This window comes from Uloborus diversus, chromosome 4 (assembly GCF_026930045.1).
Source record: "Uloborus diversus isolate 005 chromosome 4, Udiv.v.3.1, whole genome shotgun sequence".
Classification (NCBI taxonomy): domain Eukaryota; kingdom Metazoa; phylum Arthropoda; class Arachnida; order Araneae; family Uloboridae; genus Uloborus; species Uloborus diversus.
This window is the reverse complement of record NC_072734.1, coordinates 82,952,689-83,024,777: the sequence shown is the minus strand read 5'-3', so window position 1 is coordinate 83,024,777 and position 72,089 is coordinate 82,952,689. Positions and strand designations below refer to the sequence as shown.

The following is a 72,089-nucleotide window of genomic DNA, read 5'->3' as shown; positions in this document are numbered from 1 at the left end:
ACTCATTTTATGAAAAAACTTGCAATTTAGAGCGAAGTATACCGATACAGAAACTATGAATGTATGTGAATAATGGCCAAAACATAATTATCAGTTTTATATTGGGTAATATTCTCTTAGTTAAAGCTCAATATTTTAACGGAAAACCGTAACTTTTTATGATGTTTAAAATTATGGAAACAATTTTCCTAACGTAAACGCATCAATTTTTATTTGTATAAACTTTTAATATTGTTCTGGCAACTTTCATTGAAAGCAATTGTTGCAAGAAAAGGGACTAAAACTTCTTCTGCTCCACGAAATCGAGGAAAAACCGTTCCTTTTTAAACTTTCATATATTTTTATAAAATGATTGTTTAAAACTGAAAATTTTTGTTGTGCTTTAGACTACTACACGGGAAATGTTTGTGCTATTTAAAATTATATTTACTGAAAAAGATTTTAAAACATTGCCTGAAATAAAATATTATGTTTTCGAGAAAAAAAAAAAACTGATATTCACCTAAGCACTTAATAAAAAAAAAACCCGGAAAATAAACGATATTCAGTGAGACACTTTTTTTTAAAGCAAAAAAGAAAATTACCTTGAAATTTTCTCTGTACATCTTAAGCACACAATTCAAGTCTTGAATCTCATTTTAATTTACTTTACCATTTGTAATGTTTTTAAAAATGCAGAGTCAAACATTTAAAGATATTCGTAATTTTTCTCACCTAAAATTGCTTTTACCAAAGGTTTTTCTAAAAATGTTAGATTCCCTAGAAGTTGAGCTTTCACTGTAAAAACGATTCGGAAACGTTATTGGAAAATAATGGGCAGCTGATGTGCCCAATATCTGCCAGTAACATATCTTGCAAATTCCAGGAACTTTTTCCGCTAAAATTCAGTAACATTCCTGATATTATCCTGGAAGCCTCCTGAAAAATTCAGAAATCCTCCCGCCTAAAACCAGTCGTGTCTATGGAAATAATATCTTCGCTTCATTCTGATTTATCGAGGAAGTTAAAAGAGCATTATTGCAAACATGGCCAAAGTTACGCTAGAAGTGCAAGTAAGTAACGAGAATTTTACTTGCCTGCAAATTTTGCACAGCAATGCAGTCCACACTTTTTCACTCCCTTTGGAAGCTTAATTAGCATGGACGGGCCGTACTTGAAGCAAAGCCGATACACTTTATAAATACGCTCAGTTAATCTCTAAACTGGGAGCTAAAAATATTTTTCACAACAGTGAAAGGTCTGCATTCTTGCGATTTGTAGCAATTCGGAAAACTTTTTGTCAAGAATACTTAATTTTTCCAGGAAGTGAATAAAAACCATTAAAATCCCGAAACATGACACGGAAATACCCAGTAACGTTTCGGAATTTTTTTACAGTGTTGCATACTGCCTCACACTTAAAACTCCTTTGATAACAGGTCTCTTTTGTCTAGACATATATAAATTACATATTTTTGGAATGAGAAAATATCTCTTCTTGTCTAAAGTAAAAGTTAAAAAATAATTTTTTTTGATAATCTTTTTTTTTTCGTCTTTTGATCCCCATATTTAACCAAAACAATGTTTTTTTTTTTCTTTTTTCAAGACATTTTTTTTAGTTTTCCCCCCTAAGAAGTAGTTGTTTCATTATCATGATGTAACTTTTTTGCAGGAGAACCTTTCGGAGAATTATTTTATAACTTTTATTATTTAAAACTACTAAACGATGCATTTTAAGTTATATTCAAAGGAAATTTCTGCCTTTTTGTATTTTGTTTAAACAATAAAAACTAAATAAAGCATGCCTTAAAGTACAAAAACTAGGTGTAATGTTAAAATATTTTTTCGCGTTTTCTTTGAGTTTTAAAACTAACGTAAAACGCGACAGGGATGAAACCGAACACGAGAGTCCCGTGAAGAGCGGTAGATTCTCAACCAATGCGAGGAGCGCTTCTGAAAACCACGTGATCACCTATCCAATAGCATGCTTCATGACGCAATTGCATGATGCAAGAGACGTCTTGTTTTAGAGGAGCCTATATAAGACTCTCGATTCATCTGAAGTATCGCTTTTTATCATTTTCTTGAATTCTGTGTGCTACTTATGTGGGCTTGCTTTCTTAAGTCATTAAACATGAGGATACCTTCTCAATTTAGCGTGATGCCTCACCGCATCCACATTTCGTAAGTATTATTTATTTATTTATTTTCAAATATTTTTGCCTGTTCAACATTTAACTGCTCCATTAATAAATATTTATGTATCAAATTTCCTTTTTGTCCACTGTAATAATTTAACCTGTTAAATATTTTTAACAATGTTTTTATTCACGACAATATTTTTAAATGATTTTTTTTTCTTTGAAATGCTTTTATTAATTAGCTGTATTTTATACAAAAATTTAATGAAATTTTTTAGTTGAAAATTATTTTGCACATCACCTTAATGATTTCCGAAAAAGCTAATTTTACTATTCATGCTAAAGAGTTAATAAATGTAAAAGCATAAGTATTTTTTTAAAAGTATTTAAAGTTAATTTTAACTAAAATGGGCAAGGATAATAAACTTTTAAAAGATCAAGGGAAAAAGAAAAATCTTATTTTTATTAAAATTTCTACATTTTGCATTCAAACAATTGAGGGAAAAAAATCTGATAGTTTTTTCTGTGTTTATTTATTTATTTTTTTAAATAATTTACTTACTTATTGAATCATTTTTCATTCTTGCTCAAAACATAAAGCAACAAATACTCAAATAAATATTGCTTTAAACGTAAGAAATTAGCAGTAATTAACGTGTCAGAACACTTGAGAATAATTAGATGAAACTCAGATACTTATTTATTCCTTTAACTTAACTCGAAATCTGGCGGGAAAAGCACTTCTCAAGAGCAGCAATGATGCTTCTTTGTTGCGTCAGATGACCCATTTAGCACGAAACGAACAAACGCTGTCGTCTGCCAACCGGAACGGCTGCTGATCTTTTTATTCTCTAATTCCGAAGTTCAGCGAAGGTAAATTAAAGAATAGCTTGCAGGGGTGAATATGTTTGCGTACCTTGAATACCACCGAAAAATAATTTTCAATGAAAGATTTTTCTGCGTTTTTGCTTTGATATTTTGTTTCAGTGATGAAAAATTTCCATTCTTGAAATATTTAAAATTTGTTTTCAAAGTTAGATTAAAAATAAATTTTTCTATTTTTTATATGAAAAATTTCAAATAATTAACTATTTTTTTACAATTACTTTTAAAACTGTTTCGTTTCTGAAGATTTTCGATTCAATGTTTCATTTACAAGGGTACTAAAATTTTGTGCCGATTATTTGATGAATATTTTCTTTTAAAATTTAGTATTTTTAACTTTTGTTTCGTTATAGATTCTATTGTAATACTTACCCTACTTAAGAATATTAAAAAAGCTAACGGTTAAAGCCTTTACTGCATTTTGAACGTTTATGTTACTCTTATTATAGTTGTTATTATATTGCAATTGAGACATAAGAAAATTTAAAATTATTTTCTACATTCAAATGCTTAAGAAAAAACCTGCACTAAATTTTGTCACTCTCAAAGTCTTTTATAATCTGATTTACTTCTTTTTGAACTATAATTATTCAATTCTAATTCAATTCACATGTATTAAAAAAAAATCTGTTTTAAATATTATTTTTATTTTAAGTGTTAGACCACAGACTTTTGGTATAGAACAGTTGATATCTCGCTATTTTTCTTCAATATTTTTATTTTCTTAATTACAAGGTTTAACTTGTTGAAAAATTGTTCATCTGAATTATTGCATTGAAATATATTTACACAATTTTATTGCTTATTGAAACTAAACACGTGTCTTTAGAAAATTGAATTTTCTTTTATATTGTTTTTGAAGCCTGATTTTTTAAAAATAGCCTTGGAATATGCGAATTAAAAATTTATTAACTTTTGGGTAACTATAGCTTACCGTTATTGATTCTTCGGTGCATTATCTCTATTTTTTTTTTTTTTTTTTCATCTGTGATCTGTGCGGCTTTTTATTTCCAATCAACACTATCGGAATTCATAGATACGTCAAACCAGTTTGGTAGAAACATCATTTTAAACTTTCTTTTTTCATTATAATCATACCATAGTTTTATTTGCCGAATCATGTATGATCCCTCCTTCATTCTACCCCCCCCCCCTGACCCAAGGACGGAGGAGCACCCTTCTTAAATGTTACGGAGAACCCCTAAAAGGAGCTCCTTCTCTCAAAACCCACCCCTGAAATGAGATAGCTCCCACCCAATATTTTTAAAAAAATCTCAAAAATTACTCCCCCCCCCCCCAAAAAAAGTGAAGTTCACAGTCTGTGCACCATAAACCATCTCTTCCTCTCCGATAGTTTCAGTAACTCTCTCTCCTTACACGGCTTCTTTCTGTTACTTAACTTTAGACTAAAACAAATTTCTACGAAAAGTCCTGTAACAGATGCTTGTACAGAGAAATCCCGTTACAATGAACACGAAAACAACAAAATATCCGTTTTGATGAAGCAAATTTTTAGTCCTGATTTAACATTCATTACACGGCTTGTAATTCCGCTTACTACGAGCAAAACTGTGTGATCCGTTGAAGTTCGTTGAAACGGGATTTCACTCCATAATTAAAGTTGCTCTCTTTGTTCTAATTATTTACCTTCTTTCCCCAGGTTGGTCATCAGTCTGTCGCGGTGCACGAACCTAGCCACGACACTGGCCTTCTTGTACGCTTCTTTCCTGATGCTCACAGCTGGCAGCAGGACGCCGTCCACATCGTGGTCCTGCACCTTGTTGTACCTGGCATCCTTCGCTACGCACTTTGGAACACAAATATGGATGACTTTCATATCAGGTGAGCTAATGCATCCTTCTCTTTGCATGCTTTAGAATACACCAAAATTCAGGGTGCTTCAAAAAAATGGATGCAATTTAAATTGCTACATTTCCTGCACTATACGCAATTCGTCATTTACTGGGGTCAGGAGGGTCAATTGCCCCTCCCCTCCCCCGACTTTAAAAATTTAATGCTTTTACATATAAATGAGATTTAACATTTTACACAATTTTCGTGCTTAAAGGAAGTTTTCTAAAGCCTCGACGCATGCATATGTAAATACATTATTTTTTCAAAGTCAGATTCGGGGGAGGGGGCAAATGCCCCCTACTAACCCCCCTAAATGACGGACCTGATACCTATCCTTGAAAGTAATATTACATGTATAAAAAATTTAAAAAACTTCAGAAAAAAAATCAAGTTGGTTATGCCCCCCCCCTTTTTTTCCCGAAGAATATTCTATCCCCGCTAGTAGTTCAGTATAACGTTAAAAGTAATACTTTGGAATACAGAATTCGCAAAATTGTTAACACTAGAAATTGAAAAACAATCTTTTTTGAGCGTGGTTTGGTTGCTTTTCAGTATAATTTGAATTGAGCACACACCCTTTTCTAGTTTGTGTGTGTGGAGGGGGGGGGGGGGGGGAGGGTGACAGGAAAAACTCTAAATGACGCTCCTGATAAATTATATGGCTTGAAAACCTTGTATTCTAGGTTCAAGGGTTGTTTATCTCGTAACCCCCCCCCCCCCCCCATTGCCTTTCTCCACGGAATCATTCAAGATGAGATCAAATTTTGAACGAGGCAAGCGCAGTTATTGTAGTGAGGCTGATTACAGAAAAATGACCTTTCCTTACTGTTTCATTCGCTCCTACTGAATTGTTTTCTATTCAAAAATGTTGTTTTGTTATCTGTGTGATTTATCTTTACTCAAAATTTAAATTCATCTTTTCAGGTATCGTGCTGTTTTTCAAACTTCCCCGAAAAATATTTGGACTTGTGCAGAGGCATCTCTTTCCGAACTACTTCCTCTTAAACTCCGTCCTAGGGTTCCTAACTTTGTGGATATTTATCTTGCAGAATCCAGAATCTATAACACAAGTACGTAGCACTTCTGATTTGTTACCTGATATTAAAAAAATAAATAATAAAGATTTAATGAAGAGTTCAGTGCTAAGCATTTTGTAAAACCCAAATTCCAATGTAAAAAAATTCCGAAACGTTACTGAGTATTTCTATGTAACGTTTCAGTATTTCAATGCTTTTTATCCACTTCCTGGAAAAATCAAGTATCATCGTCAAAAAATTTCCTGAATTGCTATAAGTCGCACGAATGCAGATCTCTCACTGTTGTGAAAAAATATTTTAAGTTCCCAGTTTAAAGATTAACTGAGCGTATTTATAAAATGTATCGGCTTCTATATGATTGTGGCCTATCCACACTGTTTAATCTCCTAAAGGAAGCAAATATATCTAACGACTGTGCAGCTTTGCAAGAATTCCAGGCGAGTAAAATTCTTGATACTTGCTGGTAATTCCCTCTTAGTTTTGGCCATGCTTGCAATACTGCTTTTGGAATCTTCTTGATAAATCAGGAAGGTGTCAAGCTATTACAATGTTTCCACTTAAGTTTACTCTAAAATCCCAGAGACTCGACTGGCTTTTAACAGGAAGATTTCTGAATTTTTCAGCAGGCTTCGAGGATAATTCCAGGAAGGTTAAAGAATTTTAGTAGAAAACGTTCTTGTTTTTTGCAAGATACGTTACTGGCAGAAATTGGGCACGTCAACCGCCCGTTATTTTCCAGGAACGTTTCGGAATCGTTTTTACAGTGTAAGGTGGAAGAATACACTTTTTGACTTTAACAAGTTGATTGAAGTATGAAAACATGGCACCCTTTTCGCATGATAAAAACAAAACGTGGGGAACGATTAAACAAAGCAACTTGAAAACAATGAGCATTTAAGTTGAATAATGGATAGACTTTTGAATGAGCATTTGGCAAAGCTCTAGTGAAGAACTTACGACTCTATCCATAAACACGCATTTTAAGAGAAAATTTTAAGTTGTTAATGGTTCTTAAGCTGAGTCACAAGAATTAATTTTTCTTAGTGCCACGTCAAAGAATAAATCAAATTATTAATACTTTGCACGCATTTAAAATTTAATATATGAGGCAGTGAGAAGCAAAAGAATGTTAGTGCCAAATTAAAAATTTGGAGATGACCAGTGGGTGAATCTTTCCTCTTTCTTGAGGGCAAGAGACATCACTAGTAGCACTCTGGTACGTGCTGAGATACAGCATGATTTAGAAAAACTTTTCAATGACAGCTTACCTAGGATCGAAATTTTAAACGCGTTTTACTGAAATTTGAATATGTCCTTACATCCCTTTGCTTCTCACGTCCTTTTATACCCTCTAGTATCAGTTAAATGTTTTTTAAAAAATATAATTCCAATGGTTCAATATATGTTATTTTAACTCTGATCTCTCCATTTTATTTATTGACCTAACTTGGCCGCCGTAATTTAAAAACAAAAAAATCTCTTAAAAATTTTAATTAATTATTTTTTTTTCCTTGCAGAGATGGGCTTTGGCAATATGTTTCCTCTGTGATTTGTCCGGCATGATGTACATAGTGCCAGACATGATCGAGACAATGACGGAGCGGGCAAAACTAGAAGAAGCAGCCGGAATCGGACAGGAAGTTGTAGGTCGCTTTACGCCCACAGAGAAGCTGAAATCCTGCCCTGGATACTCAGCACTGCACGCAAGGTTCAGGAGATTCCATGGTCTTTGCGCCATAGTGAACATGCTAGCCATGGTGTGTAACATGATACATATGTACCATCTAGCTTGCAAGCTGATAGACCGGTGATGGATGAACTAGTGGACTTCAGGTAGCACCAACACGGAAACAGTCTCTCTAAAGATTGACTCATGAAGAAAACCGGTGATGGACCAAGATTCTAAGGCCGAAGGAATCTTCCACGAGAAGCTTCTTCGCCTGATCCAGGAGATAGATCCGAGAAGGAAAGCACACACTTGTCAATTTTTACAAGTGTCCAGCTGCTGGCACACAATTGTAATTCAACCCTCTTGTGGTACAACGATGAAAGTTAAAAACCAAACATTATTGATTGAAATACAGTAATGATTTGTTTTGCCATTCAGTTTTTTTAGTCTCTTTTTATTTCAATCTGAAATTAAATAATTCTAAATGTACTCCAGAGAACAGTCAGAATTTTTTTTCTGGGTGTTAGCTCCCAAAATACAAAAGATTCTTTACAAGTATATTTTATGTACACACCGCTTAACTTCAGTACGTCTTTTTAATTTTGTGTGAATTTCTGCATATGAGGCACCTACAGTTGGGGCAAACTTAACCTGGCAGTGTCGTGATGCAGCGATTAGGATCTGCGAAGTCATCATTCACGCTACCAGGTTAGGTTTGCCCCATCTATAGAAGCAAAGGGGCGTAAATGCTAAATTTTGAGTTGGGAGATTAATAGTACAAGTGGTAGGAGAAACTCTCATTTGTTTTGAAGCAAGATATATCAAAGGTATTCTTGACAGGGAGCTGCTATACAGTATGATTTAGAAAAAAATAACGTACAATTAAAGTCTATCAAGGGTATGAACTTTGAAAGCGTTTTACTCAAAACTTAAAAAAAAAAAAAAAGAACATTCACATCCCTTTGCTTCTTACTGCCACATATCAGACGGAATTCAAGCTATTTACACATGAGAATAAGTTATGAAGAGCCATTATAATGCAACTTGTAATAAAACGATTCCATTGTGCTAGAACCCATTTAAGATATAGAGAGGATATTTTTCTTACAATCAAAATGGCTAAAAATTAAATAAATGTTGACTAAAATGTTTCAAAAGTATTTTAAATTATTTCGTTTCTATTTTAGAAACGTATCTCATTCTTTGCTGCCAGCTTACTAATTTTGTATTTCCAAACTTTGCTTCTGCAAAGTTCTGTGAATTACAAATTAAATTAATAATACCAATGTAAAATATAATGGCGTAAGTGTATATTCTGGAAGAGGGAAAATGTAATATATCCTAGATGTATATAATGCTTTTATCACAGAAAAAAAAAGCAAAAGCCAGCAGCCATTTTCAGAATAAGCAGAGAAACTTTTATATATACACTTTTCATTTCATCACTATCACTTCTCATGTATTTATTGAATTCATTAACTCATATATTTATTGTTCATTAGTCGAAGGTGCCCCGGAACAAACAATTCCGTGATCTTTGTGATATTTTAGGGTTTTACAATGTGTGCATTGTTTTTATCCAAAGCATATGCTTTTTTTAACAATAAATTATTGTATTGCTCAAAATGTCATTTTTGGTACTGTTTGATTGCTGCTTTTATACGCTGACGAACACTTTTTCATGTTCATAAATCGTAACGAAATTTGTGATAAACAATCAAAGAAATTTTTATTTAAAAGTTAGGTATGAAATATTTTAGCTTAGGTAATGAAACATGTAACCAAGTTTATCGTGAAGAATTAAAAACAATATTTAAAAAAAAGAAGAAAGGGGTGGGGGGAATCCTCCTCGAATGAAGTACGTAATTATATATGAAAATGGAATATAAGAAAAGGTTGTGGTTTTTACTGAAAGAAAAGTAGATTTTCAATTTGAAACGAAATATACCTATAATTCCAGATAAGAATATAAGATGAACACTTTGTGCAGGTAATAACGTTGTAGGTAAACACTGACATTTAAAAAAAAAAGTTCAGAATGAAAGTCAGAACTCGAGATGAAAATGAAAGATGTAAAGAAGTTGGAGTAAATAAATAACGAGCAAAAAAGTAATTTGTATTATTTTAAAGATATATATAAATTCTAGATACAAATGCAATGCATTTTGTGGTAAATAATGGAAGAAAAAATTATTTGTTGTTTTGGAATGAAAGATATAAATCTTGACTCTTTCGAAAAAAAAAGAAAACACAAGTAATATTTATTTGTAGCTTTGAAACATACCATTACTGTTTGAGAAAATCATTTCTCCCATAACTTCAGAAACAATAAAATTCTTTTCTAAATTAAAAAAGTAATAAAACTATTATCCCTCCCTCACCCATAATTTACAAGGAGAAAACTGAAAGAATTGTCCTTGTTACAAAGTGAATTTCTTTTCAAAACTAGTAGTAAAATCAGAACTAAAATTAGTAAAGAAAAAGCCTTATAACAATCGAACACCAGGACGCAATTACATAAATTGCATATTATTCAGACACAAATTTGAATTTACATTTTTTTTTAAAAATTGAAATGGAAATCATCCAAAACTATAATGAAATATGAAAAAGCATAGAACAATGTTTTTTTAGTTCCAAATCTTTACCGTATCGGAATAATTCAAAATCCTTAGCAGAATCCCCCCCCCCACACACACTCTCAATAGTTTCAAATCGAAAATAATATCATCTCAGCTATGAAAAATCTAAAAACGGAAAATTTGAAACTTAAGTAACATAAAAACGTATCTCCACTTTCTCTTACAGCAAACTAGAAGCATCCGTAGACTAATAATACAATTAGATCAATCACTGGTAACATTTTAGTTAATAAGAAGCATTGGGATGTGTCTTTTTTTTTTTTTTTTGTCATTTGGTGTCGCTTTTTTTCCCCCCGATTCGACAAAGTATTTTTTAAGCACAACTTACAGTATATCGTTAAGATATCTTCTCTCTCTTATTGAAGAAATTTCAGTAAAAACGTTTTATGCGACGAAAATATTTTTTTATTTTAATGAAAAGAGTTACATGCTTCTCTCATTAATCCTTACTGTAATTAAAAATCCTAAAAAAAAAAAAAAAATATTTCATAATAATGTATTTATTAATTTCAGAATATAAAATTAATTTCTCATAAATTATAATTGCATTAAAATATCTAAAAAAATCGAAACTTTTTACAAGCCTTTCCTTGTTCGAAGATTTAAGTGCAAAATATTAACAGTAGTAATAATAATTATAATAATGATAAAATAAAAAAAAATTATTGTATAGGTAATGTGTGTTATTTTTCTCATTCCTTGAGCACTTGAACTAGTATTTTCATTTTTAAAAAATTATGAAATGTTTTTCATATGAAATCAAACAGTACCGGATCTCGATTCTTCTGAGTCGAGCAAAGACATTATACTACAACTGTAGTTCTATACAACTATTTTAATGTTCTAAAAAAAAATTATGAAACGTAAAATAAAGCGATTATTTCAAAGTTGATGTCAAAAACCGCAATTTTGCAATTTTCGGTAACGTTAGGGGAGTGGGAAAAGAAGGGGTTCCCCCACGATTTGGTTTTCTTAACTTTTTTTTTTCAAACTTGAAGTCTGTTTTAGTCTAGCTATGTTTACAATAGAATGTCGGGGACTCTTCTCAGAAATTCTCCGAAATGGGAATTTTAAAAATGCAATTTTAGGCTACCCATGGTAAAATCTTCTCTCTCTTTTTGAAGAAATTTCGGTAAAAACGTTTTATGCGACGAAAATATTTTTTATTTTAATGAAAAGCGTTACATGCTTCTCTCATTAATCCTTACTGTAATTGAAAATCCTAAAAAAAAAAAAAATCTTTCATAATAATGTATTTATTAATTTCAGAATATAAAATTAATTTCTCATAAATTATAATTGCATTAACATATCTAAAAAAATCGAAACTTTTTACAAGCCTTTCCTTGTTCGAAGATTTAAGTGCAAAATATCAACAGTAGTAATAATAATTATAATAATGATAAAATAAAAAAAAACATTTATTATATAATGTGTGTTATTTTTCTCATTCCTTGAGCACTTGAACAAGTATTTTCATTTTTAAAAAATTATGAAATGTTTTTCATATGAAATCATTTTCAGCAAAGTTTGACAAGGCTGTTACTGATCAAAACTGACTTTTGGTACAAAACTTCTTTAGGGTTGCTAAACAATAAGTTCAAACGGCATTGTACACACTTATTAAACCATTCATAAAATGCATAACTATTTGAACTTTAAAAATTAAAAAAAAAAAAAAAAAATAGAAGAAGAAGAAGAAGAAGAAACATGCGTGCTAAACAAATCACATAACTCGCTCTCAGGCATGACAAAGGTTTGTCCTCCTACCTATGTCTTCCGTGCGAGCAAAAATTACGCTCGAAAATGAAAAAACAAACAAAAAAAATCACATAAAAGGTATACTCCAGCTGTCATTTCCCAATAAAAATTGAATCAACTATTCATTTAAGGGACCAGCAACAAATTGAGAAAGCAAAAATAGGTTTCTGATCATTCTTCATCGTAAATAGCTGGGAACAGGGGCGGACTGACTGACTTTGGCTCAGTCGGCAAAAGAATATTTTGGCCCACGTCTGTAAATTAAAAACGTTAAATCAAACAGTACCGGATCTCGATTCTTCTGAGTCGAGCAAAGACATTATACTACAACTGTAGTTCTATACAACTATTTTAATGTTCTAAAAAAAAAATTATGAAACGTAAAATAAAGCGATTATTTCAAAGTTGATGTCAAAAACCGCAATTTCGCAATTTTCGGTAACGTTAGGGGAGTGGGAAAAGAAGGGGTTCCCCCATGATTTTGTTTTCTTAACTTTTTTTTTTTCAAACTTGAAGTCTGTTTTAGTCTAGCTATGTTTACAGTAGAATGTCGGGGGCTCTTCTCAGAAATTCTCCGAAATGGGAATTTTAAAAATGCAATTTTAGGCTATCCATGGTAAAATTAATCGAACAGGGAAGAATCGGAAGCTCTCAACGAAAACGTTTCGAATTTGAACTATCAAAAAACGCAAAACTATCTTTGGTCACGTTTGAGAGAGTAGGTGCTCAGTGATCTCATCTGGAAGCATTTAAAAACTGAAGTGTACTCCACCCAATTTTAAACTACATTTCGTTACTACAGGGAATCCGGCGACTCCCCTTCGGAATTACTAGACACTGAAATTTTAAAAACATAAAGGAAACATTGAAAGGAAAGGGGAAAGTTTTCCCGAGTATTTCCCCCAAGACTTTTTACGAGGGCGTCGTCCCCTTCCGCTTTTAAGTTAACCTTTGACCCAACACTTAAACAACTCTCCTCTCCCTTTAAAAGTTCAAACAAAACTTCACAAAACCGATTTTTTTTCCAAAAGGTCAAGATTCACACAAGCCTGTCCTTGAAACGTCACTCCCTCGTTTCAATCACTCAAGAATTTTATTAGAATATATCTGAATGTGTTTTGCATTACCTTTTCAACTAAACATCAAAAAGCTTTTCAAATTTTAAAAATAATTACTATCGAAACACTTGAACTTTGTATGTATACCTAGTATACTAAAAAGTAAAAGCATATTTTTTATTTGACTAAATTTCTCTCAAAACTTACTCTTTTATCTGAAAGCGCACTGCCCGTTTTTTGGTCTGAGGGAAACACCAGTTCCCCCTAAGCATTTTTTCCTGAAATTGAAATCAATTTTAGGCTATAGTGCAGATAAAAGATTTACGGAGCTCTCCCACGGAAATTTCTATAAATGAAATTTTAAGCTATCCTTAGTGACTTAAAGAGAATAGCGAAGGTTAGAAAACTTTGACAATTTTTCGGTATTTAAATCTGAAAAACACAAATGAGGGCCTTGATGCAAAAACCAGGTAAGTCCAGACTCATTCATTTTTAGTAAGACCAACATATATTCATCACTGTCCGATAGAAAGGCTAATATTTTCCCCACATAATTGACTACAAAGCAGAGGTCCAATCTTACATTCGTGTCTCGATGATGCACCAGTAGGAACATCTATATTCCCCACACGTAAAAATGAATTAAAAAAGGAAAAAATTTGGGCGTAAACTGTTTCTTCCATCTAAGTCCCCAACTGCAAACTGAAGGCTATCACTGGTGACTTTCGGATTACAAAGAGACCTCATACCTGAAATTCCTTAAGAACACTGTTAAGTCTAAATCTGGCCCTGATTACAACTAATGTTGCTCCAAAAAAAAAAAAAACCCCGCTTCCTCAGTCCCCCCCAAGTCAGTCCTAATTCCGCCAATGTTCAAGAGTTCACCCTTCTAAGTCGAAATTTTGACCTGTTTCAGATTCAGTTTACCGTAGTCAGTAGCGGATTTTATAGGACGGGGGGCAGGGGGCCTGGGAACCCCCCCCCCCAAAAAAAAAGAAAAATTAACTTAACTAATCATACGTTTTTAAAATTGATTTCTCTAAATAACATGAAGTTTTAACATGAAGTTTTACAGTTATTTAAAAAGAACACAAAAGACACAAATCTTATTTGAATAAATGCATTTTTGTTTGCTAAAGAAGTAAACTAGAGTCAGGGATCACAGCGGCAATTTAACTAACTTCGAACTAAAAGGAACGTAATGCACCGCAATTCATCTATAAATTCTCTTTTGATGGAATCAGTAATTGACTTTTTTAAAAAAAAATTGCGTGAAGATGTGCCTAGAAAAGTCGTTTTAATCCCGGAAGCTATTTGCGAGATAAAAGATTTTTTTTCCACCTTTTAAAAAATGCAAAATAAAATAAATCATACATGATAGATTCTTGGCAAAACCATAATATTAATTGAAACGGCATGTAGTGTTTGAATTTTTAAGAAAAAATCAGCAACTCTTTGAAATTCTCAAAAAAGTCGCTTCTGAATTCTTCAATAAAACCTATTTATAAAGTTATAATTTTCTTATTTACATAATATTTTATGGTTAAAATATCAATTCATTTAAAAAACTCAAATGATGTATGGGTTTCTTTACTAACCTTGTCCATGTGTCATAATCATTATGAAAATGTTCCTAATTAAAACCACTCATTTTACAGCATCTCAGTGAAATTATGTAGCGTTTAGTGTTTAATTGGCTTGAAATGTTAAAGATAATTTACTACATTCAAAACAGAAAAATGCATAGTATTTATGTACTTAAAAGTACTTTAATTGGTCTTAAAGGACCTTGAAGGGAAAAAAAAGTTTAAAAAAAAATCAAACACATTTGAAAATAAAGTCATGAAAACTTCACTATGAGAAATTGTAATGGGGGAGGGGAGGGTGAGCTTTTCAATTTTTTTAGCCCCTTAAAAAAACTATTTGTGTATCCGCCCCTCAGGGCCTCAGGAGCGTGCATAGGGGGCGGGGGAGAATGGACAGTTGTTGGCCCGGGCCCGAGCCTGAAGGGGGCCCAACATTTTTTAAACTAGGCGTGAAATACAAGGGTAAACAATATGGAGCGGGCCGGGAAAAGTCATTTGTGAGGGCCCCCGAAATTTCTGTGCACACCCCTGATCTTAGTCCAGACTTGCTCTCCCATACGCGATTCTGAGATGATAATACTTGTATAGCGAAAATTTACACTAGAACAATGGAATATCTTGCCAACTAGCAGCATTTAAATGAATCTGTCACAATCCGTAAATACCAGCTGCGTGCACAGACATTTTGCGGCCCGTCACAAATGACTTTTACGGGCCCCCCTCCATCTTGTTTACCCCTACGTCCCTACATTTATTTCACTCCTCATTTGAAAAATCTCAAGCCCCCTTCAGGCTTGGAACCGGGTCAACAGGCGTCCCTCCGACCCTCCCCTTGTGCATACCCCTGCTCATTGTATCAACACCCCAAAGCATGGCCCACGCATTGGAAGGGCAGGGCCGCTTTGTTTAATGGTGCAGGCAACTTTAATTTTTGTTAATAGATGTACAAATATAAGCTTTTAACACTAATTTTTCGTCCCGGGTCCTTTTTCATGCTGTGTCGGACCCCATTTTCTCTGGCCTCCTTTCGTTTCCTCAGTGTGGGAGTTATGGCCCCCAAAGCTCTAATAACTAGAGATAAAGTTGATAAAAGAGGAAAGCTTCTTCTAAACTTCTGCTATTAACTTTGGTCCCTGCTTAGGATGGAAAAAAAAAATCTGTTTCCAAACGCTATTTTCACATAGAGTAAACAAATTGCATGCTTTTTTTTAAATATTATAACACTTTAAAGAATGCTAGGTGTGAATTTAGTTGTATTAAATTCAATTAAAAAAATTGCTGGAAGTGGCCCACTCGGCGGTTGGCCCAGTCGAGGATCCCCGACTAGCCGACCTGACCAGTCCGCCCCTGGCTGGGAATATGCTATAAATTTCAGAAATAAGTTAACGAACTACATAAAATTTATTTTTATATTTTCGTGAAAGTATCTCTCGGAGATATAAGCATTTACTTCAAAAATACAAATTTTATTTGAAGGGTTTTGGCTCATAACACGCAGAGTTAGTTTTCCGTCAAATCTTACTAAACTTTCAGAATATTTGACAGTAGGCAAAAGAAACAAAAAAATTAATTTAAAAAATTTAAAATTTCATGAAATATGAACGTTTAAAGCAATAAATTTTCATTGCGCATGCGCCAAAAATAGCAATTTGTAACTTTTATAATATAAGTACCAGATAGATCCTGCAACCCTTAGTAAAATTCCTGCTAGATATCTTTAAAATCGATCTAACAAGTCAAATTTCAATAATTCTTGAATAGGCAACGACACGTGAGGGATACTTTCACGAGAATATAGAAATAAATTCTTCATAGTTTATTAACTTAACTCTGAAATTTATAGCTTATTCTGATAAACGATCTTGAAAGAGATCTGCATTGAACAATGCTTCCGTGCCTCGACGGTTGTGGGGGTTGTTGGCTTTACAGCGCAACGCAAGTCAGTCGCCTCCCAGCTTTCGGAGCAGCACCATCGGCTTTAACACTAACCCCTATACGGTGATTCATGACACGGCGATGTGAAAAGTTCGTCTGAGCAATGCAAAGAGATCAAATAATGCTTCCTGTATCCTTCCCAAACTTTCCTAATGCTTGAACAGGCGCTTGGGACCGAGTATCTGTCCTATTTGCAAGTAGAGGCCTTTCATAATTTACGTAAATTTGCAACGAGTGTGTAGATTTTTGAACATGGACTGGTGTTTGAGACTCAGCCAAGTAGCAAAAGCACTGGACTTATCGGAAACAACGATGCAAAGCATTGCAACGGAGAAGTTGCACATTCGGAAAGTGCGCGAAACTTGTGCCGAGAGTTCTGACTGAAGAAAATCCAAGTCAAAGCTCCTGTGTTGCCCTAGCCTTCCTACAGTCTGGGCTTGTGGCCTCCTGACTTATTCTTGTTTCCACTATTAAAATCAGCACTAAAAAGGAAACGTTTCGACTTCATGGAGGACATCCAAGCACATGTCAAGGCAGTTCTTGCAGATACCTTGAAACAGGACTTAAGGGATGGCTTAAAGCCGCCTATAGAAGTACATTGTTGCAGGAGGTGCCTATTTTTAAAACTATTAGTCAGTTGTGATGATCAGCTCAATAAATCTGTCTTTTTAAACAAAGGCTCAGTACTTTTGGATCACACCATGTTATTTTATATCCTTCTTCATGTTTTTATATAAGGTTGAAATTTTTAGACAAGGTAAAACAACGAGAGTAAGTTTTTTTTTCTTTTAAAACTTATTTACGGTAAAGATCTACCTGGCATGGAAAAGGTGTATTATCTAATGAACAGACTATCAGTAGTAAATGACTGAGTGCAATTCCATTAAATCCATGCAAACTTAAAGTGTTTCAATTTGCCAGAGGTGCCAATCACTCCAGGAGCAAAGGCACCCCCCCCCCACCCTCCCAAAACCCCAAGAGCTAGATTCCCCTCTAAAAAAAAGAATACCTCTTGAAACACCCCTTAAAAATTTCAATGGCACAGCCAGGGCCATTGACATTGGTCAAAATGGATATTAGGGTTGTCCACGCTTGTAGGTGTGTGTGTGTGTGGAAGAACTGAAAAAAACTACTTAAAATCTATTTAGGAGTGGAAATTTAGACAAAAATTTGAGTGAAATCTTTTTGGTTACACTCTGCACTTTGTACCAGAAAGTAAAAATAAATATGGTTGTACAATTATCTGCAGAATAATAATAATAATAAATCATGCAACTGTACTACATTTGTGCAAACAAAATTTATTGAATTTTAAAACTACAGTGATTTTTTTTTAAAAACAATTGCATTAATGCTAAAAAAAAATATCATTTAAAAATTTAAATAAAAGAATGATTAGTTGTAACAAGAATAACTTTCACATATTAAACTCTTGATGTTATAACAAAACAGAAACATAATGAAATTCTAAAAGTCAAATGAATTCAAAACAGTTAATGACATTTCGTTAACATATGAATGGGTAATAAATAAAGTTCACATATTTCTTAGTTAAAATATATACAATCTTTCTAATGATCGAGTATTCTGAGATTCCCAGACACAATTTTATTTTCTAAGATGGATCCAGGGGGTATGTCTATCCTATCTCCATGATTTGCAATGACTATCACAGTTCCCTGAAAAATAAAATTTACAATAGTTAAAAAATTATGGTTATGTTCACAGCTTAATAAAATAATTGGAAACAATTATGGGTTCTATAACGGCAGTGGCATAGCAAAGTTGGGTGGTGCATGGCGCAGAGTTTTTTTAATCCTCTCCTACCTTTCCCCCAACTAATGAAAAAATTTATCCGGGATTTTTTTTGATTTATCAAGTAATAAGAGCACAATGTTAACTCATTAGTAAAAGGGGTTATACTAATAGACCAAGAGCTGACCCCCCAAAACACGATTTATCTCTTTTATGGCTTGTGGCCGGTTAAAATAATAAAAAAATGCAATTTAAAACTTTGGCTCGAATCCCCCCCACTAATTTTGGGTCAAACGGCTGCGTGGGTGGGTGAAAGGTCAAAAAAATGAAAAATATCAAAGTGATGAGTTAAATGGCTAAAAACTATATAATAGCATTAAATTAATAAGAAAAAACCCGTAGCGAATTCCCCCCCCAGCTATGTTGGGGCGAACGTGGTGCCCCCCAGGGGTAAAGTATCGATTATTAAACTTAAAAAAAAATGATCACTTTCGTGGGGGGGAATTTTACAGGGTATTAGTTTCATTATTTTGATTGCCAAAAAAAATTCCCCCCCAGTAACTATGGGTCAATTTGTCAAAAAAAATTTTTTTTTATTCCTCTTTATTTGGTTCAAGTCGAGTATTATTCGAACTTACGCATGACTGTTTAAGTTGCAAAAAAAAAAAAAACCCAAAGTTGGAACGTTTTTTCATTAAAAAAAAACTCGTAGCAATCCCCTCCCCCCACACCTATGGAGGGGGTTGCTACGCGGTGCGCAGTTTTACAACGTGGTGCCCCTCCCCCCAGGGATGAATTGTCGATTAATTAAATTAAAAATAAATGATCACTTACGTGGAGGGAATTTTACAGAGTATACATTTAATTGCAAAACAAAATATCTCCTCCCCAGCAATTATGAATCTGCTAGATGCATTGCCAGGCGTTGCACGGTCTACCTCAAAAATGTACGTGTATTCGGCGTTCCAAGCATTTTATACAATTATATAAATTTTCTCGCTTTCATTACATTTCTTATTGCTGGTCTACTCCTATTAGTCAAAGCGCAATGTTATATAGCCTGTAGCCTTCTCAATAAATGGACTATTCAACACAAAATGAATTTTTCAGTTCGAACCCGTCGTCCCTGTAGACCAAGAGCTGAGCCCCCAAAACACGGTTTATCTGTTTTATGGCGGGTGGCCGGTTAAAATAATAAAAAAATGTGATTAAAAATTTTGGCTCTAATCCCCCCCCCTCCGCCCACTATTTTCGGGTCACACGCTGCATGGGTGGATGAAAGGTCAAAATAAAAGAAAAATATTAACATAAGTGAAATGGCTAAAAAGTATATAATAACATTAAATTAATTTAAAAAAACCACGTAGCAAATCTCCCCTCCAGCTATGTTGGGGCGAATGTGGGAGTCCCCCCCCCCAGAAGTGAATATCGATTGTTAAAATTAAAAAAAAAATCACTTCCGTGGGGTTGGGGATGGGGAACTTTACAGGGTATTTGTTTCATTATTTTGATTTCCAAAAAATCTCCCCGCCCCCAGTAACTATGGGTAAATTTGTCAAAAAAAAAGTCTTTTGTTTCTCTTTATTTGGTCCGAGTCCAGTACTATTCGAACTTTCCCATGACCTCTTAAATTGTAAAAAACAATTGCAATTATTTATTCTGTAAAAAAAACACGTAGAAAATCCCCCCCCCAGCTATGTTAGGGCGAACTTGTTGCCCCCCAGGAGTGAATTATCGATTGATTAAATAAAAAAAGATTACTTTCGTAGAGAGGAGGGATTTTCTCAGAGTTTACATTTGATTGTAGCAGGAAAAAAAATCCCCCCCCCCCAAAAAAAAAATGTTTTTAATTTAAATTAGAAATTTTGAAATATTTTTCAAAATGAAAGGAAGCAATTCAGCGTCCGTACATCTGCTTCTACCATTGTGTGCTCAGCATGAAAAGAATGAAGGGGAAAGTATACGCCTGTGATGATTTCTTCTTGCTGTTTCGAGGGCAGTTTTGTCAGTGATCAACTGTAGCCAACACAGTGAAGTCGTTATAGCTGTTGGTTTTTCTTTTCGGAGCACAGTGTACCGCATCCTTAAACTGAAAACGTAAAAAAATCCTTTTTTCAAAAATAAATTTTGCTGTTTTTATATTATAAGTGTTTTAAAGGGTAATTTTAAGTGTAGCCAGCCACCAGATAAAAGATAATTTAGTATATTATCTCTAGAGTATACATTTAATTGTTTTAATTACAAAAAAAAAATCTCCCCCTACCCCAGTAATTATGAGTTTATTTCACAAACAAAAGTGATTTTATGTTAAAATTGCAATAACGACTTTTTTACTTGTAAATGTTAATGCGTTAATCCGATGCGTTAAATGAATTTTTAAAATAATAATTTGGAAATTCATATAGATTTATTTACCTTCAGCATATTGGTTGTGATAGTGTCTATCTAGTTTGATAAAAATGTTCCTGCAATCTCGATGATATAAATCTGCTTCTGTTAAGAACTCGGAAAAATCTAAATCACGGAATTTCGGTTTTCAGTGTTTTCGAATCTTTGAAACTTTTATTCCTTCAAATAAAGTTTCTGTCAAAACATTATCTTTTATCTGGTGGCTGGCTACACTTAAAATTACCCTTTAAAACACTCATAATATAAAAACATCAAAATATATTTTTGAAAAAAGGATTTTTTTACGTTTTCAGTTTAAGGATGCGGTACAGCGTGCTCCGAAAAGAAAAACCAACAGCTATAACGACTTCACTGTGTTGACTACAGTTGATCACTGACGAAACTGCCCTCGAAACAGCAAGAAGAAATCATCACAGGCGTATACTTTCCCCTTCATTCTTTTCATACTGAGCACACAATGGTAGAAGCAGATGTACGGACGCTGAATTGCTTCCTTTCATTTTGAAAAATATTTCAAAATTTCTAATTTAAATTAAAAATATTTTTTTTGGGGGGGGGGATTTTTTTTCCTGCTACAATCAAATGTAAACTCTGAGAAAATCCCTCCTCTCTACGAAAGTAATCTTTTTTTTTTATTTAATCAATCGATAATTCACTCCTGGGGGGCAACAAGTTCACCCTAACATAGCAGGGGGGGGGGGATTTTCTACGTGTTTTTTTTACAGAATAAATAATTGCAATTGTTTTTTACAATTTAAGAGGTCATGGGAAAGTTCGAATAGTACTGGACTCGGACCAAATAAAGAGAAGCAAAAAACTTTTTTTTTGACAAATTTACCCATAGTTACTGGGGGGGGGGAGATTTTTTGGAAATCAAAATAATGAAACAAATACCCTGTAAAGTTCCCCACCCCCAGCCCCACGAAAGTGATTTTTTTTTTTAATTTTAACAATCGATATTCACTTCTGGGGGGGGGGGACTCCCACATTCGCCCCAACATAGCTGGAGGGGAGATTTGCTACGTGGTTTTTTTTAATTAATTTAATGTTATTATATACTTTTTAGCCATTTCACTTATGTTAATATTTTTCTTTTATTTTGACCTTTCAACCACCCATGCAGCGTGTGACCCGAAAATAGTGGGCGGAGGGGGGGGGGGATTAGAGCCAAAATTTTTAATCACATTTTTTTATTATTTTAACCGGCCACCCGCCATAAAACAGATAAACCGTGTTTTGGGGGCTCAGCTCTTGGTCTACAGGGACGACGGGTTCGAACTGAAAAATTCATTTTGTGTTGAATAGTCCATTTATTGAGAAGGCTATAGGCTATATAACATTGCGCTTTGACTAATAGGAGTGGAGCAGCAGGGGTCAGCTCTTGGTCTATAATGAGTTAATATTGTAACAAAATTAGTAAAAGGTGGCAGTGGCATATCAAAGTCTGGTGGTGAATAGTGCAGAGTTTTTCTAATCTCCTCCTAACCTTTTCACGTATTTATCAAATAAACTTTAACGGGGAAACAATCTTTTTGATTTATTAAGTTCTTGCATCTCGGCTCAAGGAAGAGCTCGATCAACCCCATCGCCCTTCCCTTGCACCAGTCCTTCCTTTAAAGTCCATTGAACTAGAGAATAACAAGTTCTTGGAACACTCAATAGCAAGGAAGAGTTGTGAATTAAATTTGAATCTCTAAATTTAAAGTTTGCTGAACTACAGGTTTTATTCCTTTAACTTTTTTCTTTTATGTTTAATGAACAAAAGTTGCATTTAATTTGTTTCAATATTACGTCAGTCACCATTTCTGATTTTTTTTTTTTTTAGTTCAAGATGAATTAAGGTTTAGAAAATTTAGTATGAGTGTCATTGAGCACTCAAAAGTATCAAGGAAAACACTTAAAATTTTTGAAAAGTTCAGAGTACACAACATATAATAACTCAAAGCTTTATTAAATGTTAAATCACTACCACACTATAGTTTATGCACAGTTTACCTTTAATGATACATCTTTTCCAAAGGTAACATCCCCAGAGACGGTGAGATGATCCAACTCAAGCATATCCGGTATGCTAGCAAATCTCCCCAAAAATTGTCGAATCTGAATTTAAAAAAGAGAACCAGGTATTTTTAATAATTTCTATTACTAAAGAAAACTGAACTATTATTTAGCATATTGTTTTAGACTTATGTAATTACAGATTTTTCCACCGTTACAATTGTAAATCAAAACCTTAAATTACAACTGTGCCATACTGGTTTTTATAGAAGTTTAAGAGGGAAAAAAACATTCAACACTTTTTTTTTTAGTTCTGCAGATTTTCATGGGCAAAATATTTTTTGAAGCACTATCTAAGGTACTATAGCGTTTTTTGCAAAAGTAAAAACATTTTAAAGCTTCTAATGCTAAATTACAGTTACAAAGAATCTTTATTGAAACTTCAGTTCGGCATGGGCACCCATAATTTGGTTTGCATTGAAAATGAGTTCTTTGCAAGAGCAAAAAACCTGAAAGAAATATTTTTGTACTTTTCTGCTTTAGTAACATTTTTAAAAACATTTTTTCCTAATTTTCTTTTTAGAAAAGATCAGTTGCATTGAAATATGAAACTAAAAACCCAATTTCCCAACAGTAGTTAATGTTTCAATTACAATTATTCCATGTGATCAGTATTTCAGAACCAAAAAAATCTTACTTCAAAGCAACCTTTATTTGTGATGGTGCAGAATATTTAAATTAGAACTTATTCAAAGTATTCTTAGGTAAATGGAAGCAGAAATTGTTCACCTTTGAAAAGTGATTATCTCCCAACTTGACTAAAGGAACAGTTGGGAATGCTCTGAGTGGATTCATGATGAGGGTGCCATTCTGCATAGCGTACAAGTTGCTTTTGACTAGAAGGAGATCTGAAGTTTTTTTCACAGGAAGAAAACGACTTCTTGGCACATTGATACCTGCAAAGAATTTATTAAACTTCTAAGAAGGCTGCAGAAAATGAAATGAGACCAAAATATCATGAACCAGATAGGAATTTGATTCATGTACTGTGGAAATTGTTTTTGTATTCAATACAAGCTTTTTAATCAGATGAACTTTCAGGGGAAACTATAACAATTTTCTATAACAATTTCAAGATATTTTAACCTTTCTGTTTTGCATATTATGTTGGGTGAAAACTACTAGAAATAAGAAGGCTTAAAAAGGCTACAAAAGAAAAGTTGAAATTTCTTCAATTACAATGTGTAGATTGTTTTTCTCTACATATTGAATATGTGTAGAGCAAAATTACTACATATTCAATGTATTGAATACATAGTTTAAATACATTGATTTTTGCTACTCTACACATTGAATACTTCAAAACAAAAGAAACTTTTGAAGTATTCAATGTGTATAATATTCAATGTGAACTGAATAAGTACATGTTTCTTGTAGCATTTATTGACTATTCATGAAAATTTGACTTCAAACCAGTACTTTAAGAACACCAAAACAAATTTATAAAAAGTTTTAAATTGTATACTGTATTTGAGTAGACTCATGTTATCACAACTAGATTTGGTTCAGTTAGTAGCAACCAACAGAGACAAATTGCACTTTCTGCACTAAATTGATTGCATTTGTGCTGGCAATATCCAAGCTCATCAAAATGCTTCCAAATTTAGTTAATGATACAATTTTGACCAGAATTTAATAAGGAACATATTTTCAAGGGACTTTTGAAACTCTAGTCCGAGCAAATTCCGTTTTCTGCATGCTATAGCACGCAGACAATAGAATGCAGGTAATAATACATTAAATCAAAATATTTTGGAGACTTTAACATAGTTCTATGCCTATCAATAGTCTAACTTTTAATGAAGACCAAATATTTATCTTTGTACCTTTCCATTCACCATAACTGATGACTTTATCTACTCATTTCATCAAATTTTCCCTTCCTCTTATATTGTAATAAAACATACAAACTGTAAAGGTACTTAATACTAAAAGTGAATTTGATATTTCTAGTAGCAAACTGAATTGTAGTCGAAAATACCGCCAACCAATCTTTTAGCTCTTTTTGCTAAACAATCAGATCAATAATTGATAACATTAAAATTTACTAAATGAATTATAAGTTTTTTTTTGATTTAAACTACAAAAAAATTTACTACATTCAGAAGAAAAAAAAAAGATTCCTTTAAAATTATTGTGACACTTTTTAAAAACAATAGGGAAGTTGCAACCTATTAAATGTTCATATTTTCGCTATTGCATATTATTAATTGACCCTCAAAACTAAAAAATTCACCATCGCCGAATTTTAAAACACCGTGGTTGATTTTTTAATGAATTTTTAAAAATCCACGCGCAAAAGTGCGCTCTTCTGAAACGTCACGAGCCTACGTCACGGGGCACGAATGGGCAGCCTTCCGCCGAAGATCCCTTGTTTTCGCTAGGGACATTTTGAGCGCGCTGATATTTTTATTTTTTAGAAATTCAATAATCCTTTTGAACACACTATGGAGGTCGGATTCGTTAAAGCACAATCTAAATAATCTTCCTCGTGTAACATCAATGATGATATTCGAATATTTCCGAGAGGATGAGAGGTTTAATGTTCCAGAAACGCGAGGAGATAAGCCTTTTACGTTTCATCTTCGAAGTCGATGCACGTTCTTCGATTTCTCCCATGACATGGGAACCGGTTCGCTAGCGTTTCTCTCCTATCGGACGTCACTTCCTATGCCATCTGACGTCACAGGCGCTTGAACTTTAAAAATCAATTTAAAAAAAACTACTTATCGTATCGCAAAAATTTTTTCACCTATGATGTTCATACATGTTACTCTATCATATAAAAATAAAATTGAAAAATCGAAAACTTCCCTATTCTGAAACTTACCAATAGCACCATTGAAGTCTTTCATTGCAGCACCAGCAGCTGTTTCTAATTGTATGATATTTTCCCCACTGTCTAAGTGCTGGAAAAAGTAACTTTAAATAAATTTTCCTTCAATAAAGAATAGCTATTCTTTTTAAATAAAACCAATTCAAGTGATAAATAAACAAAATCAGTTTCATAGAAAACTGAAAGACATTAAAGTAAGAAATCTCATTAATAAATATATTCAAGCCATTACTACTTATATAGTTTAGAGCAAATACGGTATGAACTAAATGAAACAAAATCATGCACTACATAATCATTCATCTAATAATAAAACTAAGTAAAAATAAATTCAGTTTTGAAGAAATTAGTAGAAAACAAACACCAAGAGTCCGCATAAGAACAAACAAAGAGAGAAGTATTTTTGTTAACAAAAATGGAAGGAAAAATGAAAGGATAACTTTCAAAAGCTATTTAATTTTTTCTTCACAAAATGCCAATGTTAGTACAAAACCCAAAAAAGCAAATATTCCATCCAGATTTGAAAATTACCTTATGATTGATAATAATCTCCATATCTAATCCTTTTCCTGTAACCAACCGTGATATGCCTTCTAATTTTATCCACAAATTGTTTGTGTTAAAGATTCTAAAATACAATACCATGATATAAATACAGGAATAGATTTACAATGCAGCTTTAATAATTCATTAATCAAATAATATATCAAGCAGACCCCGAAGAGTTCTTATTTTTCCTACTTTTTAGAGTTCTCTCCTTATTTTCCTACTTTTTCCTTTTTTCCCCTACTTTTTCTTTCTTTAGTATAGCACTTCTAATTGTGCATTGATTCTTATTTTTACAATGCCGCGCCGATAATTTTCTGCATGTTTTGATTTTGAAAAGTAAAAGGAACAAACGGATCCTTAGCTTTTAATTGAATGACTATAGTAATTTCTGGAAGGAATGCTATGGCCCTACGGCCTTTGTGTGTTTAAAAGTTAAATTTTTATAAGTGACTTTTTTTGACGTCCGACGTTTATGATCGACTTTTCTTTTTATCGCCCCGACTTCAGTCCTACTGTATTAATGAAACTAAAAAAAAAGATACTGGCACATTCTGATGCAATTATATATTATTTACCTATCAATTAGAAGCTTTAATTAAAGTAAATGGCCGACTGTTCAAAAAATGCAGGAAAAACCGAATTTCCTATTCGCCAATACTTTTGTATGATTACAAGTGAAATGGAGCTCCATTTAAACAGAAAGGCAATGTAAAACCTTAAAAGGACATAAGGAAGCAAAAAATGAAAAACTTGTATACTGTACATATTTTGTTGATGTTAGTACAACATAAAAGCGACATCTAACAGAAATTCGCAAAAAACGGACCACTTCAAAAATAATCGCGGAAACTTTTTTCGTACATAAATAGGATTATTGTTCATTCTAAATCGTAAACATGATTATAAAATTTCATTTTCTTTCCTTGCAAAGAGTGTATTTGCAAAAAAAAGCAGCAAAACCTGGATGGGCAAAGCGTTCCCGATTTTTGGAGAAGAATCGGAAATCAATTTAAATGCAATCTTTTGTTTTTATTTCTTCACATTTTTAAAAGTTGGGGGATAGAGCTACAAACTAATATGCATTTTTTTTCTTTTTAATGGGTATTTTCTACTCTGATATATCATCAATATCGAAGAGTTGCTCATCATTTTTATGTGCTGTGTTTCTTTCAATGCGACATTCCTGAGCATTTAAAATTTTTTTTGACAGACTCTTACTCTTTTCAGGGTGTGGCAATTATGCTGATGCGGCGTATCTACTGTAAGTTATTGTACTTATTGCGCCTGATCAAAGGGAGGGAGGGAGAAAGAGATATATGCAGGCATTTGATGCCAGGTGCTTCCCCCCCCCCCTCACTCTCAATTTCGTGAACAATTTCCGAATGAATATTTTTATTGTATGGTGAGGATTGAGATAAACTATTTGCCTTCCCTTTTATGCACATAGAAACATTAGTAACTGATCTTTGTCTTTGATGAAAATGTTATGTTTACCATGCATGGATGTTTCCTTTTATTTTCGTGACAAAAAAATGTTGGAACAAGGAGGTAAAAATCAAACCATTAAAACAATATTCGTTTTTATTGCTTGATTAAAATTAGAACTGACTCATCACTTTGATTCCCTCCCCCCCCCCCCGGAGGTTGCTAGCGAAGGATGTATCGAATGTATACTGAATGCAAATTTTATAAAAAAAAATTTAAAAAAAAAAAGCACAAACATGTATAGCTAAGCATTAATTTTCCAAAGCCAGGGAGGGGAGAAATTGACCCCCATAAATGACGTGCCTGAAACAAAAATGTATGTTGAATGCTAAAAATACATAACATAGTACAAACCCTTTAGTTGACTTATTTCGTTATTTATTTAGTTTAATTATTTTGTTATAAATTTTATGTCCCATATTTAAGAACACATTTATTTTAGTTCTGAATTTTCAGTCTTTTCCTTTTTTTTTTCAAATTCAAACATCTGCCTCTGATTATGCAAGAATGCATGTCAACTGCTGATTATTTTTGACTAAAACTAATTTAATATTTGCTTTGCTTTTGTATCATAGTTTATGATAACAGGAGCTGAAAGTGATAGTATTTTTAAATGATAAATGGATGCTCTTGGAGGAATGTTTTCGTTTTTGACAAAACAAATCTGAAACAAAAATGGTTTTATTGAACCAAAATAGGAGTTTTTATTATTTATTTATTTTTTTTTTTTTGTGATCGCTATATTGCATTTTATTCTTTCACACTTAAAAATTTTATTACTGTATTGGTGAAAGGTGTTTCTTTGTTTAGATTTTATTTTCATATTTTTGTAATTACTATCTTTGTTTCCGCTAGTTTATTTTCCATGCTAATGATAGTCAGTCGTCTTGACGTGCGTGTAGTCGTATCTTTTCCTATTTTTTCCTACTTTTTTTAAGCGATTTTTTTCCTACTTTTCCTACTTTTTTAATTTTTGATTCCTTATTTCCTACTTTTCCCCCTCAAAAAACCACTTCGGGGTCTGATCAAGCTTTAAGACTGACTACAGCAGGGGTAGAAGTGACCGACTTGTCACACATAGGACATTTTGCACAAAAAATATAGGACAAATATAGGCCACATTATATGAATATTTTTGCTAAGAAAAAAGAAATAATGCATATCATATATTATTCAGTTATTCTTATCAATGATTTTGTTTAAAAAAGACTTCAAACAAAATACCTTACATCTATAATGACTTTCATGTAGTTGAAAGAATTATTTTTGAAAAAGTGTACTTTACAGACTAAATAACTAACCAAAATTTGAACAAAGATAATTTTTATTTTTTCTTCATCACTCATGACCCAAGTACTAATTCCACTGCTCTTAGATTTTATATCTAAACTGAACCCTTTACCACCCCCCCTCCTTTGTACCTTTTGTATTAAGAACAAACAGAGCTTGGGAAGGATCCTTCTGACGTTTTTCAGAGTTTTCTTTATGCTTGAATGTTTTAGCATGCTGGCTCAATTGCGAAAATCCACTATTGTTTATGGGCACTGAAAAGTTGCAAAAATGGCAAAAAGTGGTAAAATTATCTTTTCCTTTAGTGCACCATGCACCAAAATTTGAAGAATTAATGTCCTCCTGGTTCAACAACTCCACACGAAATGTTGTTAAGCGATGTGATTTCGCCATTATAATTCCATTTATTACAACAAACTACGTTTTAACATCATAAGGAACTAACCATTCCACGATCCCAAAATTCCACAAAAAGAAAAGATTGCAAAAAGAAAATTAGAACACTCCGATCAGAAACTACACCGAACACAAAAATATACCAACAAAAACAAAAACCATGCTGGAAAACAAAACGGTTGTTGCCCCCCCCCCCTCCCAAATGCAAAATTCTAAAACCAAATATACCATACTATACTAAAACCAGCACTAGTTCTCGAAACTCCACCCACTATAGAGTGACGTCACATTGCTGTAGCTAATGAGAGAAGATGCCTGTTGCAGAATTTAGCCATTTGAGTTTTTTAATTTGAAATTCGTTTGGGCACGTACTTTTAGCGAAAACTCCGATGTCAGAAAGTTTATTTACAGTTCTTTTTAAAAGATATATATGGTATAAAACGAGAATATAGGAAATATACGACATTTTTGAAAAATATAGGAAATATAGGACGATTTTGAGGCTTTTTTTGAAAATATAGGAAATATAGGACTACTTCGACCCCTGCTACAGAAATAATATTGACTCTGAGCCAGAAGAGAGAAATGTTAAAAAAAAAAGGATTTCTATCAGGAAATTTCTAATGAATAATATTACTAATTTTTATATTACAGTCGGACCCTGATTTAACGAACCTCTGTATAACGAATTTCACGATTTAGCGAATTTTTATGTTTTCCCGACTACATGACGGCAAAAACCCCTATTTAACAAAAAATAAACCTCGATCAAACGAACTATTTGGACAGTCAAAAATTTTGTTTTTTTAATTTGAGTTAGGAAATACTGGACTGTTTTCCAAATGACATATCCGTGTTGTTGAAGCAGAAAAAGAATTTTATTGGAATCGGCAATTTTTGAAGGGTGAGGGACAACCAATGATTAGCGATTCTGATGCAGAAAGCGATGATGAAACTTCCATTAAAACTGTTGCTTTTTCAAATGCCTTACATGGCCTGGGAACTAAAAACGTATCTCATGCTTCATGCAGCAGGCTGTAAATGACACAGTATTTTCTTCTCTTTATAAAGTTGAAAGAGAACTATTTCGAGTCAAATATCAAGGAAATTGTCAAACATCTATTACTCAGTACTTTAAAATTTCAAATTAAATGGTGTGTAATAATTCGTGGAATGCTGAACAAAAAGTGTAAACGTTCTTCTTTTGGATATTTAAGCGTAGTCCCTTATTAGGGCTTTTAGATAAAGTGCAATTTTTTTTCCACACCCCGATATTACGAATAACCCTGATTTAACAAATCAAAGTTTCGGCCCTGATAAATTCACTAAATTGGGGTCCGACTGTATTAATAAAACATAACACATACTTATGTACAGAACAAATGATTTTCAAATACATACTTAAATTTTTTTACACTTTTAAATTCATCAACCTGAAAAATAAAAACATTAATAAATGATTTTTTTGCACCCATACATATTTATAAAAGTCACACAAAGTAGGACATTCAATAGTGCTTTTACTGGATGAAACAATGGCAACTCCAATTTGAAAAAAAAAGTTGCCATTTGTTTTAGCAAAATAAATTTTAGGCTCAAGCAAAGACGAAAATAGCATCACTGGTAATATATAAAAATATTTTTGCTTCAGTTTGGTACTTAAAGGGAATGCTTTTTTCATTTATTCAAGAGTTAAATCCGTTTCAGGTGATTTTTATCTATGGTGCCTGCATAAAAATGAAGATATTATTTATCTATCCTCATGAAATTACTCTGAAAAGTGTCTATAGTCTACAGCAGAATGTATGCACATACAAAAAAAACAAAAAACAAAGTTGACCTCAATAGCTACACGAAACACATCATATATGTTATACGACTGTTAGCCTAATTCTTACTAGAAAACCATTTTTTAAAAAATTCATTTTAATATACTATGAGGCACAAAGCATGAAAAAGTATTCTCAATTGTCAGTTTTAAGAGCAGCTCAAATCAGCCGCTTACTTTCCAAGTAATCTTTTAGAAAGAGAGATCGGTAGCCAATGATGAATACATTAATGACATAAATTTAACAAATGATACACATGAATTTTATGTTTTAAACTATAACCTTTTAAAAATATCTTATAACTTTTATTACTGTTAGTCAAGCACTTAAAGATCACATACTATTATAAAACAGATTTTAAAGGTACAATTTGAAAGAATCTTACATGATCTTTTGGTACTTGGGCTATTTCAAGCAATCTTAATTTGCCTTCATATTGGATAAGAGTACCACCCTATGAGGAGAAAAAATTGATTAAAATATTTTTATTTAGTATTATTATCAGACTTCTGAAACAACTGGTATTAAAAATAAGATACTCTTTAATTTATTAAATTGCTTTAAAAATATTTGGCACTAAAAGAACTTTATGAAAAATTGCAAAATAAGAATTTTCCTGATCTTGTTGGTAAAGGGAAAAGAAATGAAGATAATCTATAAATACAAAAGTACAAACTAGCAACAGGCTTTGGGCTCAGTTTGATTACTTCAAGTTAATTAACCAAAAGTTAAGCTGAATTTTCAATTTCATGTATATGTGCGTGAGTTGAGGGGTGGGGAGATCTTAATACTTAACATTTGGGAAAAATCTGCTCGGCCTTTCTCAGTTTCCAGGCAATTTTTAGGGGAATTAAATAAACAAGAATGCACGGCTTAGAGGTATTGCTGTTTTTTTAAAGTGACTTCTTACAATACTTTACAAAATAATTTACTGACATTAATAGAACACCACAATTGACCAATAGTAACGGTACCAAGAAAAAATAACGTAATGAATATGAAACCAAAAATAAAACAGCATACTGAAAATTGAGCCAAAAACTTGAATCTACATGATCAATCCTAAAGTCAAAAAGGAAAATGTAAGTTTATGTGACTCATTTGTTAAGTGTGAAGTCTCAGATCCCTCACCTGTTCTAATGAGCCTTAGATGGCAGACAGTGTAAATAATTTACAAACATCAAAATGAGCAAATTAAATGTAATAAATGCATGCTTATTGAGTGTAAGATATCGCAAAATATAGTACAGTAGACTATAGACTATCCGGCCTAATGTAATGGAAAAGATGGTAGATTAACGAGAAATCCAAACAGGCTAGTGTTCTATAAATGTTTACTCATTTTACTACTCCGTTATGATATTAAAAATAGAAGTTGTACACTTTAAGACCAATTCAATATGTACAGAGATCATAGAGTTACAAGTTAAGCAAAACATTAATGTAAAGCATAAGCCAAACTATAGAAGAATGAGTAACTTTTATTTAACTGTTTATTAATACTCAAATTCCTTTGTCTATCTGAATTTTGAATAAATGAAAACGCTCATCTTATGCAAAAAAAATTTTTTTTTTGATAACTATGTGGGCTGCATGTGTAAAACATGATTAAAAAATACATAGCACACAGCCGCTTCCAAGATTCTTCATTTTCTCATTAAGCTGGATAATCAATAGTTTACTGCAAGTTCAAATTAAAGAATAGTAAAGGTGTTTATGGATACCTACTTTCACATCAGCATTTGTTTTATCAGTAACTTCCATAACAAACTCCGGTGATGGTTGTTTAGAAGGATTAATCAAAGAATTAAGAATATCTAATTCTGATTAAGGAAGTTTCATTACTTATAAATTCTCAAGAACTGCGATCATAACATTGAAACACATATTTTTAAAAAATACTAGAAAACATATATTAAACTAATGCACAAGGTTTTCTCTCTTTGACTATATTTAATAAAACTATTTTATGTGCATGCACTGAGTTTCATTAGTGAATAAATAAACATTTTTAAAGAGTCTCAAGGAAGAATTGCTGTTTTATTTTAGTCAGTTTTTGAGAGTTTTTTCCGAGATATGCATTAAAATCACATAGGGTTGCCACTCAATGTGGTTTCCCTGTATGAATAATGCAGCACTACAAACAATGAACAAACACAGTACAGAACATTAATATCCAGATAGTTTCATCACAGGAAAAAATAAATAAAACTAAGGAGAAGTTGAGAATTCATTAAGACTGAAATAATAGTATGTTTACTGAATATTTATGTTTGACTTTGTAAAAAAAAAAAGACTTTTCCAAACCATTCATTATTTGGTGCCTATTAGGTTAAAAATGCATAAGTTAAACAGAATGATAAATACTGATAAGTAATCTCATGCTCTCTAATTAAATTAGAATGAAACTTAATATGCATCTCAAATAAAACAAAAAAAATTGTTTTTATGATTATTAACATTTTAGTACTTGCTTTAAATAAAAATTAAAACCTTAAAAGTAAAATAACCATTTTTTATTTTATATTATTTATTACTTTATTATTACTTTTTTGTAGTTAAAAAATTTGGGCATTGAATTTTGCAATTTGAAAAGGAAAAAAAAAAAATACAATTCCCTGTATTTTCTAGGTGTTTGATGAAATTTTCAAAATTCCCTGTAGTTTCCCTTTTTTTTCATTGATTTTTTAATTCCCTATATTTCTCCTGCTTTTCCAGGTTGCCCTGTGGAGCGGCACCCTGATATATGTTGATCTTAAAGAACTCATTTAGTTAATCTCAATTGTGTGTCTTTTTCTAAGAAAGGGGTTTAAAATTATATTTTCAAAAACACAATTTAAATGATAAAAACCTAATTTAACCTTAAATAAAACAATTGATGAAAAATCTATACATGACATTGTACATTTTTGATAGCGTAGCAAAATGATTTATTAAAAAACTACAAAAATTATTGCAAAAAAATTATTTGCAAAGGATATTAATATCAACAGTAGCTCCTAAATTATCAATGTTCGAAATAAAACAGAATTCTCGACCTTCTTTTAGAAACATTTCACATAATCCTGAACTGTAAAACGCATCATAAAAATTTCCATGACCTGGTGGATACCAACTGCAAAAATAATGATTGCATAGATTATTCGTTTGGAAGAAAAAATTGTGCTAACTTAAACACATATATCCAATTGGTAAAATAAAACAATTTAGAAGAAATCGAGTTAGAACACAATATAAATATTTGTGCAGATTGGCATGATTTTTCTATTTTTGAAAGCAAAACAGATTTTCTAGTTATTTATAACAAGCATCAACAAAATAAAAAAGACAAGCATTTTTTAAATATCATTTTTGACTAGTATACAATTCTTCTATGGGTGAATTCAAAAAACAAATAGGGGTGGGGCGGGGGGGACTGTTAGGAATTGAACTTGTAACAGAATATATAGAAGTCTCTGGAAGTTTTGCTTGGAAGTTTGTGCGTATTTCTTTCAAAAAAGATAAAAATGAAAATTGAAGTCTTAAAAGTGGCATTGCCTGGTGATATTTCTGAAGAAAAATGTTTTGTTAGGAAATGTCTCACAATAAAAAAAACTTTTAATAGATAGTTGTCAAAGTAAAGTGTTTACCGCATAATGGATATAATATTTTAGGTTTTAAAATCAAATTAATAGTAATTAAAATTTTGAAACAAAATATTATAAGTTTTATAAAATACTGAACTTACTAAACACTAAGTTTTTAATTTTTAAAAATACAAACTAGGCATAAAAATCGAGCAGAGAACAATTTGTAAAAATTTAAAGTATTGAGCAATAAAGATAACAGAATTATAACTAAAATATCTTACGATTCTGGATCATCATCTTCAAGGGAATAAGCTATTGGCATAAGACTCTCTTTGTTTATTCTTGGATATCTACATTAAAAAAGTAAAACATAAATTTTGTTTTGCAAGGCATTGTTCACTTTTACACAAATGAGTTTTTTCATGACATTAATAAAATTTACTAAAACAGCTTCTTACTTGCTTTGAGTAAATGTGTGGATTTTTATCCTGAATCCTCGATACTTTCTTAAAACCTTTTGAGTATCTTCTTCCGTATTAAATGAATTCATAAGAACTAGAGGAACGTTTGCATCATAGGTATTATTCAAATGCTGTTAGAAAAAATGCAACAAATTATAACATTTGTAAAAAATAAGGAGACAAAATCTAGTTTTTATAACATATAGTGTTTTATTTATTTCCGAATAACAGAGAACTCTTACTTCAGTGTAAGGGAACACAAGAACAAATGCTCTGACCAGCAACTAGCTCTGAACCCAACTAATTGGTCCTAGTGAATTTATTATTCTTTAGTGAAGATTAATGGCTCTCTTACTACTACCTACCACTTTACTCATTACAGCCTTTTTTGATAGGCTGTCTGAAAAGCCCACAACACTACTAAAGTAATAATTTTCCCTGATTTAAAGATTAGCCTAGGATTTGAATAGTTTAAAATGATGATTGCTTGTCCTGCTTTCAGTGCAAAAATTTCACCCATTAACATTTTTCATTTTGATAAATTCAAACTAAAACATATTTCCTTTCAGGGGGTTCCCAAACTAAAATGTTTGAAAGGAGGGAAATTTTCAATTTGCCAAATGAAACTAAACATTTACCGAATGATAATATACAAAGATATAACAATAATAAAAAGGAGAATTAAGCATAGCCAAAAACAATTTTAAAAAATAAAATAATAAAAGAATATCAGTGTTGCAGTATTCTTTTTAAATTTGTCAAACAAGGAAATTTTTTGGAGGTCACAGTGACCCTCTATACAGGTGTCCCTGTCCTCTTTGACTACCCTTTCTGTTTTTAGGAGTCCTGGAATACTGGACAGCTACAAAAACAGAATTTAACTTTGGCTCTGTTTATCAAAAAGTTTCATTCTTTGGCACTGAAAAAGAATGGTTAAAAAACTACAAAACACTTGCATGACATTTCTAATGAGATATTGTGTCTCACATTATTTGATTTTTAAAATTGTGTACAGCAGAATACATTAGTCAAACAATTATATTTTTTTCAAACTAAATCTAGTTACCTCAATTTGTTGGACTGTTAAATCTAAAAATGTCAAATCATTTCTCACAGGTATGACAGATTTTGGTCCGGTACAACCCATGCTAGTGCCAAGCCCTCCATTCAGTTTCACCACCACAAGTTTATTCAACATGTCTCTGATTACACTTGTATCAGGTGCAGCAAGGCCACCATAATCTTTTATCTATGTTACAAAATAAATATTTAATTACAAAATAACAAATAATGAAGTCAATATTTAGATATATTTAAGAAAAAGAGAAAGGATGTACAAAAGCACAACATAGCATGCTTGGTTTTTATTTTACAAGTCACCGTATTTTGAAAGAATAGAAAATTATAAATCAATGACTGTTCAGTTAAACAAAGTTACTACTTACATTTTTTGAAATCAAGATTTTTTCTGTTTTAAAATTCAGAATAGAAAAATAGTTTCAATTAAAAAAAATAAATCATTAGTAGAAAAAACATGGTTATTTTTGCATTAACTGCACACAAATGATTAAATTTATAGAAATATGCCATCAGCTTAGTGGTAATTTCCATTCAATTAAAATTCCAAGGATTAATTGCTGGCTTATACAATTTCAAAGATCTGGTGATAAATTATTGGCTTGAGAATGAAAGAGTCAGCAAAAAAAAAAAAAAAATATATATATATATATATATATAAATAAATAATTACATACTGCATCTACTGGAAGAGGTTCTATTTTTTCCCATTGTAAAGAAGGTCCAGTTCCCAACAAAAATTGTTGAAATAATTTTTGATAACCAGAAAATTCACTTTCATACCTCTAAAGAAAAAAACAAAGGAAATTTTATTTCATTTTTATATAAAAACAGAGAACCCAATTATCAGTAGCATTAACTTACTTCTCTTTCAGAAGGTGAAGTTAGAAGCAATTTTTCCAACTCATGAGCCAGTTGTATCTCAGCATCTTTTTTAGTTAACTCTTTAAATTCTGTTGTATCACTAATTTTCTTTTGATGCCCATATTTCTGAAAGAAAAAATCCTTTTTTTAGTTCCTTGTTTTCAATAACTCTTGATTATTCTTAATTTAAGCAGTTCTTTCACAATAATTTCAGTTTTAAGAAAGAAATATTCATCAAAAGTTGCCAGTTTTACAAGTTGCAACTACACTTTAAAATCAATGGCCCAGTTCATTGCTAATTCTTTAATTTTTTTCACACTTCAGAAAAAAAGAAACTTATTTTGCCAGTTTTGGTAGATTGCAGCACTTGGAAAAGATTTTTTTGCTTTTATGCTTTATAAGATAAAATTAAATATACAATTACTTTGAGGGAAAATAAATATTTTAGAACTTTATAGTCATAGGAAGCACTGGCTGTTCTCCGCTAAAGGTTAGCACCAATGATGCCTCTGCAATCTCACAATTTGATTGTTTGGCGAAACTTGTTAAAGAGCCATCAGTGAATTGCATCTCAAAAAATCCAAAGTACCACATTCTGCTTAAACAACTCAAATGCAAATCCATGCCTCTTACAACAACATTGACAACTATGAGCTTAAGAACATCTGGTTGAGAGAATAGTCTTGAAAGCAAGACACATCTATCATAAATACTACAAGTACTGGTCTGAGGGGATACTCTGATTGGCTTTGCTTACAAGACACTTTTAAATTTGCATATCCCTGCTCCTGTTTGGGAAAAGAATGACTGAAAACTTCCCCGCCCACATGTGAAAAGTGGTGATGCATCAGAAACTGGTTTTAAAAGCACCATAAACAAACTTGCAAAACACATTCTGAGTAGAAACCTGGAAAAATGCCAGTAGAAAACAGGATGAAAAAACATGAAATTTTTAAATTTAAAAGCCAAAAGAGCAATTTTAGAATCTTGTATGTGTTTTCATACATTTCATTTTGAGCTTAACAGGAGGGGGAGGTATGATCCCTCTAAGCTATACCACTGTGCCAGAGAAAGAAAGCAGGAAAGTTGTTCATCATCCATTTACTGCTTTATAAGTTCTGCAAAGCAGTGGTGCAGCTGTGGGGAGTTTCAGAGTCATTAATCTAATTAACATCAAACTTTTGTTGCCTAAGACATGGCCCTAACGTATTTTGGAATCTCTAATATTGTTACATTGAAACTACTACAGCCTATAAATCTACTGATAGTAATTTTTCCAAAATTCAAGATTAGCTTTAATCTACTTAAAGAACTGGATCTTATCCTCTGTAACTCAACTTCACTCCCCCCCCCCCCCCCCGAGTGGAAGACTAATAATTATTTTATAATATACAGATCTTCCATAGGTTTATAACAGTGGTGCCTAACACTTTTACCTGAGGGGCACACATTGTATTAAGATAAATCTTGCAGGCTAGGCGCTAAAACCCTTTAAAATTTAATCCTACTTAAATTTATTCTAGAAAATATAAGAAAACATGAAAAAAAGAAAGAAAATTACAACAAATAATTATTGCTTTCACTACTTCAGGCTATTTTATGAATGTGAAGGCTATAATGGCGTTGTTTTCTTCAGTCAAAAGTACCACTTTTAGTCACTGAAATTGATAGAATAAGCAAAAAAAAAAAAACATGGAGCGAGAAAAAAAAAACTTTAATTTTTCCTACATTTAATTTTTAATTAATTTTTTAAAATGTCATATTTTGAAAATAAGACGTGGTCTTTACGACGTAACAAATTATGTACTTTGGCGCATCTGTCTACCGCGTTTCTATGTTATGATAATCAAGAAACTAATTATATATTGCACTCTATGCTTGCTATCAACCATATGGTTGCCAACGCATTTGAGTAAAATAGCGAATTAAATATTGTGCTCTGTGAAAGGCATTTCATCATTTCTGATGTCATTGGCAGAAGCGTCAACAATGAAAGCGCACAGATTTAAGTAATTTTTTTAAAACATTAAACCTAGTCGCATTACTTAAAAAATGATCGGATCCTATGTTTTAAAGCATGCTCTTTCAGAAAAAAAATACTTTTGAAATTTCAGAAATGACCGCATTGCACTTCAGAAACCAGTTTCTAAATGTTTAGGTTCAAAGTTGAATCTGTTGACTATTTTGCTACATCTAGGAAACTAAAACGGAAGAAAAGTTCAGCAGTACTGAAATGGAGAAGTGACTTTTTTGGCATTGCAACCTGAGCGTGATAGTTGATAGTTTCGGGGTTGTTTTGAAAGGTTCTAAAATCTGGTTTTCAGTTCATAATATTGAACATAACGGACCACACGGATCATCTTCGTAAGCCGTAGGTTGGGCGCCACTGGGTTATAAGAATGAATGGAAGAAAACCTTTAGCATCACTTACATTCACTGGAGGTTGCCGGCGAACGGCGAAATAATTAATCCTTTTTTTAATTGAATAACGTTTTACTTACTGAGAAATAAAACATTACATTGTTTACTAAAACAGTTCAAAAATAAAGAAATGTTAAAGATATGTAGTTATGCATCAAATTTTAACATAGGAAAAAACTTACATTCTTTACTTCAAGATGACAGGTCATTTTGACAGTATTTCGTTTTGTTTTCAAAAATAGTTTAACTTGTATTTTCACTAAAAGAAAAATGTTAGTGAAGCTTTGACAATATCATAATATAAGGCATTCAATGTGACCTGTCAAATGTCAGGTGAAAGACACATTTTTTAACATGATGTTTAAACTCAATGTCAGTTGCAGTTAAAATATTTTGAAGCTATATATTTGAGAAAAAGTGATAATAAAAAAGTAGCACTCACTTTAAACAAGGCAGTTGTTGCTTTAAGTTTCGAATTTTGAATAATTCCTATGAAAGAGTTTTTTTGAGGAAATTATTGGTGATTTTAAAATTTTCGAAACGAGAAACATGTTTTTGGCAGCATCTCAATCATAACATTGCATAAGCGTCGCGGCTTAAAAATTTCGTCTGCTATCTTAATTCTTATTTTTTTTTATTTAATAAGCGCTAATAATTCCATTTAAAGGTTTATCTGAAAAGCAAAACAAACATGCCTTCTGTCCTGGTAACTGAAGCGGTTATAGCAGATTTGAGCGGTATTAAGTTTTATTTCAAATTAGTGTATCGATGACTGAAATACTCGTTTGTGCTATATGAATTTTGATAACTTTTCTGCAAAACATTATGAAAGTTTAGAGCTGTATTTGCGCATAAATTTGGTTTCAGAAATTCTGAAATCTTTTGTATACAAAAAAGGTTTTAAAAAAATCTTAAGAATAAAGAATATTTGCAATTGGTTTACTAGCTATGCCTTCCAAACATACATATTTGCGACATTCTGCTTATGTACATTCACCAGTGAGACATTTTGCATGAATTTATTGAAGGACGTATTTTGTCATCTTACACCCGTTACATATGCTTAGTCGTTTTTTCATTTTGCTGTCAGAGTCGGACTGAAGGGGGAAGGGAAAGGATTCAAAGGCGGGCTACAAGGCTAATAAGTGGACTTTCCCACTTAGATTATGATTCCAGGCTTAGAAGGCTAAAAATGTACAGTCTTGAGCAAAGAAGAGACCGAGGGGACATGATTCAGCTGTTTAAATTTATTAAAACGAAAGATGTTACGGGGCTAAAGTTTAGCACTGAAAACAGGACAAGGGGTCATTGTTTTAAGCTATTTAAATCTCAGGCTAACATGGATATTAGGAAAAATTATTATTTTAGCAGGGTAGTGGAACCTTGGAACAGCTTACCGGAAGAGGTGGTAATGAGCAAAGGAGTAGACAGTTTTAAGAGGGCCATTGATCTTCACTGGGGATTGTAAATTGACTAGGACCAGTCTAGCTGGGCCCAGAGCCTGTTGCTGGTCGTCACTTTTGTATTTGTATTTGTATATTGGGATATAAGCGTCAGATGCAAAGGCTCTGAAATTCCCGGAGTCGCTCATTTTCACTCCGACTCTCGGTTGCGTATGTGATGAAGCTTGTACTTTAACTGTTATGACATGAAGACAAAACCTTGGGGCTTGGAAGAGGGGGAGGGTGGATTTTTAGCTTCATATAAAAGCAAAAATTAAAATATCAATCTGGAATTTCATAGAATTTAGTCTAGGAAACCTGGAAATGTACGAATTTAATTTCTCAAAGTGAGTGAAGACTGTCTTATTCATGCTGCTCTGTCTAAATGGTTTAAGCAGTTGCATCCTAGTTTGAAAATGAGAACTTCCCAGACACAGCCCATTATATCCTGTGAGAGAGAGGACTGCGAAATTGTCTAGGGCTCTCTTTTTCGTAATATCATTATTTCATGTAAAACATCGGAACCTGAGACTTGTTTTTCCTTCTTTTCGTTCTGCTTTTCATTTTTTCTCGTAATTTCTACTTTTCAAAGGAAGTGAGATCCTCAATTAGAATTTCCTTACGATTCATTCATGCAGGGTTCGCTGATATATATCCAATATTTATTTTCAAAATATCATGATATTTTGATATTTATTTTTTCAATTATGGCATTTTCCATATAAAAAGTATGTTAATCATAGTAATTTTGCTGATTTATTATTAAAATTATAACCAAAAAATAATTTACTATATTTTGGAATGTATAATGCATCATTAACATAACAAAGTAATATAATATTCCCTTTTTATTTGTTTTATATTCATAAAATTATTAGTAATGTAACAATTTTAATTCATATTAAAAGTGCCTAATTAAATTTTAAACATTGCTCAGAAAAAAAGAAAATGTCTTCTTGACTGTGCACCTACTAATACATATTATTTATTTCTGAATCATATAACTAAAAGTAGCTAACAGAAGTAAAATAAGTAAAACAGCTAATGCTAAATTAACTCTATTAAAATTGTTAGAAATATAAACTGAAATATTAGATATTAATAATGAAAGAAACATTAATTTTAAGTCTACACATTGTAATTATAATATAAAAAATTAAAGAGTGATTTAAAGATGCATTTACTATTTTGAAGACTTTAATTTATGCTAATTGAAAATACCGGATACATATCAAAATATCCGATGTATATCAAAATATCAGATATTTTGGAAAATATCATGATATTTTTGAAACCTGGATTCGTGCCATCTGAGTCAAAGTTACCTTTAGTCTTTGGATAATTGCTGCTGAAAAAGATAAAACCAAAGTCTACCCTGCACATAAGATATGACCTGTCCAATGAGACATCTACCCTTTGTCCATTTAAAATTTAAATGTTTTACCTTTTTGGCTAATTTCTTAAATTGCTACAAGGTGACATTTTCAAGGTCTAAAACTGAATTTTTTTGTTTTTTAATATTTCTTTTTTCTGTGTTTGACATTTCATTATCATTATCGTTATTGTACCCTTCCCCATCAAAATCTAAAAATTTAAAAGCGTACCTATTCTTGAATGATACGAATTCCATTACCGGGTTTATTGAATGTGTTATCTTGATCTTTACATTTTTTCATTCTTTACACAAAACAACATAAGTTACTTACAATATTTATCATTAAAATTTTAATAGAAGGTGTTTTTTTGTACTGCGATTCAACATGCCTTGGCTCTTGTCTTGGTTGATCCATTTTACTAAGTTCCATCAAAAAATTAAAGTAAAAAATGTAAATTAATTAGAAAAAAAAAATCTTGGGATGACAAGAAATATTTAATGAAACTCGGGATAGAAATTGCTTTTTTAATTTTTAGATGAGATGAAAAGTAGAAAAGCAGACTAACTTGCTCCGATTAATACCCAACTGTGTCTGGTGGTTTATTTCTAACTGAAAACAAAGGGTTTAAACAAAAATTATATCAACTTTAGAACCTTATCTAGTATGTTAATTTGAAAGTGTTAAGTTACAAATAGCGGAATGCTAAAAATCATTTTAAATTAATTGATTAGCTCTTAGTGTATCATGCACAAAAGAAATACAAACACTTAATCGAAATTATTGATTTTTCAACTTTCCTTGACCACAAAACTGAGGTGCTCTTACTGGTGAAGCCAATTATTTTATTATTTTTTAAAAAGTTTATTTATCACTAGAAATACTCCAGCCTGGTAATTTTTACACCAATAAGAGACAAGTTTTCCAACTTTAAATGTTTTACTTGTAACCGTATGATGTGCAGTAGTTGCAAGGGTGTCAGTCCACCTAGGCAGGGCTGTCAAGAGCTGGGGCAGGCCCCTTGTCAGTTTGGTCACCATGCCTCCTCTCCCCCCACAAAACTAGTAAAAGTTACACTAACTATGATTCCGAACGGGGACCAGCCCCTCCAAGTGCCAGGACCCTAGTTTCCGACTAGGCTGACATGGCCCTTCGACAACTCTACACCTGGAGGGGGGGGGGGTCATCAAAATATTTGAGGGGTGTTTTTTCTGTTTTAGGGGGGGGGGGGGGAGAGGTTGTAATCCTTAAATTAAAACCAAATATTAACTCAAATAGGGTGACTTAGTTACAGTATGAGATGGGTTATATTGTGGCATAACTATAAAAGTTAGGATGCTGATTTTATAACAGATGGAAGGCTTGAAAGGGAATGTCTTATCTCTTGTATCACTTATTTTAACCTCTTTGTATTGGTAATGGTACATATAATGTGGCACAATCTCAACCCTTGCTGATACAAGGTCACCCCATTTGACAGTGTAGTTATCTAAAATTATAACAATTGTAATTGTAAAGTAAGAAATTTTTGCCAGTTCAAAAATAGTCTATCTTACTTTAATATTATTAGTAAACTAATAAATAAAAATGTATAATATTTCCTATTTTGGTTTATATTTTTATTCACTGTTTGATGATGCAAATTTGCAGCTAATGAGCCATGGCCAGAAGACGCAAAGTTATACCAACCATTTGAAGGTAAGTATCCTACTTCTTTTTTTTTTTTTTGCTGACTTTTAAAAAAATATATTTTACTTACTTTTTTAAAAAACTTTTTTACTTATATTTTACTTCATGCGACATATTGTTATGGTAAGAGAAAAGCAACTTTTTTCCTTAGTTGACAAAGCTTTTTGCTCTGTTTCCCTAAGTTCATTAAATTGAATAATATTCAGAGCTAACACAATTATGGTTAGTTATAAAATGCCAGAAAAATATCAACCAGAAAAATCAAAATCCAACTAGTCATTCGGAATTCAGCAAGATTACTAGTGTTATTTTTGTAAAGTTTTAAAAAAAACCTACAATTTTTAGGTTTAGAGAAAACAAAATGTTTTAAAAGAGGGGCAAAAATTTATTTTCACTTATAAGTGATAATAAGCATTCCTTGAAGTGGGCCAAAGTTCAGAGTGAAATTGGGAGCATTTTTTAGTAAATAAAGATTTTAAAAAGAAGATAAATGGAATAAAGTCGAGTCCCCGACCTACGCGACAGATGCGTTTTGACACCGCTGTCGTAAGTTGAAATTTTGCGCTGTGAAAAAGGATATGTGAACAATTTTTTAAATAGACCGAATTATTTTAGAGATTTGTAAACACCACCTCAAACTGTTTTAAATCATTCCTTTTCTATACAACACCGTTTCTTGATCAAACCATTATTTTACGAGTAATATATTTATAAATACAGTTGCTTTGCTAGTTCTTTTATAACCTTTTCGTCTATGGTAACATCCGTCTTCCTGGTCTCTTTTAATACACAATGCAAGAGCAACTTCTATTTTCATAATTTTCGCATTTTGCTTACTCTGTGGCTTTTAATTGTACATATGGAAGATTCACTCATACCTAATTGTCGGGCTACCCTCGACGCATTTTTTAATTGTTCATTAAGAATCTTTGATGTTTTTTCAGAAACTTTCTCTTTTTATTTCTATCTTTTCAAACTTGATGAAATAACTCTCTTAGGTGTCCCTATATTTCAACCACTTTTGCATTTTAATGGACAAAAATAAATGAAAAATGAGGAGTAGTTATTCATATACACTAACAAAGTGATGTTCAGACAAGTATAGTGTGGAAACTTTCGCCGTCCATGAAGGTCCATTCATGAGAAAAATATTTTTAGTAACTAATAACAAAACCAAAACTTACTCACCATGATATCCTTTCGAAAATTTTCTTGTTGCGGGCAAAGAATTTGCATTAGCTCTAAAATTTGTTATCTGGTGACTCATGTTATAGGCATTTGGCATTAGTCAAATCGCATTGTAGCTCAAGTCGACTGTAAACATTTTTCAAAAATGATCAGACCTATGCAATTTTTAATACTCCTGTATGAAAAGGTTACGTTTTTGCCACTGCAAACATTTTTGCAGTCATTTCCCCAAAATTCTAATCACTGAAAAATCTTATTTTTGGAGAGTTTCATTGTTTGAATGAAAATTTGGGAGGTATTTACCTTATTTGGGAGTTTGGGAAAAGCCATAAAAGATGGAGTCTTCCGAAAAAATTGAGAGAGTTGGCAGCTGTGCTATGATGTCAATCATTGTTGGATTAGGTTAGTGCTAGTGGAAAGAGTATGAGGAAGAAGCTGCTTCCCAGTGTGGTGCAGCTCAGCTCCTTTATTGTGTGGGGGGGGGGGGGGGGTCAACACCTTCCTTACAGCCCTTGGTTATGGTACATATCATACATTGCCATACCCAATATGGTAGGTAGTTCCCCCTTTCCCCCCAGAAGAGTGTTAAGTCTGGCTTTGCTAGTGTTGCTTCCGTTTTATGGCAGAGTTTTAAAGTAACAAAGAATGTGCTTCAAATTTTGTTTCCTGGCCCAATATTTTGCAAGAAAATATTTATAAACATTTCAACATAAGATTTTCAAGAAAGTAGCTGAAATGACTTAAACAGTGAAAAACTCCATCTGAACTGCATTACCCTAATATTTTAATTTTGATTTTTCGCTAACTTTTGTCCTTTTTCTTTTCATAAAAGAAAAAAAAAGCAGATATATTGCCAGTTTAATGATCTGTTCAATAGCAGCTGTAAAATATAATTTAAAATGGAAGTATCTGACCGAAAGCTGGATTTCCTCATACAGCATTAAGTTATCCTCAGCTAGTAAATATACGCAAGTACAAAATATCAGCTTTTGTAAAGTTTAGGTTACCAAACGGCATTAGTTGTTGAGTATAAGACTTCTGCTCTTTTGGTTGAAGTTCAAATCCTTTCCAGATGAGGTATGTTAATTAGGGACATCGATTCTGGCAGCAGGGCCAGATTTGGAAGTGTGGAGGCCCCAGGGCAACGAAGGAGTGGAAGCCCCTAATCAGGGTTCAAAAAGATCATCATGTTTTCGAAAATATCTGATACTTTGATATATATCCGAATATTTTGATACATATGTATATATCCAATATTTTCAACGCGTGAAAGTTAGGATAGCTTGTAAAAATTTTACTGTGGGGGCCCCTTTGTTGTGGAGGCCCCGGGGCAGTTGCCTTGCCTGCCCTCCCCTAAATCCGGCCCTGTCTGGCAGTGCTAGTGCTCAAGCACCCCCCTAAATATTTGTTGGGATGCTTGGCAACCCCACCCCCCAATAAGTAGAAGAAATAAATAAAAGGAAAAATATATTTCATAAATAAGGATGACCTTCAGGCTGAAAGTCTGCAGCTTATGATTCTTTTGGGCTACATGAGGAAATTTTATATCATTTCTACAAATATTCAGCGTAAGTCTTTTTTTTTTAAAGTACAAAAATATCAATCTCAGTAGTTACTGTTTGATAACTTTCATTTTCTCTTATCAGTACAAATTTCCCTTTGTTTGCATTTGTAAATTTATTTAAGTATTTTTTAATATTCAATTAGCATCACAAAAAGAAAAAATTTGATTACCTGACGTGTTTCTGTAACTTATGACTCTCACTAATATTTTCTCTTGTTAAATACTACTGTAACATTTATGTTGATTTTTTCTACTTGTGGAATCGTTCTGTGGTCAAAACCTAAAGTAAAAATTGATTTTTTCTATCAAGTTCTGTTTAAAAACTGAAGCACATTTTCTTGTAAATTGCATTTTGAAAATTTGCCTTGGATTTGAGCACTCCCACTGATCCACTGATATTCAAAACCCGGTGCCATTGTACGTTATTGATCCTGTTTAGTCAAACATAAGTGCTCTGAATGGTTAATGCATCTGAAGTACCCAAAGTATACTAAAGTAAAGTTTTATGAACACAAAAATGCAAATCTTTCTTTGATACAATGTCACTTAAGTATTAAAACTTTTGCAGTGGAGCAAATCCTGTTGTCAGATAATGCTGCTTGTTTGAGCATTAAAGCATTTTTGAGGATGTGTAACTTAAATTTTCAAGTTGAAATGAGGACGAATGCTGACAGTATGTCACCTTCAGGTAAGTTGTTTTTTTTTTTTTTTTTTTCAAATTTGAACTTGACATATGATGTTGTGCATTTTGTTTAAAAACAAATCAAATATGAATATTATTTAGGAATAACATTCAAGTACTTTGACTGCTTATTTTTTGCATGAAAATCTTTTCATAATAACAGGAGTTTTTTTTTTTTTTTGAACAAAACTAATTACAAAGCAATAATTGGTGTTAGGTTTTCTCCCAGACCAAAAAAAAAAAATGTCAGGGTGCTTCTAGATGAAAGGGCCATTTAGTCAAGGGAGGGGCGAGGTGGGGTGATCGCCCCATCCTTGAGCCAAGATGCAGAAACTCTCTTTTGGCTTACGAAATTTTAGACACGATCTTCAATACTAGTGCGAAAAAAAATTCTGTCGTTCGGAATTTTTTCAGAATTGTAGTCTTGAAAATGTAATTGTGGCATATTTCTTAACACTTTAGTGACAGGGATTGGAACTTTGCTCAGAAAGTTTTTTGAAGTTCCAAAAACTCCATTTTTGACTACCATATATACTAGCATATAAGTCGATATTGGGTATAAGTCGACCCCCCTACCTTTAGGAAGAAGATCGAAAACCTGCGTACATGTCAAGTTCTTACTATTGGAAAAAAACGGGCGTTTTCTTGCTAATTTTGAATTTGAATGTTAATGGGAATGGGAAAGGAGAAAAATGAAACTTAATGAACATTTTTATGTTAAGAAACGTCAGATTTTTACTCTTTTGCACCAAAAGGGTGCACTTTTGCGATCGCGATTTTTGTAAAGGGTTAGATTTTGCTATTAGGATTTTTTCATTTGTTGCTTTTATTTTGATTGTTTTTAAAAAATGAGCATTGATTCGGGGCTACCAGGAAAATTCGTGAATACAGCCATCCCCGCACTTTTTCTGTTGTCAGCCGTTTAATGTTATGATTTATTCTTTATTTCACAATCAGACCATATAAAATCACAGAGGGATGTTTAAGTATTTGCTTCTTTAGCATCTGCTGAAAAAGGATGGACTAAAATCGGGAAAATGTTCATGTGTTTTTTTTCTAAGAAAAATCACGGAACATTTTCAAATTCTGCCCCGCATATAAGTCGACCCCCTAATTTTAAACCTCATTGTTTTAAATAAATTTATTGACCTATACGCTAGTATATATGATATCTTAGATGACATATGATAGATATTGTACTTTTCAAAAAAGGGTCTAAAAGTAATGCAAGGAATTATAGACCTGTAAGTCTGATTTCAGTGGTTTGTAAGATGTTTGAAACTTTGATCAAAACTAAGATTATGAATTTCTTAGAGACTAATAGTCTGTTGACAAGTTAGCAGTATGGTTTCAGGAAAAGTAAATCGTGTGCTACTAGTTTATTGCATTTCTATGAAAATGTTACCTTGGCTTTAGTTAACAAAAAGTGTGGACGTTGTTTATATTGATTTTCAAAAAGCTTTTGATAAGGTATCACATGTTGCTCTTCTGATCAAACCAGCTGATATAGGAATAGGAGGAAAAACCTTACTTTGGGTTAGGAAATATCTGACTGGAAGGAAACAAAGAGTAGTTGTGAGGGGAAATCTTTCTAAATGGAGTAAAGTTTTAAGCGATTCCTCAGGGATCAGTTTTAAAGAATCTTCTGTTTATTATTTTTATGAATGAAATTGATGAAAATATTTCTGGAAACATAAATTGTTTTGCTGATGATGTTAAACTTATGAGAATTGTAGAGAATGAGAAACAAGTAAAACAGCTTTAAGAGGATTTAGATCATATTATTAAGTGGACGGATAAGTTAGGTATTGCAGTTAATGTAGGGAAATGTCAAGTGCTACACTTAGGTCATGGAAATAAGCGTAGGAATTATTATTTACAGGGTTCAATTATTAGTCAGGCAGAAAGCATTATTGATCTGGGTATCTTAATAAATCAAGATTTCAAGTTTAATCAGTAGTGCAGCATTGCAAGTAACAAAACCAACAGAATGCTTATGTTTATCAATAGATCTATTTCAAAGAAATCTAAGAAGGTTCTTCTGCCTTTATATAGGAGTTTAGTAAGACCTCATGTGGATTATGCTTTTAAGTTTTGGTCTTCTTATCACAAGAAAGATATTTCTGTATTGGAAAGGGTTCAAAGAATGGTTACTAGACTAGTAAGGGGACTTTCAGATTTAGACTATGATAGCAGATTTACTAGGCTGAATATGTATAGCCTGGAGCAAAGAAGAATCAAAGGGGAAATGATTCATTTGTTTGAATTTATCAAAATGAAAGATGTTAAAGGGTTCAATTTTAGCACTAAAAGTAGGACAAGGGGTCATTGTTTTAAGCTATTCAAATCTCAGGCTAACTTGGAAATTAGGAAAAATTACTTCTCTAGTAGGATCGTGGGCACTTGGAAGAGCTTACCGGAAGAGACGGTAATGAGCAAGAAAGTGGATAGCTTTAAAAGGGCCATTGATCCTCATTGGGGACTTATAAACTGACTAGGACCAGCCTTGCTAGGCCCAGAGCCTGTTGCTGGTCATCACATTTGTATTTGTATTCTATAGGGTTTGGAGACTTTCCCCAAGAAAGTTTTTAAATCAAAGTCCAAAAAGAGCAATTATAGAACACCTTTGATGACTGTTTCTAGAAATGGAAGTTCCAAACTGAAAAAACCCTTTAGTTTGTGATGATCTTTCATGATGTTAAGGATTCAGAGGTTTTGCAATTTATAAAAGGATAAGTGTCTGAAATCAATCGCCCCCTTCTTGATTATTTTCTGGATCTGTCCTTGCATTTAGCTCAATTAAAAGGGCATTTTTAAATTGAAATGTGTAGTAGAAAGGGTACTTTTTCCCTTTTATGTATTTCTGTATGCATACAAAATCCAAATATTTCTCAATTTAATTTTTTTTTAGTAGTTACGATTGTAATTATGTTTTAAATAATTACTCAGAATCTTTTTAATATTTAGTCATGAAGATTATGTTAAAAACATAGAAAATTCAGATTTCAGTTCAAATTAAAAGAAAGGAAAATGCGTTTCAAGGCCAAAAAGAACATGCCTTTGTGATGAAGTTTTGTCAAAACTTCAAAGTGGCAAGGAGAGCACATTGAGCAATGCAAAAAAGAGGACAAGGCACATCAAACATTAACATTGAAGGGGCATTAGCCACAGGTAGCTAGTAGACTAAAAAAGAGAGGGGAGGGGATCAAAAGAGGTGTTGGGGTTAGGGGGCAGCATCCCAGTTGAATTCCCTCCCCCCCCCCTTTTTTTTTCTCAAAATGAGCTATATGTTATTGAATTTTCACATAACTGATAAAAAGATCTCTAAAAATGGCTAGAAAATCAGGACTGATAATCATTGTATGCTCCTCCTTTTCCAATTGTAAGTTCCATTCTTATGAAATAACATAAAAAAAATCCATCTATTGCAAACTTTTTTTTTTTTTTTTTTGTGAATTAATTCAATTTACCTGTATAAAATCATTCTTCAATCGATTGTTAATTTTTAACTCTGAAAAGTTAAGGGGAAAAGCCTTTTTACTTTTAGAAGTAAGGAGGCAGTTGCCCCCCCCCCTCCCTATACAAGCAGATAATCTAATTTATCATTCCATGTTGCATTTTTGTGTGTTCTGGTTCTCGGTAGATGAAGAAATAAAATAAGATGTTTTTTTTTGGGGGGGGGGGGAGATTTCCCCCCATTGCTATAACACAAGAAATAATTTCAATTGCTGAGTAATAAAACAGTAAATGTTGTAACTGTAAGAGAGTTTTTTTATGAAAAAATTCATTTTTAATATCATTTGGTGTAAATTCTTTTTCTAGGTAGTGTACCATTTTTAAGATGTGGCAAAGTAGTCATTTCAGAAGTCGAGCCCATAATGCGCTTTGTTCAAGCTAAGGTAATGATGTTTTTTCTGTTTAAATTGAACCTAGGATGATACTTTTTTTGAAATAGTTTGACTTTGTAATATTTTTGTTAATTATTTAACCTTAACTATTAATAATAGTTTTATGATTATTTTTATTAATTTTATATAACTACAGTTAGTCAAATGTTTTAAAATAAGTTTACAACAAACTTTAATTTGAGGATCACATCTGGTGTACCTATAGTTAGGGCAAACCCAACCTAGCTGCATTATAATGCTATGTCTAGGATCTGTGCAGCCTTCCAAATGCTGCCTGGTTAGGTTTGCCCTGACTATAGTTATTGAAGCTCAAGTTATTCAAAATAATGAAGCTATTAAAGATTCATAAGTTTAAAAAATTTCAAAATTTTTAGCACTAAACAGTTTTACAGTAATTTAAGGAACACAAAAAACTTTTTAAAGCAAAGCAAAAGGTAAAAGAAAAGGACATTAATGCTTCATCTTGTATGTACCTAAACTTACCATGTTTACTTGCATGCTATGAATATATTGTCTATTCAAATCTCTTTATAGGTACAATATTAAATTTTGTTTTTTCCAAAAAAGTGTGGATACAAGTAACAAAAAATTGTATAGGTTTTGTGTGATTAATATTTCAGTAAAAACAGGCCATTACATTTTTTTAAAATTAATTCATTGATATATTGCCTGAAAAATAAGCAATTCAACAACTATCTCTTTACATAAAAATATTAATTATCAGTTCGTTTTTTAATAGCGAATACTGTTGAAAATATTTGTTGCTTAGAAATTTTCCAGTAATTGTATCAAGATTTACAAATTTCTCTGCTCAAAATATGAGTATTAATGATGTGTTTATTTTTGTTTACTAAAACAAACAGGGTCATGCATAATAAAACTTGAAAATATTTTAGGAATCTATTATTGGGTGCAAAACATTAAAGCTGAAACCTGGCAAGTTAGCAAAATATAACAAAACTTTTATTTTATTTATTTACTAATTGCTTTTTGTGTGTACTTACATTTTATTTATTTAAAAGTAGGATGCATTTTTTTTAACTTTGATTATGAAATATTTTCCTAATAATATTATAACTAATAAACTTGGCAAAAATCATTCAAAATTAAAATTTTATGAACTAGTTAATTTTCAATTAATTAAATTTATTTGTTGCAGTTATGCTTGTTGATAAAAATATTTCTGTTTGTGAATTGGTTTGAAGTGAAATGTGTTTAAATATTATAAGGATGTTTTTTTTCCTCTAGGGCATAAACTTAAATAGTCACTTAGACAATCCTGGTAAAGCTGACATGAAAGCTTATATTTCCCTTGTAAATATTGTTTTGCGAAATGCAGAGGTAATTATGTTTTTAAACCTTTCAAATGCTTAATAGCTGTATTTTTTTAGGCATTGATAGTTAAAGGAATTGTTATTAATTCTCAATTTGACGACTTTCAAGTAATCACAAAAAGTTCTTTGAATAAAGTGCATTATTAAATGAATTTTTGGAAAATCCTAAAAAAAAAGCATTTTCTTTCAGTCTTTCAATGTTAAAGACTCGATGTATTGACATAATTAAAATGTACATGCACGCCCAGAGTCATAAAATCTTTAGTTGATACATGTTTGTACACATAATTATAGAACTCTTGCAATGGACTCCTCTTTCTCATTTTTGAGTTACAGTTGGCTCTCTGTTTAACGACTTTAAAGGGACCACAAAAAATCGTCATTAAGTAGAAAGCGTCCTTAAATAGTATGCTTTATCACTATGGAGACCATCTGGGACTGTGAAAAGTCGTCATTAAATAGAGAAAGTCGTGAAATAGAGCATCGTTAAACAGAGAGCCAACTGTATTTTTTTTCTTCTGTCTATAAAATCATGAATATTGAAAGCAATTTATTGTTATTCTGTTTTTTTTTTTTTTTTTTGAAAGATTCTTAGTGATAGTCTTAAAACTCTTTGGTTCCTTTGATTTTCTTAAAACCTTTGAAAAAAGGTCCATTGATTCGTCAGTGTTTGGTCCAATGCAAAATAGTCTATTTTTTCTTACTGTGCTTTCCCCAAACAGAAGCAGATAAAGACTGGCATTTTAGGAGAAGGGGGAGCTTTCATACGCAAAAATATCAATTTTTGCATTTTTGCGTATGAAAAATTTCTGAAACTGTGTTTGTGCGTTATGTGTCACTAAAAAGTACCGAATTAATCAGAAAAAAAGCCGCCTAGTAGGGCATAAACTTAAATATAATTACAATAAAATAATTTTAGGAACAATGATAGTAATTATTATTTCAAGCATTAACTTTCAAACAAATGATTATATGTTATTATTTATAATTAATGGGTTCAAAAGAGTACGACAAAGACCAACATTTCATTCATAAAGTATTTAAACACAATGTGTAACACAGTTGGCTCTCTGTTTAACGTCGCTCCATTTAACGACGTTTTCTATTTAACGACAGCTTTTCATGGTCTGAGCCCTGTAGTGTTAAAAGCATTCTATTTAAGGGAACTTTTCTACTTAAGGACAATTTTTTGTGGTCCCTTGAAAGTCGTTTAACAGAGAGCCAACTGTATATATCTATGATATCCTACATTGATACTCTTGTATGCAATTAGTAAATTATGATCACATACAATGATGATGAATGGATAATATTTTCAATGGTTTAGGGGTAGGTCATGGTCCCCATGACCCTCTCTTTGTATCCGCCCTTACAAGTTAAGAAAATCGTTGATGTTTTTTTTTTTTTTTTTTTTGAGCAATATTAGTTGTAATCAAGGCTGGATTTGTAGACTTAATGTGGCTGTAAGCTGTTTCAGCTTTTTGGTATTTTCGTACACCCGGACAACTTTTCTGTCGGTAACAAAAAAGACCCAAGTGTCCCTTACCACCACTATGCTTTATACATATGGTACATGAAGGGAAATGGTGTCCCTTTTAAGTAGGGAATATACCCAATTAGATATATCAAATAGAATATACCCAATTTTAGGGGGTCCGGGGGTTTCTCCCCCATAGGAATTTTTATAAAATAAATTTAAAATTCTGCATTTTGAAGCCTTATAAGGGGTAATTCGCACCACAAGGATGTCTGAAAAAAAATAGCAAAATACTCTTTTGTCAATTACGATAGTACACAATAAACATTGTTTTCAGGTGGACAAATCAGTGGCAGCAGTCCTCAGAGAGAAAAAGCAAGGGAGAAGATGAGATTATGCTTTGTTATTTGCTTACATCGGGCTGTTGGTTGAATTCAATTAGTTTTTGGACACACCTTTAACCCACTCACAAATACAACAATGAATTAAATACAAAATGATCAATAGTAAAAAATGCTTTTAAAAAAAGGTGTACAGATTTAGAAAATAGATAACAGGAGAGTACCATGTTGCCCATTTGGACAACTCATAATTGACACTTGATAAGAAATTAAATTGAAGCACCCTTTGCTTAGGAATTTCAAAGACTCATCTAATCCATTTCAAGGACTTGAGAACAATTAAAATTATTTAATTACAAGCAGTGCAGAAAACAGAAAGGAATAGAGGTGGTGTTGATCCCCCCGTGCTGAACAGATTAACAGTATGAAGTAGAAGTAGGATAGAAGCAAACAATACAAAAGAACTCCCAAAATACTGCACTGCATTTGGGATTAAATAAACAGCAAGATGTGAAACATGTGAGTCACAAAAATTTATCTCAAGTAATATGTTACAGAAACGTGATAACCATGATTTTTACATTTTTGATGCAGGATGAGGCAAGGAACTGAATTTAACATAATTCTGCATTTATTCCTCTACCGTCTATCCCCTCCCATTTGTTATAAATGTTTAAATTTATGGTTTGTATCCGAATTTTTCCAAAATTTTCAAGGTTTTCTAGCACTTTAAAATGAAATTTATTTTTTCAACTTCTCCCCCCCCCCCTTTTCTTTTGGTAAGGAACAAAGCATGAAATTTTCTGGAGTTGGGGGCCTTCAACAAAGCGGGTGTCCTAAGCTATGTAACTTGTTTAGTTTATAGGTAAATCTGTTTTTTTTTTTTTTTTTTTTTTTTTTAAATCTTTGTTGTAGCTTCTAATTTGTTGAAATAATCCTTGATTATTTTAAGTATTGCAGCTAAATACATAGCTTTTTCAGTCGATATTTTCACTTATATACTTGCCCTAATAGCTTTCAGTTCAAAGTAGTCGTTTTCAACACATTTCAGCATCCCAGTGATTGCTTTACTACTTGTAATATATTGTACGGATTTCTCCCCCTCCCCCCCTAGAAAAGGACCATTGCTATTCTCTTCATTTTCGCTTCTGAACTATTCAAAAACAAAAAACAATCATGATTTTTTTCTTTTAGGATTTTGGAAGGTTTATTGTTATTATGTATAAAGTCCTCCCAAGTCTGGGGGGGCATTGCCCCCCTTCGCCCCCCCCCATAAATCCGCCCATGAGCTCAGTCATTCTTGGGTAGCAATTTTCCTTTGGTGGAGGAAAAATCTGTCTTTAAATCTTTTTGTCTAAAAAATTTTCTTTAAATCAAGATTGTTGTTACACAGCAGTTAGAGCATTGTTACACAGAGGAACAACTGTATTGTTCTAAATATCCATCATTGTTTTGTTGCCTTCTAATATTTTTCCATTGCTTAGCAAATAGAATAGATACTTTATTTTTTAAACCTTTAATTTAAATTTATGGGTCATTTTTCAGAAAGTATATCTTTTCTGTCACACATCTTTTACGGTAAAAACTTGAAGGAACAATTCATTTAACAATGCTTTTTAACTTCATCAAAAATCTATTTATTTAAACTTGCCAACAATTTTTTAATAATTTTTATTTTTAGTATATTTTTGGATCACAATATGTGAATTCTCACCTCCGTGGCATGTCACACACCTTGTGTGACTGTTTTTGTTGCTTAAAAACTTGTTTAATTATGAGTTTATACTTATTTATTCTTCCTTTCACAAGTGTCTCAAATACTAATTGTTTAAGTATGTTTAATTTTTTAATGTTGTGTTTTAGTTTGTTTTATTGGATAAGGAGTCATGTCACGCAATAAATTCTCACCTCCGTTACCTAAACACAAATGCCATTCCTCATTAACACGTGGCAGTAATGACATCACATTTTATTTTCCATGATACAAGTGAGCCGCTTTGTTTATTTTCAGCCATAGTTGAAGTTGTGAAATTTTTGTCGAAAAAAAGAAGATGGATTTTGCTTTAAAAACGTAGTGTGGTTATTGTGACTTCTCACCTCCGTGAACTTGAATTTCAGGGATGTAAATTAATGTAAAAAAAGAAGTGAACATGTTTTCATATGATTAACATGTGCAGATTGTAGAAACGAAGAAAATAATTCCATGAAAAATTTATTTATTAGGCTTATATTAATGGAAAGATCCTCACCTCCGTGAATTTCACCTCTGTGACAGACCTTATCAATGTCATTATTTCTGAGTTGAAAATAAATGATGGAGGGGAAATACATCAATCTTAGGCAGTCTACCAAAATTGTAAATTGCCAGTATATTCTCAAATATACTAAATACTATTTTTTAACACACATTTGAACTAAAAGAATAACTAAAAATTAAGCCATACTTTAATTACAAGTGCTTAATATTAGATTCCCATTAATAATTAAATAGCTCATTGTTTTCAAAGTTTACAAAATTACGACGTTAATATTAATTTAGCCTTTTAAACATTAAAAGTTTATTTTTCTTTTTTCTTATTTCCGTGAATCTACACATTTGAACTAAAAGAATAACTAAAAATTAAGCCGTACTTTAATTACAAGTGCTTAATATTAGATTCCCATTAATAATTAAATAGCTCATTGTTTTCAAAGTTTACAAAATTACGACGTTAATATTAATTTAGCCTCTTAAACATTAAAAGTTTTTTTTTTCTTTTTTCTTATTTCCGTGAATTAGGTATTTTTTAGTTTTTTTTATTTATGAGTAAAATAATTGGAACTCAACTAGGCCATTGTTTATGGTTTCTTCTAGTAGTTAACACTTTCGTCTAAGAATGAAAAAGAAAGAAAATAAAAGGTTTCAAAATTGAAAAATATTTGCCTTCAAAAGTTACATTTTTTGGAGACTGACCCTTATATGAGTATCATAACATGGCACAAATGAAGATAGACTAAAATATTTTTAACAAATGAGATTGATGTTTATCCTGCATTTTGTTTTTCTTTCTGAGCAACATTTCAAATAGATTTAAACATTTAATCCTCCTCATTTGATTTATAAGGCAAACATTAGAACCTAATATGACTTTTCTGTATTTACAGCTGTATGTTTCATGGTGTGATAAAACAACCCTAAAAGAGGTAAACAGTTTTGATTTATTAAATTATTTATGTATGTTTTTTATTAATAATAAATATATACTTTCAATAGATAATACTTTCAATCATATACTTTCAATTATATATTTTCAATAGATAATACTTTCAATCATATACTTTCAGTAGGTAATACTTTCAATCATATACTTTCCATTATATAGTTTCAATTTATAATTTGTATATGTAAAGTTGAACTTTCTTAATATGATCACGTTTAATACAAATTCACGGCTGAAACAAACATATTTATCTTTGAGTTTGGTTTGCTATCAAATTACATAAAAAATTTCACGTACAATACATACATTAAATTAAAAGTCTTGGCTAAGATGAACAAAAATTTCTGACCTCTTTACTTAAAATGTTAGCGGATGAACACTGTTATGTTCTTTTTTAGAAATTATTCATTATTAGGTCGTCTCATTGTGCATCAGAAAGAAAATATTAAATATTTATCATAGAAAATAAAATCCGTACATTCTTTGTACCTGTGGACATTTCAATTTACTCGGAGATAAACTGTTCATCTTCCATTCATGTACAACCTATACCGCTATTCTCTATTATCATCTTCCTTTTTCAATATTTTGCAAAAACATTCATTTATAAGAAATATAAGTGATTTTTTTAAAATGTACTAATAGTTAGATTACAATGTGTGTATTAGTAGTAATATTTTTTAAATATAGGTAAGAATTCCTTCGTTTATTTCACAGCATCACTCATTCACGGTTGTTACGAGTAACGGCTAATACAAACAAATTCGTAGATTTTTGACACTTCATATAAACCTAGTTCAACTGTATTTGTATATTATATACCTTTTTTGTGAGTTTTACTACTTTTGTGAGTTTTGTAGTATAACTGCAGGCATTTGTTTATAATGAATGTAATTAAATTTGTGTTAACATTTGCAGTCATTAAATTTACGTTTTAAAAATGAAATACGCTTTTCAATCTTTCAATGTAAAGTCATGAGGCAAGAAATTCTAATTGTTTTGAATGTCCTTATAAATACCTTTTTTCAGGAATGTAAAATAGCTTGTGAAAAAAAAAAAAAAAACTCTTGATTTTGTTTTAAAATGTAAATATTTCCTTTTGTGCAATTGATGATTTCTCAAAAACCAATATGTTAAAAGTGCAAAATTGTATGCACATGTGCTTAGTAAAACAAGGCCCTTTTTAAGAATGTTGAAAAGAAATCAATGCAAACTAATATGTTGTATCCATCATGAAACTTTCTTCTGTCTTTCTTCTAAGTTCGTGACTCTTACTTATAATTGCTGCTACTAAGTTCTGTTATTCACAAAAGTAGAATCTAGAGCAAAAAGCACTCAGGAGCTATTTTTTTACAGACATTTAGATCCTCAATAGTACTGTTTTCTTTGTTAAAAAAAAGGTTACAATAGATGATCTTTTGTGACTTGGGGGACTCTTCCCTGATAATTCCACATTTTTTTAGGGGGGGGATTGATCGCCGTATATTTATACCCCTCCCCCCCTTCTCTAGATCCGATACTGGATAAATCCCTCTTTCTTCAGGATGAAACTATAAATTTAACTTACACACACAAAAAAAAAAAGAATATATATAAATATATATATATACTAGAAAATTGCCCGTCAAGGTATGACGGGTGAAAATAGCTTCTACATTTGAACGAAGCAATTGCCTGTTTGGTGATATTTGTTAGTTGAAATTTTAACCCTAACTCCAACAGATGAACCCTAACCTCCAGTAAATAGTGTTTGACGACTTTTTCGTCTCTTTATTCCCTTAAAACGTCTTACTAGTAAAGTTACCAGATCCAATTCAACCTTGTCAAAATAAAACATTTTCCTGCATGTCAGACATTACAAAAAAAAAAAAAAAAATTATCAAATTATCATGCCATGTCTTGTTTCATTGTCGGTGAGGTCAGGAGTGTTACTTGATCAGTGAATTAGCTGTTATATATATGAGGATGTATACTAACAAATGAACGAAATAAAATTACAAGAAAAAAACTCTTCAAAACAATGTTTTTATGTTTTTAAAACTCTTCAAGTTTGAAAAATGTTTAAGTACGTCATGTGCCTCTACAAGTTTGAATTACTTGGTTACTTTTCTATTGCAATAGAAATGAGTATTATTTCTAGTAGTTTAAATGATTCTATTACTGTGTTATCGTATATAAAAATTTACCAGAGATTTTTTAGTGCATTTACTTCTAATATCATGTACAAAATTTATTTATATTAGCCATTCGAAATTCGTATAGGTGACAAAGCCTCGATTTACTTCTTCACTTCCATGGCCTGTGAATCATATCCTATGCTGGCAAACAAAGTATGAAGTTAAGAAAAAGCTAAAGACTGTAGACTGGAATTCAAAGTCTTTAGAAGATGTAAGTTAAATCTATAATGTTTACACTTGCATTTTATATTTTTTTCCCTTCAGAATAGTGATGTGAGTTAGATATATTCCCAGTGGGAAGGAATTTAAAAAGTGGGAATATTCCCAAGAATATTTCCTTAACCATCGTACCTTCCCAAAAATTGGAAATTTTCAAAAGACCTAAATTCTTTTATATTTTAATGCTTATTTAAAATTTCAATGCTCTAAATTGAATTGATTTCACCAAAATTTCACTTTTTTAAATTCAGAAATCACTTTATAAGAAGGTATTACAGCCTTTTCTATACCTAGGTACCCTAATAAAATTTACTATCAAGTCTCCTTTTATAAACAAACCTCGACTGTATGAAACTTTTCACAAATTCCTAGATTAATATTAATACAAATTCATGGCAGTCTCTTTGTCTTTTAGGTTTTTACTAACCTCCAATCCTATCAGAGAAGGAATTTTCATAACTAAGAGGGAAAAATGTCTCCCCAACCCTGTCCTTTTCTTCTACTTCTACTCTGTATAACTTTCATATCCACTGTCATTCTTGTTTTTAGTTTTGGTTTGTGTTTCAGTATTATTGATCATGACAGCTAGTTTGTTATACTTGTATAATGGTTTCAATAACATTAATTTTCAGCCTAACTTGTGGTGAAATTGTTTATAGCTACAGGCTGCTGAATAAAGTTAACTCAGGCATGGATCTACTTACCTGTAAACTTCACAATGCGGGGGGGGGGGGGGGGCATGGGAACTAAAGTGCCTGTGGCACTCAGTGGCATGCAAGGCGGCCCAGAATTTATAGATCTAGGATCGAGCTAACTTATATTTGCTTTTGTTGCTCTGAACAATTCTTACAAAATAGGTGAGAAAAATGGTGTGATATGGGATTGTTTTCAAGTATAAGGAAAAGGTGTAGTGTGTAAATACTGATCTATTCAGGCAATTCTCGTAAGATGGAAAAACAAATTAAAATTTTTTAAAAATTCCATACAATCCTAAAAGGCGTCCTTAGGGCCAAAACTATTTCAAAATGTTTAACAAGATCAGTGGTTTAATATGTTCTTCTTTAATTACAGTTTGACTTTTGAACTTTAATTTTTGATTTTTTTAGTCTAAATGTGATGATATTAGACTAAAGAATTATTTGTTACATAGTATAATAAAAAAATATTTTTTAACTGTTAATGACATAAATTATAACTTCCCATAAAGTCCTGGAAATAATGGATTTTGGGAACATTTCTGGAAACATTCCCTGGAAGTATTCCCTCGAGTATAAGTTCCTAGGAATTTTACATCACTACTTGAGAATGACTTGTGTGTTCAAAAACCAATCATCAAGAAAAAGAGAGCTTTACAAGAGCTTTAATGTATATTTCAAGGGTGCCCCCTTTTAAGAGCAAGGGAACCCCCCCCTCTCCCCCGAATTGGAAAATATCCCCCAAAACAGCCCCGCCTAAAAATTTCAGTGGAGCAGTCTGCGCCATGCCCCCCCCCCCCCAGGTGGGCACGGATGTATATTTTTATTTTTAAATGTACCATAAGAAGTTGGACATAGTTAAAGCTCATTATGTATCAGATGGAATGCTAACATTCTTAATAAGCTGGAAGAAAAACTAATACATTAAAACAGTTTTTCAACCTGGGCTCCATGGAACTTTGACAGGGGTTCCAAAAGTGATTACTGTTTGTTTAATCAAAGACCCAACTTTGCTGTAAGATTTTTAATTTTTATAAAGGATGTTTAGTATTGTTTATTGGTTGTCTTATATTGTTTACTGGTGGTACCCCACACGGCTTTGCCCGTAGTAGAAAATTAAAAGGTCATTTTGTTCGCCTGTATATTTACAAATAATGGATGATGAATTTCTCGCCAATTGGTTATGTTCATTCGCTCTCCCATTCCACTCTCATGATAATTTCGTAATTTACTCGTCTATCTTCTGATAAATTTGCTTCGGAAAAGGTTCTTAAAATTGAAATAGAAAAAGAACAACATCGAATTTTCGAAAAATCGCTTCGAGGTGCACACCCCCATGCTACAAACTAACTTTGCCAAATTTCATGAAAATCAGCCGAACGGTCTAGGCGCTATGCACGTCACCGACATCCAGACATCCTGACAGAGAGACTTTGAGCTTTATTATTAGTAAAGATTAATCATAGAAAATATTTTTCCAAAGTCCAAAGGGAAATCCCTATCAGTTATTCTATTCATTAAGAAGTTTGTAATATAGAAAATTAAATATCAAAATATATTTTTGTATGTTCTAGTTAGATAAAGCTTTGATATCTGATTTTTTATGCTATTTAGTTAAGAGGTTCCTTAATGGAAACCTTAAGCTCAAAGGGTTCTTCAAATTGTTAAAGGTTGAATACACCTACATTTTAAGAGATTTAATGTAACAGCATACTCAAAATTAGATTGTTGTACTTCTTCTGAGATGTAATACACAATTAAATTAGATTGGAATTGACACCACGTGACACTTCTAAAGGACAGCCAGATTTTATCTAAACTATTTTCCTCAATGTGGGTACTTAAAAAGCTATTCTTTCAATGTATATGGGTGCCACACTAGTGAGTTTGCATCATTTTTTGTCAACAACTTCAGGTTTTAATATTAACATTGTGAAACTTTTACTACTAACAGAAAAAATCAATAACATTCTTTTAAACTTCATTCACTTCTGGAAATGCTTTTTTTGAACTAGCAATTGAATTTAAGTTAATTTCTTTTAGGTTTATGAAGACGTGAACAATTGTTGCCATGCACTATCTGAAAAACTTGGTTCTCAGAAATACTTTTTTGGTGATAAGTGAGTGTAATCTTTTAAGTTAATTTGTAGTGCACGATGTCATCTCTAAATACTTGACCCACTTTGCTACGTTTCACATGTTCTTCTCTATGTAAGACATCTCTATGTCAAATATGTATATGTGTGTGTGTTGTTTGAACTAAGTTTTTTCTGAAATATGTCTTTTATCATGAATTGAAGTGTCAAAACTTAGGGCTCTCATTGTGTGCTTTTCCTTATTTTGGCACTTCTTGATCTGTAAATTCTTAGCAATTGTGTCAAATTAAGTGTATTAAATAACCAGGCTTAAACGAAAGCTAAAAAAAAAAAAATCATGGAAAATTTCCCTGCCAAACAATGACGACAGATATTAAAATACTTTTAAGAAATTAAAATAAAATGAGAAAGATGGATTTATAAAAGCGTAACCATGGAAACACAAAATAAAATAAGTTTAAGAATTGAAAATGAGAAAGATGGAAATAAATAATGGATTCAAAAAGTGTTATTGTGGAAACGCAAAATAAAATCAGGGTTTGTACCGGTCATGGAAATCCTGGAAAGGCATGGAGAAAAAATTAGCAAATTTCAGACCCGGAAAAGTCATGGAAAATTCAAATTTTTCTTTCCAAGTCATGGAAATTTATTTGAAGTCATGGAAAAATGTCCTGACCAAAGAGAAAAAAATGGTGGCTAAAAGAGTATTAGAAATCTTGAGTGATTTAACAGCATTGCACATAAAAGCTATTAAAACTGGAAAAATTGAACGATCCCAAAAACAGGTCTGAATTTTGAAATCTCATTGCATCCACTTCTGTAGCAGCCACTTGTCTTTATTTTTGCAATGTAATTTTACTACTTGGACCATTACTCATTTTTAATCTACCATTATTTTCATCACTTCTTATATATTCTATAGAATCAAACTTGCAGATATTTGATTTTGCCCTCTCAAAAAATGTGATTCAATTGCATCCGAGTTTTCCATCACTTGTAAAAACTTTATTATTTTATTATTAAACTCATCAATAGTTTATCTTAAATTGTTGAAGGTTTTAGAAAATAAAGATCTTTAGTTAGACATTGGGATACAGAAATAGGGGAATTCTAGTACACTCTAAAACAGTAGTACCCAACATGCAGCCCGCAAAAACTAATCCCTGCTACTCACTGCTACGTTCAATGTCAGGAATCAAACACAATGTTCTGGAATTTCTGAACCTATTAATTTATATACATTTAAAAATGTGCAAATAAGTTAACAAGTAGTTATGAATCAGAAAATTTATTCACTACTAAAAGTTTTTTTTAAAAAACAAATATCTGGTTTAGAAACATGAATTTACTAAAGAATGTGGCTTTACTTTAAAACAACGAAAATACTGTCAGATTATGTGCACGGTTAAATGCGCAGTTGACATTAAAAGGCAACTTCTGAACAAATCTATTGAAACTCGATAATAACTCATTCAACCTTTGTCCCTTTCATTATCTTTTGCTGCCTGTTAATAAAATTAAGAGAGACATTTAAAAATCATTGTACTCCATTCACTGTATTTTTACTTTGCTTTGAGATTTTAAATTTATGTGATGAAGACAAATAACAATAGATTTTTAGATGTACACTAATAAATTTTGCAATTACAAGTGCTTCAATGAGGTAGTGGCACTCACGTAGGAGTTTTGCTAATGATTTTTTTCTGAAAAAATTGGCAAATTTTATATTAAATAGTAATTCCCTTCTTGTAATAAGGTCATGAAACATTTTATGAAGTCATGAAAAAGTCTTGGTAAAGTCATGGAATTTATTCATCCAAATGGAGTATGAACCCTGTAAAATGGTTAAAACTTGAATAGAGAACAGATCTTGGGACTTCATTTAATTTGCTTGTATCTTTTTTTCTAATTGAGATACATGGTTAAACTTTCAACCTTAGGTCGAGTTAGATCTGGTGTAAAAAAAGCAGCTCTTTCCAGTGGCCTCAAAAAGAAAGCTGTGGGACAATTCCTTCACTTTTCATTGATGGATTTAATGAAGAAAGTACAGTCGACTTCCGCTACAACGTGATCTGACTTACTCGAAATGGTTATAACGCGAGTTTTTCGGGAGCATCGAATTTTAGAGCTAAAGCGAATTTCTCGTTCTCAACGCGAAAATATTTGGAAAGGAATCGTGATGCTAAGTTTTGGCTTTGTTATTCACTACTAAACATTGACCTCGTGAATGTACTTTCATCCTTTCAGCATCACTGACTGCACAAGTTCCCACATACTGCACTGTAAACATAGCTTCATTAGTGTGTATAATTCACCACTCCTCATATTTTTCGTTTACTTATTCTAAGTATGAAAGGTGATGAAATATTGTAGCACCTAGGCACGCTGTTAATCTGAAGTTTGAAGATGGAAACAAAAAGCAAAAGTTTGCGAGAATTTAGGAAAAGGTAAAGATTTTTTATACGCTTGAACATCTAGAAAGTGGGTCGAAGGTTACACGACACAGGTATGTAGGCTTGCCAGACGTCCCGGTTTTCAAACAAACTCCCATTGTTCGGCCGGTTCACTTCACGTCCTGGAAAAAAGATAATTTGATTACAAATGACCAAAGAGATCTAAAAATAATTAAATGTGAAGGATTATTTAGGATAATTACTTTATCATTTGTAACATTGTCTTGTAAAATTAATCCCAGATTAGCTTGTGAGGATTTTTACAAGAAGATTAAAACCCAAAAAAGACTGTCTCAAAAGTCCTATAAAATGAAAAGTGTATATCTAAATAGGATTCAATTTTTTATTCCTCATTCAAAGTGATTTTTCTAACTGAAATAAATTGTAAATATTTACATCTCGGAAGTGAAATATTCAAACTAGCTGCTTATGTCATTTTTTATTGCCCCTGTTTTAGGTTCATAACTAGTAATGATTTATTTATAGCATTGAAAACAAACTGCCCTATAAAAAAACTCCAAAAATCAGCCAGGGGCATGTACCCCTTTGAATACTAGTGACACTGGAGGGGGTAGGGGTGCTTCTGGTGTCCCGGTTGAACATATCAGAAATCTGGCAAGCCTAGATATGAGTGAATTTGTCATACGTATAATTAAAAGAGAAGACAATCCGTATAAGTCCAGACCTTAGTTTTAATATGAAGCTCGCAGAGTAGTGTTTCAGCAAAATGCAAGCATTATGAAATTGAAAACTGATCTTGTATTGTAGATAATAGAGACCCTGAAAGAGGGGTGTTACCAAAGATGTAAATGTAATAAAGTAAATGCGAAGCTACTGCATTGAAAAATATATTAGAATGACAATCAGAGATTGCGCAGCATAAAAAATCATCATCTTCAATTTTTAAGTTATAAATGTAACTTGTTGCATCTACTGTATAACTCTTACAGTGCAGTGTTTCAATAATGCAGCTTTTTTAAAAATGTGGTAAAAATTCAGCTCTTTATGTAAGAAATGGTAATAAAATGGTCTAGAACAGTTTAAAAGGTGTTTAAAAATGTCTAAAATGATTAGGTACATTAATAAAAAAAGTGATACACTTTTGTGTGACAACAAAGTGAACAACACTTTTCCACAACGCGAAATTTCGACTTACGCCAGGAGTCTTGGAACGCATCCCTCGCGTAAGTCGGGATCCGACTGTAGTGCCTAAATTTCAGCTAAGAATAACAAATTCAAGCTCAAAATGCAAATAACTCCTGCCGTAAGTAGGTTAGAGCATCGAAACAAATTGCGTAGAACTTGGGAAATTCTACTTTTTTCAACAATATAAAATAATTATATGTGCAAGCAGTTTTTTCCCCCCACATTCAGGAATTTATGTGAAAATTGGGCCTAAATTGGAATAAAAAAAGAACTATTCATCAAATTTTTTTTTGAACCGGTTTGCAAACTTTCTCAGGACTTAAAGCAACAAACTGTGAAAATTTCAGTGAAATCGGCTGGGTAGTTCCCGAGTTTTGCGAGTTCAAGAACACAGGTGCTTTTTAGAGACTTCATTTTATACTATGTAGAGATTTATGCAACAAATTTCAAATTCCTTTCTTGAATGTATAACTATGAATTGGAACACCTCCCCCAATCTCCTTCTCCTGCAAGCAGAGAAGTGTCACCCATTTCAGCTTAACTAAGGTAAAATCAATTTTCAGAGGTTCTTATTTTTATTTTCCCCTCCTCTTTCAATGACCTCAAACCTTTCAAGGTCTCTAGAATCTTAGTAGCTGACACTTCATTTTTACGTCCGCACTCCTTAATTGTAGAAACGAGTGATCGGACCAGTTTTTAAAAAAATCATTGAAAACCTGCAAATATGTTAAGCCCCTTCTGAAAAAAATCGGGAACATTTTGTGACATTTTTTAAGTATAAACGTTATAAACGGGAAAAAATTGTCTAAAATAAACATTCTAATGTTAAAAAAGTTCCGGTTTTCATTCTTTTGCACAAAAAGTGTTCGTTTCTGCAATAGCTATTTTTGTAAAGGATTCGATTTAGCTTTTACAATTTTCGCTATTCCTTGCTTTTGTTTTGACTTTATTTCACATTTAGACCATGTAAAATTATAGCAGAATGGAAAGTAACATTTTCTTCATTTGCCTCTGTTTAAAAGGGTTGGACTAAAATCGGGAAAATGTTAACGTTTTCGAGCCCCCCCCCCCCTCCCCAGAATTCTACAAAATGTTCCTTTGAAAATTCTGCTCTGAGTATAAGTCGACCTCCTTACTTTTAACCTTAATTTTTGAACTAAATTTTTCGACTTAAGCGAGTAAGTATGCACAGTACTATAAATATGTGTGAGTAATTTCTCACTTTCATATCAGGGAATTTAAATAAAAAATGCACCATAAATTGGTATAAAAAAATAACTACTTATCGATTTTTTTTTGAAAGGGTCAATAAACTTTCCCATAGCTAACTAACATCAACCATGAAAATTTCGGCAAAATCGGTCCGGTTGTTTCCTAGTTTACCCTGGACACACACACACTTTGAGTTTTATTTATATGGAGAATATATGTGATAAACCTTTTTCTACTTTGCTGGTTAAAAAAGAAAAGAGAATGGATGGAATACTAATGTAGCAGTTTGTCTTCAATCAAATTTGCAGGCACATGTAAGAAGTTAAAAAACATTATCAGCAGCGTGTGTCAAACAAATAATTAAAATTATATTTGTTTAGTATTTGATTTAATGAATAAAATTGCCTATCTATTATAAACATATTTTATAATTGTCCTCCAGTTTTCAAAATATTTATTTTGATAGTGTTAAAGTAGAAAAGGTTGGGAAACACTGATATGTATCATGTAATTGAATTATTAGAAATGAAAATTATTAACATATTTTATCATTTAATTTTACATATTTTAACCACAACATGATTTCATCATTCTATTTTTACCTTTAATAATCAATCATATTAATCTTATAAATGGTAATACAATCAAATTTTTGAAATTGGAAAAATGAATGTCGCTATGTAAAATTTTTAATCACTTCGTTGCAAGATTTAAAAAGAGAAATTACTATTATTATATTTGCAATACATATAACCTCATAATGTTGTAATATGTGCTTTTCTTTTACATTTCAGGCCAACAGAATTAGATGCAATAGTATTTGGACATTTATTTGCTATTTTGACTACACCTCTTCCTGATAACAAATTGTGCTCTATTTTGAGAGAATATCAGAACCTTATCGATTTGTGCCGACAGATTGATATTCAGTACTTCCAGAAACACGCGGACGATGATGACGATATAGAAAACATTGAAATGGAAAATTAGCATTTTTTTAAACATCGACAAATATATGTTCAAGACTTCGGTGTTTGATTTTCTATCAGATCTGACTTGACATGTTTTAAAGCATGTGTTCTGTAAAATTATGAGTACAATGTTAGATTGTAAACTATAATCAGGATTATTGGATAATATTGAAAGAAGTACAATAGAATAGAGTTTTATAAGCATTTTCCCTTCCCTGAATATGACTTTTTATTATGTATGTTATGCTCTGTTTGTTTTGGAGCAAATGTTTTTTTTAATAAAATAGTTAGTAAAAATAAATTGATTTTATTTTTATTTTTGAAAGAATAACAGAAACACAACAACTCAAGTAATGACTGCTGCAAGGGCTATTTTTGTGCAAGATTTGGAAGGAACATGTAGTAATCTCCAACAAAAATAAATCGACATGCATTGATTTACATGATTAATTATTTGAATGTTCATATAATTTACCAATGGAGCCTTGAGCCAAAAAGTGGAATACTGGATGTCAATGGGCAGGATTTCAAGTGCTTGCCATTTTATGCTATGTATAATATTTGCTCAGTATCAAGCATAAATGGTATCAACTTTACGCCAAATCAAGGAAGTGGCAAACTCAATGTACTTCAGTTCTGTTCCATCTTTTAATGAGTGAGGTACATTTTTCTTTTGACATTACTGCAATTTTTACTTTTTTTTTCCCCCTTTTTCTTTTTTTTTTTTTGTAAATTTCATTTTAGATTTTTATTTTGCTAAGCAACAATAGTCTGTTATTATTATTATTACAGTGAAACCTGTGTAAGTTGACCACTTGCGGAGCACTACTTTAGTGGTCAACTTAAACAGGTGGTCAATTTACAGGGGTTGATTTATATGATAAGCACTAGTTCCGTGCCTGAAAAAAGCGGTCAACTTAGACAGGTGGTCAACTTACAAGGGTGGTCAACTTCACAGGTTTTACTTATTAGAAAGTAATTTTTTTTCCCAATTAGCTGCTAATTAAATCTACAATAAGTTTAAAAGCCTGTTTTTATTTGATTTTTCATTTAAGTGCTTTATGTGTATATTGAGATAGAGAAAGTTTGAGCATGGGGAAAGACATAGTTTTGCACCAGTAATATGTTTCTTATGCTATAAGAATTTCATTATTAATTTTTGCCTTTAACATGTACTTCTTTTTTGTTTATGCCAATAATTAAGATTAGTCTTTTATATATATATTACTTTATTAATTATTATTATTTTATAAATTCTGACCATGCACCATTTTTTTTCTCTATAATAGTTTTTTGGATAACTTAAACAAACAATCTGTTGCGATTTTAATAAAATGTTTACATGAATTACTTACTATTTCTGTCAATGGCAAAAAGAAAAGGAAATTAAAAATCAGAAAAAAAAACATATCTTTCTTGCAATGATGTCGTTTTAAAAATTTTAAAAGTATTTTTTTCTGAAAGAGCGTGCTTAAAAATATAGGATCTGACCATTTTTTAAATAATTTTATGATATTTTTAAAAAATTACTTAAATTGGCACGCTTTTAATGTTTATGCTTCTGTTCAATGACATCACAAATGATGAAATGCCGTTCAGTGTTGCCATTCACAGCCAGTGTTGCCATGCAAAATATTTAATTTGCATCTTTACTCACGTGTATTGGCAACGATATGATTGATAGTAAGCGCAGAGTGCAATTAATTCGCTGCTTGATTATCATAGCTTGGAAACGTAGTAGAAAGATGCGGCAAAGTGCATCATTTGTAACATCATCAAGACAACGCCTTGTTTCAAAAATCGGACATTTTAAAAAATTAATTAAAAAATAACTGTTGGGAAAATGAAGGTATTTTCTGGGTCCATGTTATTATTTTTATTTTTTTTATTTTCGCTTATTCTATCCATTTCAATGACTAAAAGAAGTACTTTTGACTGAAGGAAACCACCCCATTGTGCATATCTAATCAGTGAGAATGTACATATTTGGTGGCCTGTCACAATGCATTTGGGGGGGGGGGCATCTATCCTTTGTCTCATGTAAACATTTTTTATGTTTAGTTTTGAAGCCCCCTCATGTCATGATTAAAATATGCAAAACTTTATTTTAGTAAGTAAACTGATAAACTTAAGTTATATCAGTTTTATGTAAATAATTATTTTGTTTTAGTTTTGAGTGTGCATTTTTTTGAAACAACGTTACTTTTGATTTCAATGCCTAAAATTTGTAAATTGCATCTAACCAGGTTTTTTTCCTATAAGATTTTTATTTTATTGCTTATGTTTCGAGGTATAGATTTTCCTTCACAGTAAACATCCAACTTAAAAACGATTCTAGTACTTACAGATTACTCCCTAAGGAAGATAGCAAATATTTCAGGTGTTTTCAAATACGTTGTTAACCAAATACAACTTAGTTTGGATATAAACTTCACAGTTTCTGAAAAACGAAAAAGGATTTGTGTGAAGGAATTTGTGAAAGGAAAAGCATTACAACACAATGCTCTGACAAAATAATTCAAAATATTTGTTTACAAAAATAGAGAAGATGTGCAACAAGACTAATCCAATTCGTTCAAAAAGATTTGAGTTGCTATTTCGAAAAGAACCATCCAAAGACAGCTGGTAGAAGAAGCATTACTATGGTATCTTTCAAAAAAAAAAAAAAAAAACTTATTGAGGCAATGAAGAAAAAACATCTGACATGGATGCTGAAGCATTAGCACATGATGTTTAAGGACATAAATAAAATGAGTGTTTTATTTTATATGTACATTTTTCTTCATTTTGACTCTTTTTTTTTAAGTATTCAAAATTATGCTTTGCTATTTGCACCTATGCCTTGCAGAAGAGTCCAAATCTTGTTGTTGATGTCTCCATGGGCGGAGTTCGGATATCGGGACGGTAATCTTTTAAAGTGCTGAGAAGGAAATTGGAAAGAGCGTATTTGGGGCTCTTCCTTGGAAAAATGTTCAAAATTCGTACCAAAAATTAACGTTTTTAAATGATGTTAGAGGAAAAGGGAATGAGTTCTCTCTCCCCCCTCCCTTTTTTTAAGAACAAGTTAATTTTAGGTAATTCTTTGATGACATAAGGAGGTGGAAAGCTCTACCGGAAAATTTCGATATTAAACTCTGAAAAATGCAATTCTAGACCACCTTTGCTAACACTGAAGGAGGGAGGGAGGGAGGGACGTTCCTTTAAGAAATATTTTAAATTGTAATCGTGAAGACGCAGTTTTAGACTATCTTCCGTGACTCCAGTGGAATTGGTAACTGATAAGAAAAAATTTCAATATTGAAGTCTTAATTTAAGGTTGTATCTGAAAACCATAGAAGAAAAGAAAGTGGTTTAACTCCCAATGTGTTTTTCGAAA

The 72,089-nt window shown here is 31.9% G+C and overlaps 3 protein-coding genes across 3 annotated transcripts; 2 read left to right on the top strand and 1 right to left on the bottom strand.

The window, feature by feature from the left end:
• Window positions 1-2,044: 2,044 nt before the first annotated feature.
• Window positions 2,045-9,126, top strand: LOC129220532 (transmembrane protein 205-like). The gene is made up of 4 exons (XM_054854961.1): window positions 2,045-2,163; window positions 4,666-4,847; window positions 5,784-5,929; window positions 7,414-9,126. The coding sequence occupies exons 1-4, from the start codon at window positions 2,084-2,086 to the stop codon at window positions 7,705-7,707; spliced, it is 702 nt and encodes a 233-aa protein (XP_054710936.1). The 5' UTR covers window positions 2,045-2,083; the 3' UTR covers window positions 7,708-9,126.
• Window positions 9,127-17,841: 8,715 nt separating this feature from the next.
• Window positions 17,842-39,891, bottom strand: LOC129220207 (UTP--glucose-1-phosphate uridylyltransferase-like). Its single transcript, XM_054854572.1, has 15 exons — window positions 39,729-39,891; window positions 37,126-37,251; window positions 36,939-37,046; window positions 36,251-36,433; window positions 35,182-35,315; window positions 35,005-35,073; window positions 34,136-34,269; window positions 32,883-32,971; window positions 31,540-31,608; window positions 30,727-30,758; window positions 26,137-26,233; window positions 25,600-25,678; window positions 23,499-23,665; window positions 22,707-22,811; window positions 17,842-18,226 (listed from the first exon to the last, which is right to left on the bottom strand). The coding sequence occupies exons 1-15, from the start codon at window positions 39,753-39,755 to the stop codon at window positions 18,119-18,121; spliced, it is 1,527 nt and encodes a 508-aa protein (XP_054710547.1). The 5' UTR covers window positions 39,756-39,891; the 3' UTR covers window positions 17,842-18,118.
• Window positions 39,892-40,135: 244 nt separating this feature from the next.
• On the top strand, window positions 40,136-68,996 carry LOC129220439 (metaxin-2-like). Its single transcript, XM_054854859.1, has 9 exons — window positions 40,136-40,283; window positions 44,012-44,059; window positions 47,371-47,490; window positions 51,307-51,383; window positions 52,641-52,733; window positions 57,689-57,727; window positions 60,007-60,132; window positions 62,879-62,955; window positions 68,537-68,996. The coding sequence occupies exons 1-9, from the start codon at window positions 40,238-40,240 to the stop codon at window positions 68,730-68,732; spliced, it is 822 nt and encodes a 273-aa protein (XP_054710834.1). The 5' UTR covers window positions 40,136-40,237; the 3' UTR covers window positions 68,733-68,996.
• Window positions 68,997-72,089: the final 3,093 nt, after the last annotated feature.

Excerpts from the sequence above, each read along its gene's own strand:
- LOC129220532 (XM_054854961.1), top strand. The coding sequence starts at position 2,084 with ATGTGGGCTTGCTTTCTTAAGTCATTAAACATGAGGATACCTTCTCAA. Across the intron at positions 2,164-4,665 it reads CCTCACCGCATCCACATTTC|GTTGGTCATCAGTCTGTCGC; the intron begins GTAAGTATTATT and ends TTCTTTCCCCAG. Across the intron at positions 5,930-7,413 it reads ATCCAGAATCTATAACACAA|AGATGGGCTTTGGCAATATG; the intron begins GTACGTAGCACT and ends TTTTCCTTGCAG.
- LOC129220207 (XM_054854572.1), bottom strand. The coding sequence starts at position 39,755 with ATGACCTGTCATCTTGAAGTAAAGAAT. Across the intron at positions 36,434-36,938 it reads AACCTCTTCCAGTAGATGCA|ATAAAAGATTATGGTGGCCT; the intron begins GTATGTAATTAT and ends TTTGTAACATAG. Across the intron at positions 31,609-32,882 it reads AAACAAATGCTGATGTGAAA|GGTGGTACTCTTATCCAATA; the intron begins GTAGGTATCCAT and ends TTCTCCTCATAG.
- LOC129220439 (XM_054854859.1), top strand. The coding sequence starts at position 40,238 with ATGCCTTCTGTCCTGGTAACTGAAGCGGTTATAGCAGATTTGAGCG. Across the intron at positions 40,284-44,011 it reads GGTTATAGCAGATTTGAGCG|CTAATGAGCCATGGCCAGAA; the intron begins GTATTAAGTTTT and ends GCAAATTTGCAG. Across the intron at positions 51,384-52,640 it reads TGCGCTTTGTTCAAGCTAAG|GGCATAAACTTAAATAGTCA; the intron begins GTAATGATGTTT and ends TTTTTCCTCTAG.